The sequence below is a fragment of the Schistocerca americana genome, chromosome 5 (genome assembly GCF_021461395.2).
Source record: "Schistocerca americana isolate TAMUIC-IGC-003095 chromosome 5, iqSchAmer2.1, whole genome shotgun sequence".
Lineage (NCBI taxonomy): Eukaryota > Metazoa > Arthropoda > Insecta > Orthoptera > Acrididae > Schistocerca > Schistocerca americana.
Window position 1 is genome coordinate 591,071,020 of NC_060123.1, and position 72,089 is coordinate 591,143,108.

Here is a 72,089-nt window from a genome sequence, read left to right on the forward strand (position 1 = left end):
GAGCATGAGTGTAGTTTGGAGGGGTCGTACTTCTTAAGCACTTTCGGTGTCTGAGGTAGGAAATGGGAGAAGCGACATCGGTAGACGAAGACGCCTCCTTCACAGACTGTAAGGTGGCTTTCGAAGTATAACACACAAGTAATTATTTTTATGCGCTGAGCGCTTCACCACGTGGCGCCATAAAAGCTCTGACCATGACAAATTCTGATAGTACTAGTCCTTCCCTTTGTATTCGCAGTTTAATCCTGTGGTGTCGTCCGCCACAGACACGACACCTATTCAGAGGGTGGCAGTAGACGGTGCGAGCACTGCCGCCAGAGGCAGCCGCACACCAACCACCCCCGCCCGTCAACCAACGGCCACGCCGTGGCCACGGCCTCCTTGGCTGGCGCAGGCAGCACCGCTGTCCACGTGTATATGATTTTGTAGAAATAACGAGTACAAACAACTGTACTTTTTACGAAATATATTAACTACATGAGCAGTTTCGACGCTGCATTATTGTGATCTTCAGGCCCCAGTATGTCAGAAATCATACAGCAAATGCACAAAGATTGGTAATATTGTAATAATAAAACGGGGTACCTTACAACGGTTGTTTGAAACCATTAAAGCACATGTATAAACAGATATCTGTACTTATGTAAACACTACCTGTATGTATAAAAGCTGTTGCTTCGATAATGTTAGGTATTGTTGGAACAAAAGAGATGTAATACACCGAAAAAACGAGAGAGGTGAATACCACATCAGACAAATGAACAGATGAACGGAGAAGTGCGGCAACACTACGTGGCATGGACTAGTCCAATGCCAGAAGCAGTGCTAGAGGTAACTGACACCATGAATCTTGCAGTGCAGTACATAAATTTGTAAAAGTACGAGGGGGTAGAGATCTCTTCTGAACAGCACGTTGCAAGGCATCCCAGATATTCTCAATAATGTTCATGTCTGGGGAGTTTGGTGGCCGGCGGAAGTGTTTAAAGGTGTTTCTGGAGCCACTCTGTAGCAACTATGGACGTGTGGGGTCTCGCATTGTCCTGCTACTATCGGCCAAGTCCGTCTGAATGCACAATGGACATGAATGGATGCAGGTGATCAGACAGGATACCTACGTACGTGTCACCTGTCAGAGGCTTATCTAGACATATCAGGGGTCCCTTGTCACTCCAACTGCAGACGCCCAACACCATTACAGAGCCTTCATCAGCTCTAACAGCCCCCCGCTGACATGCAGGGTCCATGGGTTCATGAAGTTGTCTCCATACCCGTACACGTCCATCTGCTCGATACCATTTGAAACGAGACTCGCCCGACCAGGCAACATGTTTTCAGTCATCAACAGTCCAATGTTGGTGTCGAAGGGCCCAGGCGAGGCGTAAAGCTTTGTGTCGTGCAGTCATCAAGGATACACGAGTGGGCCTTGGGCACCAAAAGTCCATATCGATGATGTTTCGATGAATGGTTCGCACGCTGATACTTGTTGACGGCCCAGAAATTAGTGAAAGGGTTGCACTCCTGTCACGTTGAACGATTCTCTTCAATCATCGTTGGTGCCGCTCTTGCAGGATCTTTTTCTGGCCGCAGCGATGTCGGATATTTCATATTTTAGCGGATTCTTGATATTCACGGCACCAAACAAAAAAAAAAAAAAGTTTCAAATGGCTCTGAGCACTATGGGACTTAACTTCTGAGGTCATTAGTCCCCTAGAACTTAGAACTACTTAAACCTAACTAACCTAAGGTCATCACACACATCCATGCCCGAGGCGGGATTCGAACCTGCGACCGTAGCGGTCGCACGGCTCCAGACTGTAGGGCCTAGAACCGCTCGGTCACCCCGGCCGGTTTCAGGGTACACTCGTGAAATGGTCGTTAAGGAAAATACCCACTTCATCGATGCCTCGGACATGCTGTGTCCCATCGCTTGTGCGCCGACTACAACACCACGTTGAAACTAACTTAAATCTTGATAACTTCCCATTGTAGCAGCTGCAACCGATCTAACATCTGCGCCAGACACTTGTTGCCTTATACAGGCGTTGCCGACCGCAACGCCGTATTCTGTTGTTTACATAGCATATATTTGAATACGCATGACTACACCAGTTTCTTTGGCGCTGCAGTGAATATAAGTGCAAATTAAAATATTTTTTTAATAATATACGGGCCTGAAAGTGGAATACTACTACTACAGTATCCAGGCAAATAACAGGCCATAAGAGTATTATTTATTATTGTTAAGGTAAATTGTATGATAAAAGATCATGTCTTTACGTGTCGCGTTGTATGTTTAAAAGTTTGGAGTCTAGTCATTGATTGGGAAGACAGTGTCGAAAAAGAAAAATATAAACCCTGGCGCTCTCCTCTAGCCTTTGTATCGACTGAACAGTTAACGTGTCCCTTTTCGCGTTTTATCTAGAAATACAGACGTAGATTAATGACGTACAGCAATGTTTTTCGTTACTTGCGTTTCAGAGATTTATTTTGGGCTTGATAGATTTCCATTTTGATAGGAATAGTTTCGAATGAGTTATAGGTAGCTGAACTTGTTTCATACCTATTTCTTCTGTTATTATGCCCACTATGGCGTTATACCGTATTTTTGATTTTGATCGTTATCTCGTTCTATACAATTCTTCAACAAACCGGCGTTGGTTTGCTTCATTGTAGTAATGTTATTCCTGTCGTTATTTCGTTCTATACAATTCTTCAACAACAAACCGCCGTATGGTATACTGTCATTGTCGTAAAGTTATTCCTGTCGTATCCCCTACTGTGAACCATGCAGGACTTCAGTCATGTTCGTACTCCATGATTCTGTCATTTGCATTTTTCTTTGTCCGACACTTTCTCGCCGTTCAGTAACTAGGCTCAGACTTCTACAGGTACAACGCCACATGTATGGACGTGGTCTCCCACCATGTTGTTGTTGTTGTTGTTGTTGTGGTCTTCAGTCCAGAGACTGGTTTGATGCAGCTCTCCATGCTACTCTATCCTGTGCAAGCTTCTTCATCTCCCAGTACCTACTGCAACCTACATCCTTCTGAATCTGTTTAGTGTTTTCATCCTTTGGTCTCCCACCACGATTTTTACCCTCCACGCTGCCCTCAAATACTAAATTGGTGATCCCTTGAAGCCTCAGAATATGTCTTAGCAACCGATCACTTCTTCTAGTCGAGTTGTGTCACAAATTTCTCTTCTCTCCAATTCTATTCAATATCTCCTCATTAGTTATGTGATCTACCCATGTAATCTTCAGCATTCTTCTGTAACACCACATTTCGAAAGCTTCTGTTTTCTTGTCTTAACTATTTATCGTCCACGTTTCACTTCCATACAAGACTACACTCCATGCAAATACTTTTAGAAACGACTACTTGACATTAAATCTGTACTCGATGTTAACAAATTTCTCTTCTTCAGAAACTTTTTCCTTGCCATTGCCAGTCTACATTTTATATCCTCTCTACTTCGACCATCATCAGTTATTTTGCTCCCCAAATAGCAAAACTCCTTTACTACTTTAAGTGTCTCATTTCCTAATCTAAATCCCGTATCACCCGATTTAATTCGACTACATTCCATTATCCTCGTTTTGCTTTTGTTGATGTTCATCTTATATCCTCCTTTCAAGACACTGTCCATTCCGTTCAGCTGCTGTTCCAAGTCCTTTGCTGTCTCTGACAGAATTACAATGTCATCAGCAAACCTCAAAGTTTTTATTTACTCTCCCTAGATTTTAATTCATACATCAAATTTTCTTTTTCTTTCCTTCACTGTTTGCTCAATACACAGATTGAATAACATTGGGGATAGGCTACAACCCTGTCTCACTCCCTTCCCAACCACTGCTTCCCTTTCATGCCCCTCGACTCTTATAACTGCCATCTGGTTTCTGTACAAATTCTAAATAGCCTTTCGCTCCCTGTATTTTACGCCTGCCACCTTCAGAATTTGAAAGAGAGTATTCCAGTCAACGTTGTCAAAAGCTTTGTCTAAGTCTACAAATGCTAGAAACGTAGGTTTGCCTTTCCTTAATCTACTTTCTAAGATAAGTCGTATGGTCAGTATTGCCTCACGTGTTCCAGTATTTCTACGGAATCGTAGATGATCTTCCCCGAGGTCGGCGTCTACCAGTTTTTCCATTCGTCTGTAAAGAATTCGTGTTAGTATTTTGCAGCCGTGGCTCATAAAACTGATAGTCTTTCAGAATACGTTACCTTCACAAATGAACGTCATGAATAGTGACAGCACGCGAGATACCACACAGATGCCTCACAGAAATGAAAATAATAAATAAATAGGTGTGAAAGATGTTACAACACTGTAATTCAAGAGTCAAGACTTCCAAAACGGAATGCAACTTCAAAAATGTTAAAAACATATGTTTTCAAAGAGCACAGGGAAGCTGTGTGATTGAGAAACTGTTGTGTTAATTTGTTGCAGCTTATGTAATAAACTATCACGTGTTCACCATTTCCTTGGGAGTGATCACATTCACATTCATAGGAATGCCTGTATTGGACAAGGAGGCATGTCTCACTCACTTACCAGCCAGACAAATTAGGTGCGACGATAAAAGATTCCTGTCATACGACACACGTACTGTAACTAATGCCGTGTGAGGCGCATCAGACGTGTTTTCCGGTGGGGAATCGGTTGATGTGTAGCCTTGTCACCAAACTTTTGCGGTTCCCTTTCGAAAGCCACTTCCTTTCGTATGCTAATAGAATTATCATGCAGAATCATCTGTCATACACTATGTGATAGTGTGACCTGGCTGAAAATGACTTACAAGTTCGTGGCGTCCTCCATCGGCAATGCCTTCAATATGGTGTTGGCCAGCCCTTAACCATGATCATAGCTTCCTCTCACGCAGGCATACGTTCAGTCAGGTGTTGGAAGGTTTCTTGGGGAATGACAGCCAATTCTTCACCGAGTTCTGCACTGAGAAGAGGTATCGATGTCGGTCGGTGAGGCCTGGCACGAAGTCGGCGTTCCAAAACGCTCCAAAGGTGTTCTATAGGATTCAGGTCAGGACTCTGTGGAGGCCAGTCCATTACAGGGATGTTATTGTCGTCTAACCATCCGCCATAGGCCGTGCGTTATGAACAGGTGCGCCGGCCGAAATGGCCGCGCGGTTCTGGCGCTGCAGTCTGGAACCGCGAGACCGCTACGGTCGCAGGTTCGAATCCTGCCTCGGGCATGGATGTGTGTGATGTCCTTAGGTTAGTTATGTTTAACTAGTTCTAAGTTCTAGGGGACTAATGACCTCAGCAGTTGAGTCCCATAGTGCTCAGAGCCATTTGAACCATTTGAACAGGTGCTCGATCGTGTTGAAAGATGCAATCGCCATACCCGAATTGCTCTTCTACAGTGGAAAGCAAGAAGGTGCTTAAAACATCAATGTAGGCCTGTGCTGTGATAGTGCCACGCAAAACAAGAAGGGGTCCATGGAAAACACGACCACGCCATGACACCACCGCCTCCTAATTTTACTGTTAACACTACGCACGCTGGCAGATGACGTTCAACGGACATTCGCCATACACTTTCTTCCTGCTTTCATCTTGATCTGTGTTCAGTTTTTGAGGGCTGTCCACTGCGGTCTCTTACCACTAAATCTGATGGGGGACGCGATGGGGAGTTTCCCTTCTGAGAGAGAGGCTAGCTAATCGTACGCTCTTACACACTTTTAGATGATCCATCTTTGAAGTGAGACTGTGGCTGATCAAAAACTTGTAAAATAAAGGACCACCAATAGCCGTAAGTTTTAGAAGATACACTCCTGGAAATTGAAATAAGAACACCGTGAATTCATTGTTCCAGGAAGGGGAAACTTTATTGACACATTCCTGGGGTCAGATACATCACATGATCACACTGACAGAACCACAGGCACATAGACACAGGCAACAGAGCATGCACAATTTCGGCACTAGTACAGTGTATATCCACCTTTCGCAGCAATGCAGGCTGCTATTCTCCCATGGAGACGATCGTAGAGATGCTGGATGTAGTCCTGTGGAACGGCTTGCCATGCCATTTCCACCTGGCGCCTCAGTTGGACCAGCGTTCGTGCTGGACGTGCAGACCGCGTGAGACGACGCTTCATCCAGTCCCAAACATGCTCAATGGGGGACAGATCCGGAGATCTTGCTGGCCAGGGTAGTTGACTTACACCTTCTAGAGCACGTTGGGTGGCACGGGATACATGCGGACGTGCATTGTCCTGTTGGAACAGCAAGTTCCCTTGCCGGTCTAGGAATGGTAGAACGATGGGTTCGATGACGGTTTGGATGTACTGTGCACTATTCAGTGTCCCCTCGACGATCACCAGTGGTGTACGGCCAGTGTAGGAGATCGCTCCCCACACCATGATGCCGGGTGTTGGCCCTGTGTGCCTCGGTCGTATGCAGTCGTGATTGTGGCGCTCACCTGCACGGCGCCAAACACGCATACGACCATCATTGGCACCAAGGCAGAAGCGACTTTCATCGCTGAAGACGACACGTCTCCATGCGTCCCTCCATTCACGCCTGTCGCGACACCACTGGAGGCGGGCTGCACGATGTTGGGGCGTGAGCGGAAGACGGCCTAACGGTGTGCGGGACCGTAGCCCAGCTTCATGGAGACGGTTGCGAATGGTCCTCGCCGATACCCCAGGAGCAACAGTGTCCCTAATTTGCTGGGAAGTGGCGGTGCGGTCCCCTACGGCACTGCGTAGGATCCTACGGTCTTGGCGTGCATCCGTGCGTCGCTGCGGTCCGGTCCCAGGTCGACGGGCACGTGCACCTTCCGCCGACCACTGGCGCCAACATCGATGTACTGTGGAGACCTCACGCCCCACGTGTTGAGCAATTCGCCGGTACGTCCACCCGGCCTCCCGCATGCCCACTATACGCCCTCGCTCAAAGTCCGTCAACTGCACATACGGTTCACGTCCACGCTGTCGCGGCATGCTACCAGTGTTAAAGACTGCGATGGAGCTCCGTATGCCACGGCAAACTGGCTGACACTGACGGCGGCGGTGCACAAATGCTGCGCAGCTAGCGCCATTCGACGGCCAACACCGCGGTTCCTGGTGTGTCCGCTGTGCCGTGCGTGTGATCATTGCTTGTACAGCCCTCTCGCAGTGTCCGGAGCAAGTATGGTGGGTCTGACACACCGGTGTCAATGTGTTCTTCTTTCCATTTCCAGGAGTGTACATTAATTGCATGACTCGTTTCGACACTACATTATTGTCATCTTCAGGTCCCTGTACATCAGAAATTACAAAGCATATAATGTGTCACAAACAACGACAAATTTTCTCATTTTCAGAGTATTGAAGGGTGATTTGTCTTAACTGTTAAAAACCATTCAAAATGCAAGATCGCATAAAAAAGATTCAGCTGTCATTGCTGTCATATTCACGTCTGTAAGACAGTGCATTTACGTGGAATATGTCTCATAAGTTAAGATGTGACATTTGATACAAAAGTTATAGCTTCGTATTATAAAAACCGGAAGTGGACCTGTACATTTACGTACATTTAACATCTTTTTGTTGTAAAACATGTTCATTTCTGTAGAAGTTGCTTATCAGTTCAAACTCTGTCCTCTGAAGGGACTATTTTATACTTCTCTTAGCCGCGCGGGGTAGCCACGCGGTCTAGGGCGCCTTGTTACCGTCCGTGCGACTCCCCCCGTCGGAGGTTCGAATCGTCCCTTGGGCATGGGTGTGTGTGTGTTGTCCATAGAGTAACTCCGTTTAAGTTAGATTAAGTAATGTGTAGGCTTAGGGACCCATGACCTCAGCAGTTTGGTTCCATAAGACCTTACCACAAATTTCCAATACTTCTCTTAAGTTCTCATAAATACCTCCACATGTGGGCTATGGTTTTAAGTGGATTGGTGTATGTTAATTTACTACGCTATTTTATGTACGCAAAAATGAGTCAGCATAATACCGGGTGATTAAAAAAGTAAAAATTTGGAAACTTAATAAACCACGGAATAATGTAGATAGAGAGGTAAAAATTGATACACATGCTTGGAATGACGTGGGGTTTTATTAGAGCCAAAAAAAACCATATTGCTAGACGCGTGAAAGATCTCTTGCGCGCATCGTTTGGTGGTGCTCGTGTGCTCAGCCGCCACTTTCGTCAGGCTTGGCCTTCCAGGTCCCCAGACCTCAGTCCGTGCGATTATTGGCTTTGGGGTTACCTGAAGTCGCAAGTGTATCGTGATCGACCGACATCTCTAGGGATGCTGAAAGACAACATACGACGCCAATTCAAATAGAACCCCATGTCATTCCAAGCATGTGTGCCAATTTGTACCTCTCTATCTACATTATTCCGCGATTTATTCAGTTTTCAAATTTATACTGACTTTTTGATCACCCTGTACATCGATTGTACTCTGTCTGGTATTCGTTAAGTAAAAGGATGTGATTGACTGTTGCCAAAGTTGAACCAAGAGCGATGGCTGGACTTCAGTTGTGATTCTAAATGGATGACGCGATCTAACTGCGATTAATACGAATTACAGTGATTGTGAAATCAACCTGGAAGCGAACTACTACTGTACGTTTGAACTGGACAAGATCCGCTGCTGTGGGCGCGCTAGGGATAAGATTCCTAGTGCAGATACTCCAAAATGCTTACAGTACAAATGTAGAAAATTCGAGATGCAGTGCCCATTGTGTCTTGGCGTCGTGTCGGACAGTCGACCTCCATTATCCCCTCTCATTAGGATTAGCCTTCACACCAAGACTCAAAGTAAAAAAAAAAAAAAAAAAACCTGCCCTGGAGGCGCTTCAGTCCGGAACCACTCGGTCGCAGGTTTGAATCCTGCCTCGGCCACGGATGTGTGTGATGTCCTTAGGTTAGTTAGGTTTAAGTAGTTCTAAGTCTAGGGCACCGATGACCTCAGATGTGCTTAGAGCCATTTGAACCATTTTCTCCCCTGGAGGACGCAACCAAATCTCGTCCGCACTGCCCCGCGCGAATCTCCTGCTCCTCATACTATATGCCAGGCTGTGAAAAACTCTACATGGAGTTTTCACCAAGAAAACTAAAACCGCCAACTAAAATCTCGTGCGACAACTGCGCATCACTTCGCACACTTTACAGCCTCCCTCCCTGTATGAGAAGTGAAAAAAACTGTTCCTCTGATCGCAGTCCATCGACAGGCATCCTCAGTGACGGTCTGACATCACGGATCACGTCCCAATCAACACACTGTTATTTTGCGCACGTGGGAAACCGTGCAGTCCGGTGTGTCTACATGAGGTGGAAATAAGCGGGGCCACTTACCAACCACGCCGTGGCTCTGCGACTTCACCACCCGGGGTCCGGCGAGGGCAGGCTGATGCCGATGTTAGCGGAAGCAGGATACAGTATGAGGCCCGTTGCCGAAACGGTGGACTGCGCTTCTTCTTGTCCGGGAACAAGTGCGGCTTTCACATTCCTACGCATCCCTGCGATGGAAGATGCATGCTCTGTGTGTTTTCCCCTGGCCATTGAGCCGGTGGGTTTCTGGCACCAGGCGATATCGATTCCTACTTCCATCTTTGATCGTTGTCCCTGTGCCTTGTTCTCTTTGCGTCTTTGAGGCAGGCTATTTATGGTGGCGCGCGTGCGTAAGTCGAGGAGGGTGGGTCCGCGCACGAGCCGAGTCAGTCTGTGACGTGACGTGCTTTCGATGTTGTCGTTGTGGGGAGTTGGCGACACCATGTCACGTGGCACGGCCGTATGCCGTAGGTGGGTTGAGTTGCAGCAACGAAAAAGCATGGGCCGCTGCCGGAAAGTATTAAAGCTGTATTGACACGGCTGGCCAGTGGCGACCAGGATTTGCTAATACCTCGAGAGCTATGTGGATGGATGGCGTGTGAATTTCACATGAAGAAGAAAACATTACTCGGCAAGCTTTCGTGGTGGGTTCCTCCTTCTATATGTAGTGAATATTATTGTGTACTTAAGGACTGTTGACTGTTGCAATTGCTCGTACTAGTGGCCAGAAAAACATTCACTGCAGCGGTGGCGAGGCGAGTTATGATCTGGAACGGCCATGAAATTATGTTACTAAAGTGGCTAGAAATAGCTCCTCGGATTTGTAAGTTTCGATTTGGTACTTAGTAGCACGCTGAAGGTAGCTGGTTCACTAGAAAGTTATAGATTTAGAATTTTTTGGTTTTATGAATGGTAGTTGTTGTTTCTTAATAATTTCTTGTGTGTATGGAAGGCAAGTGGCCATGAGAAATACAGTTCACATTGCGTTTTATGGTCTGTTAGAGGCCGGGTGTATTTTGGTCTGAGGCCATAGGGGCCGTGCTTATTGCATTAGCGACCTATTGAAGTGACATTAGTTTTCTATTGCAATTTCAAATACCTATCTAAAGGTTGATTGTCACGTTACGTACTGCACTTTTGATTTATGTGGTGTCAGCCATTTAGCAAAGACAGATTATCTTGTAAGGTGGACCTTAAGTCATTGGGTGTGGACTGACACATCTTTTCACGTAGTATCTAGATATTTTTTATTTGGATCAAAGGAAACTAAGCTCCTTAATTCTGTTCACTGGTTACCTTGTAATGTGTTCATATTAAGGTATTGCTTTTCTATATATATATATATTTGTGTAACTTGTATATACTACATTGTGTTTGCCGCTCATGTTCTCCTGTTTTCAGAAACCTGTATAGTGGTCGACGCGAGCAAACCCAACCCGCGAGCTTGTAGTGTGACGGAAATCTCAGGATTTGAACTCAGGGCCGTCCGCACCCCGTTAACGCACGATTTCTCTATTCCATTCAACGAGAGGCTTGTTTTAGGCAGAAGATTTCCTACTGCCCAAAGTTGAATATAAGTTCACCTTTTGGATCGTGTGTTTGTGAAATCGTAGTAGATTAACGTTCGTTCGCGTCCATCACATGACGTTTTTCCTTAAGCTTTCATAAAGTGTAGAATCTTCCGGACGTTGAGTGTAGCAGAATGCTAAGAGTAAACAGAGCACTTGATAGTACCCTTCAGGTCAGATAGCATCATATTAATTTTACCTTTTCAGTAAGTGTGCAACTGAGCACCCGCTAGGATAGCCGAGAGCGCTGTTTCCTGGACTCGGGTAGGCCCGCCGGCCCCGGATCGAATCCGCCCGGCGGATTAACGACGCGCAGCCTGGATGTGGTTTTTAGGCGGTTTTCCACATCCTTCTAGGTGAATACCGGGCTGGTCCCCACGTCCCGCCTCAGTTACACGACTCGCAAACATTTGCAACACATTCAGACTATTTCACGATTTATTATAGACGCAGACAGCTGGGGTACACTAATTCCGTCCCGGGGGGTATGGGGTGGCGGCAGGAAGGGCATCCGGCCACCCCTTACAATTAACCTTGGCCGGCCGCTGGTGGCCGAGCGGTTGTGGCGCTACAGTCTGGAACCGCGCGACCGCTACGGTCGCAGGTTCGAATCCTGCATCGGGCATGGATGTGTGTGTTGTCCTTAGGTTAGTTAGGTTTAAGTAGTTCTAAGTTCTAGGGGACTTATGACCTCAGCAGTTGAGTCCCATAGTGCTCAGAGCCATTTGAACCATTTGAATTAACCTTGCCACATCCGTACTTAACCCTGCCGACCCCGCGCACAATGCGGGTTGAAGGCAGTAGCAAAAGAAAGAAAGAAAGAAAAGTGTTGTGGATTGGCAGGAGCCAACCCACGGAGTTTGGAGGAAGCCAAAAGGCACGCGTTTAAGCTCACGCAGGCTGGCGTGAGGTCTGGAACAGGACAAGGAAATGAGAACTTAGAAAAACGGATGGAGCTTCTGGAATACTTAACTTTAATCAATTAATGTTGAACGTAGCTCTTGTCTGTACATTCTTTACAATATCAATAGCAACTGATAATGACGCCTTGCTAGGTCGTAGCAATTGACGTAGCTGAAGGCTATGCTAACTATCGTCTCGGCAAATGAGAACGTATTTTGTCAGTGAACCATCGCTAGCAAAGTCGGTTGTACAACTGGGGCGTGTGCTAGGAAGTCTCTCTAGACCTGCCGTGTGGCGGCGCTCGGTCTGCAATCACTGACAGTGGCGACACGCGGGTCCGACGTACACTAACGGACCGCGGCCGATTTAAAGGCTACCACCTAACAAGTGTGGTGTCTGGCGGTGACACCACAAAAAGTAAGTCTAAAACTGAGTGAGAAAGGATATAGCCGACATTTTAAACATTTGGTTATCCATTTCATGTTGGTTGTTGTTACGGGTACGTGAAGGGGCTGATGTCACAAATGTGACGGTTAATATTGTAAATACTAATTGTGGATAGGGCTTTGATATGCAAACGTTGTTAATTGATTATTACTGCTGATGAATTCATGTGTATGTGTAATCAGTAAAGAAGTGTTGTAACTACAAACTGGTTGTGTTACTGGTAAACAAGGTTAGAGTGTGCAAGCGCCACACCAGCTATAGGAGCAACGCGCCGAGGCCCCTGCTCCTGGCTCTTCACTTCCTGTAGCCAGTGACTTCCGCTTCCACAGCGGTGGCTTCTGCCGTGCAAAAGCGCCTGCCCAGCTGCCCTTCTCAGAACTGGCAACATTAAGCCCCACCTGCCGCAACCCGCTCTTCTCCTACAACTGAAGTAACTGCGTGGCTGCGATTCAATACAGCATTACGACCACTGTCAATCCCCTCTAGTATTCTCACCGACTATAGAACATGTGTGAGCTGTGCGCGGCTCCTCTTCAGGCCGTTTCTTGCTTGTCATCTTGTCTTTACGGTACTGTCACCTCCTTCTTTATTCGATTTGATGGCGTCACTAAGTTGCTGGTTTGCTTGCCCGTTGTAAGAGGTCCATGATTAAGGAATTTGTTCAAAAATGGTTCAAATGGCTCTGAGCACTATGGGACTTAACATTTATGGTCATCAGTCCCCTAGAACTTAGAACTACTTAAACTTAACTAACCCAAGGACATCACACAACACCCAGCCATCTCGAGGCAGAGAAAATCCCTGACCCCGCCGGGAATCGAATCCGGGAACCCGGGCGTGGGAAGCAAGAACGCTACCGCACGACCACGAGCTGCGGGCAAGGAATTTGTTGCTAGCGCACTCGAGCAGATGTAATTTCGATGGATTGCTCACGCGCTGCCTGCGATATGTAAGCTATAAGAGAATCTCAGACCAGAGAGCAGTGTTGTATGAAGCGAGCAGTCCCGTGTGTCGAGTTGGCTGGGACGGTCGTGGGGAGCGATGGCGGTGCCTGAGCTATGTAGTATAAGGTAAAAGCAGCCTCGCGCATATGTACTATTGTTATATCAAGTCCCGTGTAAATTTAAAAAAAAATCTCTTAATAATAATCTTTCTTATAAAAATTAACCTTTGGCAATCATTCATCTCAATTTAAAGAATTTAATAATTTCTCCAATCCATGGTCATCCCGATTATTGTAAAGAAAAATCAGTTGTTTCTTTTTATACATGACAAATCTATCGGCCAGCATTGCACTGGGCTGTGCCAGGAACATTTCATACAGGAGCAGATACATACGCGTTATCCGGCGACATCATTGAGGTAAGAATTCTCAATTTATTCAGTGTGGTCTTTCAGGGCCATGACGCAGCACTGCTGACGTACACATTCACCAGTTTAGATTCACAGTCAATTATTGAAAGGTTATAAGTGAGCCACAATTTTACTGAGAGATTAGTCACACATTGTATTATTGGTAGCTTACGGAATTTTTTTTTTTTTCTTTTTTTTTTGGGGGGGGGGGAGGTTACGCTGAATGATATAAATAATTATATTTTTACTGTTGGGAGGTTTCGGAACTTTTCTGTTGGGAGGTTACACCGTGAGTGGCAGCAGCAGCGCTCATCTGTAAGTGCACTGTCATACTGCCTCTGGAGCGACCGCTAGTTTTTCTGGGTCGTCGTCTGTCGGGAGTTCAGTCGGAGACGGTCCGCCAGTGAGGCGCGGACAGCCAGTACTTGCCATCGCTGGCCACACACATGAACTGTCCGATGGAAGAAGACTGCAGCGGGAATGACCTGTTGTTAGTCGTTCGGTCGGTCGTTTCATCGGGCGACGTGTATTTGGTCTCCGACGGCTTCTGGGCCCCTTCCATTGGTCATCTTGTGGGACGTGGTTCGGTTCCTTCCTTGTGCAGAGATGTCGGATGGCCAATGGGCAAGTGTTCCCTCTGCATGGTTGGGTCCGAGCCAGTGTGCCCGGGTCGCCATATCTCAGAGTTCCGAACGGACACCGAGTTGAGTCGGGTTGGAGCTGCAGTGAGCTCCGGACAGCAAAGACTCGCCCGACCGTTGCCGACACACACAACTTGAGTGGGGACGACCTTGGTTGGTCGTTCGGTCGTTCGTCTCATCCAACGACGTGTATTTGGCCGCCGATCACTTACGGAAACTCTGTGTGTGTCAACTTGCCATTTCTCCCTGCTGTTCCACCGTGATTGGTTTTAGGACTGTCGGGCTTCTTGGTGCAAGTGTTTACGTGTAATTGTGTGTAGCTTCTGTGATTTTCACTGAGCAGATGAACGTTGTCTGCGTACTGGAGTAGCCAGTCGGTCGCGACAGAGCAGCTGATATTTTCGGTTGTCGTGCCGTTGGTCGGGTGGAAGAGAATTGATTGGGTTGTTGGTTGGTTCTTCAGCCGTCCCTAGGTCGTGCTGTCACCTGATTATTTGGTGTTACGCTTGGCCGCCTATCTCACCTAAACTGTTGCCGGCCGGAGTGGCCGATCGGTTTTAGGCGCTACAGTCTGGCACCGCGCGACCGCTACGGTCGCAGGTTCGAATCCTGTCTCGGGCATAGATGTGTGTGATGTCCTTAGTTTAGTTAGGTTTAAGTAGTTCTAAGTTCTAGGGGACTGATTACCTCAGAAGTTGTCCCATACTGCTCAGTCATTTGAACCTAAACTGTTGTTAGAGTTTCCTCCCCAGGTCTATCCTTGGAACACTTTCGAGCACCACTGTTCTGTTGTTAGTGATTGTGATTTTCTTTTGTCGCAAGTACTGTGCCAGGCTTTCAGCCGTGTATTAATTTTGTTTGTTCTATGTTCAGTATATGGCCTTCAGCCGAGCCTTATGTGAAGTATTTTAAGATTAGACCTTCAGTCGTGTTTTATTTAAAATTCTTGTTTGCTCTGTATTTAGGCCTTCAGCCGCGTCTGTTTTAAAATCTGTGGACTTCAGCCGAACCTTACGTGAAGTATTTTAAGACTAGGCCTTCAGCCGTGTTTTGTTTAAAATTCTTGTTTGCTCTGTATTTAGGCCTTCAGCCGCGTTTGTTTTAAAATCTCTGGCTTTCAGCCGTAGTGTGTAAATTCCTGTCTGTAAGGTTTCTCTTTAATTATCTTGAATTCTTAAAATGGCCTTCAGCCAAACTGTGTAAAGGTTTGTCTTTAATTATTTTGAATAATTGTTTGGGCCTTCAGCCGTCAAGATATTTCAAGTTTTTTAAAGATGGTTTTCTGTTGTACTGTGTAAATGCTTGTTCTTAAAGGTTGCCTTTTATTATGTTGAAAAAATTATTGGGCTTTCAGCCGAGGAATTAATTTAAGTTTTCCTTAATATGGCTTTTAGCCGAGTTTTGTAAATTCTTGCCTTTTAAAGAATTTCCTTTGCTGATCTGAAATATTTTTTGGGCCTTTAGCCGAAAGATATTTTAATTTTACTTAAGTAAGGCCTTCAGCCGTTTCTCTAAATCCTCGTGTTTTAAAAGGAATTATTTAAACTTTATTATTGAGAAGTTACTTGGGCCCTCAAAAAATGGTTCAAATGGCTGAGCACTATGGGATTTAACTTAGAACTACTTAAACCTACCAACCTAAGGACATGACACACATCCATGCCTGAGGCAGGATTCGAACCTGCGACCGTAGCGGTCGCGCGGTTCCAGACTGTAGCGCCGATACACCGGCCGGCTCTGAACTACTCCTCAGTGATACAGACAAGAGGGAGATGGAGTCAATAATTAAATCACTGAAGACTAAGGACTCTCATGGTTATGATGGACTGCCTAGCATAATATTAAAGTACTGTGCGCCGGAGCGGTTCTGGGTGCTACAGTCTGGAACCGCGCGACCGCTACGGTCGCAGGTTCGTATCCTGCCTCGGGCATGGATGTGTGTGATGTCCTTAGGTTAGTTAGGTTTAAGCAGTTCTATGTTGTAGGGGACTGATGACCTCAGATGTTAAGTCCCATAGTGCGGAGAGCCATTTGAACCATGACCTTGGAGATTTGCTCTTCAATTTGGTCCTGCGGAACTTGACGTGTAAATAAGTAAACAAATAAAATAGTGTTCGATCCAAGAACAAGAAGTGCAACAAAGAGCCGCCTGCAAAAGCAAAGGCGTCGTGTGTAAGTGGTCATGCTGTTGCACTACTATGCGAGCGAGCCGAGTTGGAAACCTACTTCTGACTTTTTTTTTTGCCCACAACATTACGAACTGTCCGTCCGGTCATTGAAATGGTTACTCTCTTTCTGCAGTGTTGGCAGTTGTCATACTATTCACTAGTTATAGAATATGAGTCTCTTGGTAAGAACAGGTTACCGTCGCAAGTAAATGTTATAAATAGTGAGAGGAGCCTCGATACCACACACACGTCTCACAGAAATGAAAACAACAAATAAACGGGTGTGAACTTATAAAGGCACATTTGCATGCCGTGCGTGAGTTTCCTCGGAAACGCGAAATGTTAATTAAATAATTAATCTCTGACAAATAAATAAAGCCTATGGCACAGAACTGCAGCGCTATGCCGCTGATAAAACAAAATACAATTATGACACTCTTACGTTTCATTAAGAAGAAGTAGGTCTTGTAGAATAACTGGTGCGGAAGCACGCATATTTTATTAACTGGCACACCGTCATATTTGATGTTATATAAGAACACTGCGAGTTGCAATCTTACTAGGCACTCGATTCTGTAAAGAATTTATATTTATGAAAGTAAGTAGAATTATTTAACTGTAGGCTAATTCGTTGAATATATCTGATTTAACTAACTGTGTAAACTTTTTTATGTTTAGTAGACAGTCACCTCTGTACGACGTATTGACATGGCTGGCAAATTATTCTAATATTGAGATTTAGATTTTGAGTCCGCACCTACCGCAGCAGTCTTTGGAAACGATTTAAATACGAAGTCCGATTATTTGAGTCTTATTTCACGGTCAACTACGAATAACATTCCATTTACGAAAACGCCATTGTCAAGCGTCTGATACCAAATAATTAAACGTCCACGTTCCAGGTAAGCAAATATTAATTACAACCAATCACTATCATACATATACAATAACCAATATTTGTATTTTATTTATTTATTTTATAAACTGTCACAAGGGAATTTAATAATCAAAACTTCCAAAACGGAACGCAAATTCAAAATCGTTAAAAACATATGTTGTGACAAGAGCACAGAGAAACTGAGTGACTGTGTAACTGTTGCGTTCATTTGTTGCAGCTAATGTGATAAACTATCACGTGTTCATCATTTCCTTGGGAGTGATCACATTTACATTCATACGAACACCTAAATCGGGCCAGGAGGCATATCTCACTCACTTGTCAGGCAAACAAGTTAGGTGCGTCAATAAGAGATTCCTATCATATGACACACGTACTGTGACTAAAGCCGTGTATGGCATACCAGACGTGTTTCCAAGTGGGAGATTCGGTTGACTTGTCGCCTTCTCATCAAACTTTTGCAGTTCATCTTTGAAAGCCACTTCCTGTCGGCTGCTAAAACAGTAGTTGTGTACGATCAACTCCTCATTATAGGGCCCTTTCTTACACCTCATGTTGCGAACGGACGGCTCACAGCGAACAGACACGTCAATGACCGGGCGGACAGTTCACAATTTTGTGGGAAAAAGGGGGCACAAGGGAGATTTGAAGACGGCTTGCCTGTCTTGCAGTCCAACACCGCGACCACCTAACAACGACGCCATGGCTCTACGACTTCGTTCGATTTGTTCTTCTTGAGCTAAGAGCGTATACTGTTCCTATCTTTCTGTTTTCACGCTTGACCTGCTTTCAATTTTTGACGAGTTGTCCACCATTAAATCTGATGGGTGTGCGAGGGGGACTTACCCTTGTATGCATAGCGTCACGATTGCAAAAAATGGTTAAAATGGCTGTAAGCACTATCGGACTTAACATTTGAGGTCATCAGTCCCCTAGACTTGGAACTACACTCCTGGAAATTGAAATAAGAACACCGTGAATTCATTGTCCCAGGAAGGGGAAACTTTATTGACACATTCCTGGGGTCAGATACATCACATGATCACACTGACAGAACCACAGGCACTTAGACACAGGCAACAGAGCATGCACAATGTCGGCACTAGTACAGTGTATATCCACCTTTCGCAGCAATGCAGGCTGCTATTCTCCCATGGAGACGATCGTAGAGATGCTGGATGTAGTCCTGTGGAACGGCTTGCCATGCCATTTCCACCTGGCGCCTCAGTTGGACCAGCGTTCGTGCTGGACGTGCAGACCGTGTGAGACGACGCTTCATCCAGTCCCAAACATGCTCAATGGGGACAGATCCGGAGATCTTGCTGGCCAGGGTAGTTGACTTACACCTTGTAGAGCACGTTGGGTGGCACGGGATAATGCGGACGTGCATTGTCCTGTTGGAACAGCAAGTTCCCTTGCCGGTCTAGGAATGGTAGAACGATGGGTTCGATGACGGTTTGGATGTACCGTGCACTATTCAGTGTCCCCTCGACGATCACCAGTGGTGTACGGCCAGTGTAGGAGATCGCTCCCCACGCCATGATGCCGGGTGTTGGCCCTGTGTGCCTCGGTCGTATGCAGTCCTGATTGTGGCGCTCACCTGCACGGCGCCAAACACGCATACGACCATCATTGGCACCAAGGCAGAAGCGACTCTCATCGCTGAAGACGACACGTCTCCATTCGTCCCTCCATTCACGCCTGTCGCGACACCACTGGAGGCGGGCTGCACGATGTTGGGGCGTGAGCGGAAGACGGCCTAACGGTGTGCGGGACCGTAGCCCAGCTTCATGGAGACGGTTGCGAATGGTCCTCGCCGATACCCCAGGTGCAACAGTGTCCCTAATTTGCTGGGAAGTGGCGGTGCGGTCCCCTACGGCACTGCGTAGGATCCTACGGTCTTGGCGTGCATCCGTGCGTCGCTGCGGTCCGGTGCCAGGTCGACGGGCACGTGCACCTTCCGCCGACCACTGGCGACAACATCGATGTACTGTGGAGACCTCACGCCCCACGTGTTGAGCAATTCGGCGGTACGTCCACTCGGACTCCCGCATGCCCACTATACGCCCTCGCTCAAAGTCCGTCAACTGCACATACGGTTCACGTCCACGCTGTCGCGGCATGCTACCAGTGTTAAAGACTGCGATGGAGCTCCGTATGCCACGGCAAACTGGCTGACACTGACGGCGGCGGTGCACAAACGCTGCGCAGCTAGCGCCATTCGACGGCCAACACCGCGGTTGCTGGTGTGTCCGCTGTGCCATGCGTGTGATCATTGCTTGTACAGCCCTCTCGCAGTGTCCGGAGCAAGTATGGTGGGTCTGACACACCGGTGTCAATGTGTTCTTTTTTCCATTTCCAGGAGTGTACTTAAACCTAACCAACCCAAGGACATCACACACATCCATGCCCGAGGCAGGATTAGAACCTGCGACCATAGCAGCCGCGTGGTTCCGGTCTGAAGGGCCTAGAACCGCTCGACCACAGCGGCCGGCGTCACGATTGCTTCCATGGTAACTTTCTCATTCCTGCTGAGTTCGCCACTTTATGCAAGGCAGATACTGCATTACGTCTGCAGTTGCCGAGCCATTTTAGCCGCACACTGTGATGCACCTGTTATCCGTATCGCAGCAGAACTGTACCTGCAGCAAACGCGGAACGTGCACACTCTTCGAACACGCTCGTTACAAAATGGTCATAGCTTGAGACGAAATGCGTAACGTGCTTTGCGAAGTTCCTACATGTATTGGCTGCTCACCGGATAGGAAGTTCACGTTTTGACACAACGGCGCAGTAGTAGTTCGGGAGGAGGATAAGGACTTAGCACTGCTTAAAGTCCCAGGCCCATTAATTCCCATAGATGTTTGTTAGGTAATAATGTCGATGGTTTCCAATGGAAGCCACACTACAACAGTTGCCATTCAAATGGCGTTGTACTGAAAGATTCAAACACAGATATTTTAGGTATGTGTAATCAGAGCCGTTCGTACGCTGAATCGCAAGCACGAAGTATTTTGTTGTTCGTCGGGACAACGGAGACGTGTTGCAGAGGGCACAATTCGCGCCAAAGTCATAAGTGAAAAACGATTGTCTGAACGCCTCAGTACGAGCTCTAATTTCCCTTATCTTTGGATGGTGATCATTGCGCGATTTGAAAGTTGGTGGTAATAATATATGCTCTACATCATTGGCGAAGATCGGTTTTCGGAATTTAGCGAGGAAGTCCCTGCGTTTAGCGCGCCGTCTATCTGCAAGTGTGTCCCACTTCAAACTTTCAATGAGATTTGCAACGCTCTCGCGATGGCTAAATTTACCAGTCGCGAATCTTGCCGCTCTTCTTTGGATCTTCTCAATGTCTTGTCAGACCCAACTGGTAAGGGTCCCAGACAGACGTACAATACTCCAAGACTGGACGAAGTAACGTATTGTAAGCTATTTCCTTTGTTGAAGGACTGCATCGCTTCAGGATTCTACCAATAAACCGCCATCTAGAGTTCGCCTTACCCGTTACTTGTGTAATCTGATCATTCCATTTGAGATCATTTCGAATAGTCACATCCACATACTTGACGGACGTTACCGCTTCCAAAGACTGGGCATTTATTTTGTACTCGTACATTAATGGGGATTTTCGCCTTGTTATACGCAGTATGTTACACTTATATTGAGAGATAACTGCCAGTCATTACACCACGCATTTATTTTCTGCAAACCCTCATTGATTTGTTCACAACTTTCGTGTGATACTACTTTTCTGTAGGCTACAGCATCATCGGCAAACAGTCTAAGGCCGCTGTCAATATCACCAACGCCAGCCGGTGTGGCCGACCGGTTATAGGCGCTTCAGTCTGGAACGCTCGACCGCTTCGGTTGCAGGTTCGAATCCTGCCTCGGGTATGGATGTGTGTGATGTCCTTAGGTTAGTTAGGTTTAAGTAGTTCGAAGTTCTAGGGGACTGATGACGTCAGATGATAAGTCCCATAGTGGGGTTGGGGGTTGGGTTGTTTGGGGAAGGAGACCAGACAGCGAGGTCATCGGTCTCAACGGATTAGGGAAGGATGGGGAAGGAAGTCGGCCGTGCCCTTTCAAAGGAAATCACGGAAAACCTAAATCAGGTTGGCCGGACGCGAGATTGAACCGTCGTACTCCCGAATACGAGTCCAGTGTCTAACCACTGCGCCACCTCGCTCGGTAGAGTCCCATGGTGCTCAGAGCCATTTTGAATACCACCAACCAGATAGTTTGTGTAAATTGTAAAAAGCAGAGGGCCTATTACGCTGCTCCTTGTCTGTTAGAAACTTTATATCCAACCGCATATGTCATCGGATACACCGTAAGCGAGCACTTTTTGTAGCAAGCTAGAGCGCGGAACTGAGTCGAACGCCTTTCGAAGGTCGAGAAATATGGCATCAACCTGGGAGCCGGTATCTAGAGCCTGTTGTATATCATGCACAAAGAGGGCCAGCTGTGTCTCGCATGACCGCTGTTTCCTAAAACATTGCTGGTTTCTGCAGATGAGCTTCTCAGAGTCTAGAAAGGTCATTATGTCTGAACACAAAATATGTTCCATGATTCTAAAACAAATCGATGTCAGTGAAATTGGCCGCTAATTATGTGCACCCGATTTTCTACCCTTTTTATAGACTGCTATGACCTGGGCCTTCTTCCAGTCTCGTGGAATGATCTCTGATAGATCATGCATAGTAATGGTACTATGCAATCAGCTAAAAAGAAACACGAGAGACTATTTTATTCGAAGTGACAAAAGCGTATGGCTGCCCCTCGTACAACAGGCTGAAGTTCTGAAACGGTAGCGGTAACTGCACGCAGCAACGGGTCGATATTCACCTGTGAGTTGGTGTAGGGGCGAGCAGAAAGGGGAGCTGTGCCTAATTGGATGCGGAGCGGAAACCACGCGCGCATGTGTGTGTGTGTGTGTGTGTGTTGCGTGTGTGTGAGAGAGAGAGAGCTGTGTGTGCCGTGGGCGGCGAGAGTGGGACCGAGTCAATGCGCGAGGGTGGAAAGGGGACGGACGGATCGATGAGAAGTGTATGAGGGATGATGGTGAGGGGAGGAGGAGGTGATGAGGGGTGTGGGAGAGAGGGTTGGGGGAGAGAGAGGGGCGCGTTGGCGGCCGGAATGTGGGGAGGGTCGGAGCGCGGTAGCGTGTCGTGATGTGGCGGGAACGAGGGTGGTGAGGGGGGGGGGTAAGGATTAGAGAGAGGGGGGGGGGAGAAGGAGAGAAAGAGATAAACGGGAGACACAAACCACTGAATCCCAACCGGCAGTAAGGCTGCTCTGTCCGAGTAGCGGCACTGTTTAATCTGCAGCCCACGCGCCCTCTTGTCAGTGTGAATACAAACGCTGAGTCACTTAGCAGCGACATGAGACGACGAAGCGGGGAGTAGACAGAGGCACTGACACACAATTCCCTTCACTTCTCCACTTTCTTCGTAAATCACAGCACGAGTGCGAGCACTCGGTTCTTTCTGTTCATCATTATAACCTGAAATTTCGCGAGATAAAAATTCGTTCCGGTGAAACGTAACAGACGCTTTCGGCTCCTCTATAAAATTATTTGAAATTATCCTATTATTTCAACATCGACCGTTTTTTTTCTCAGCTTTTTCCGAGTGCTCCAAGTTTTCCTATTTGGTTTTACATATAATAATTACCCCAGGATTACTCACGTTCGCTGGAGTTCCGGACCACCTCTTACGTGCAGTGACATGACAGGTTTCGTGGATTATACTTTCCATGTACTTATCCTTAATAGCATCACAGGAGAACACTGCTCAACCTACTTCTCGAAATCTTGTTTGAAAGTCTGTGAAGTAACTAAAGTGTTAAAATCAGTGTACAGGGTTCATGTACGTCGCTACAGGTAAGTTATTACACTCAAAAGACAATGTTCCAACTAATATCAACTAATTAAGACGATGATACAAATGCATCGATAACTTACGAGATACGTTACCTTGGAATCCAAGCCCCACACAAGCAAGAATCTCCACAATTCTTGTAAAATCTGGAACGAACGCGTACATACTGATGGCTGCACACGCTCCCACAAAGGACTACACTAGAAGATATCGGCGGCTAATAGACGACGCCTGAAAACCAATAATACAGACCCTAAACATTACGTGAAGCTTCTGTTAGGAGATTTCAACGGTCAGCTCGGCAAAGGAAAACGATAGTTCACACGGCACGCAAGGGGACGAATAAAAAAGGCGAGAGACTAACAAAATTCTGCAAATAATCTGGTCTTCAATTCATCTCCATGCAGTTGCTTAAACCGCAAACAAATTTAGAACATAAAACTTCCTAACTCCTTTGTAGACGAGTTTCAGGTAGAACACTTTGCTATTTCGAATAGGAATACCGACGAAATACTCAAGAAGAAGGGATCACCATTTTCTGAAAATAAAAGTTAGACTTCAACCTGACAGAAAAAACCACAAATGAACGAAACGCTCGAAACTGATAAATAATACCTGAAATTCAACAGGAACAAAATTGTTCCGGAAGTTAGACAGTCAAATACCACATATGGGAAGAAACTTGCAGACGTACTGAAAAACACTTTGAGATTAGGCAAACACCCAAGAAAGAGAAAACACGAGTTATAGAACGTCGAATGGAAATCAGAGACAACATTGACGAAAGAGAGAATACAACAAGAATGGAAAAATTTCAGCAGCAACAAAGGCCCGGAAAAAAGGGAAGGATGCAAAGATGATCGTTCAAGGCAATACGAATAGAAAAGCAAAGATATGATATACACTGATGACGCAAAGCGTTATGACTACTGCCAACCGCAACGGTGATGCCGCCGGTGGCGTTCCGAGCACGTGACGCGGTAACAAAAGTACGTAAACAGAGCAGACACATACGGGGATCACCTCAACGAATATACGGGCTGCGAATGGCGAAATCGATTGAGACAGGCGATTTTGACAAAGAGTAGATTATTATCACGCAGAGCCTGTGAACGAGTACCTCTAAAACGGCGAATTTGGTCGAATGTTCAAGCTCTACTGTCGTGAGCATCTATGGAAACAGATAGAACGACAGTGAAACTACCACTAGGCGCTAAATGGTTGGACGACCACCAGTCTTCACAGAAGGTGGAGTTCGAAGGTTTGTCTGCTCTGTGAAGTACGAGGGTCCCTGCAAAAGAAATGCACACTATTTTTTTTAATCCATCTTTTATTCTACATGTTTGAAAGTCTTACAGTGTGTAGATACATCCTTTAGGAACAATATTTTCATTTCTCTACATAATTTCCGTCCCTCTCAACTGCCTTTCGCCATCTTGTATACCCCCACGGTAAAATTCTGCACCAACCTGTTGGAGCCACTGTTTGGCAGCGAGCACAAGGGAGTCATCATCTCCAAACCTCGTTCCACGAAGAGAGTCTTTCAGTTTCCCAAAGAGATGACAGTCACATGGAGCCAGGTCAGGACTGTAAGGCGGGGGTTTCAGTGTTGTCCATCCGAGTTATGTGATCGCTTCCATGGTTTTTTGACTGACACGTGGCCGTACATTGTCGTGGAACAGGAAAACATCCTGCTTTTGTGAACACGACTCAGTCGAGCTTGAAGTTTCTTCAGTGTCGTCACATATGTATCAGAATTTATGGTGGTTATGGTGGTTCCACTTGGCATGATGTCCACAAGCAAGAGTCCTTCGGAATCGAAAAACACCGTAGCCATAACTTTTCCAGCAGAAGGTGTGGTTTTGAATTTTTTTTCTTGGGTGAATTTGCATGATGCCACTCCATTGATTGCCTCTTCGTCTCTGGTGAAAAATGATGGAGCTATGTTTCATCACCTGTCACAATTCTTCCAAGAAATTCATCTCCACCATTCTCGTACTGTTCCAAAAATTCGCTGCATACCGTTTTTCTTGTTTCTTTGTGAGCCACTATCAACATCCTGGGAACCCAACTGGCACAAACCTTTTTTAACGCCAACACTTTCAATATTCTGCAAACACTTCCTTCCCCTATCCCAACGTAGCGTGACAATTCGTTCACTGTGCTGCGTCTGTCAGCAGTCACCAATTCGTTAACTCTCTGCACATTGTCTGGAGTGTGTGCAGTACGAGGCCTGCCGCTGCGAGGACAATCCTCAATATAGCCGTGCCCGCTTTCGTCACGTAACCTGCTTGCCCACCGACTAACTGTACTGCGATCGACAGCAGCATCCCCATACACCTTTTTAAACCCCTTGTGGATGTTTCCCACTGTCTCGTTTCCACAGCACAGGAATTCTATGACAGCACGTTGCTTCTGACCAACGTCAAGTGTAGCAGCCATCTTGAAGACATACTGTGACGGCGCCACTCACGGGAACAGGTTGAACTAAGTTTGAAAACAAACGGGAAGGATGTATCTACACACTGTAAAACTTCCACATATGCACAATGAAAGCTGCATATTTACAAAAATAGTGTGCGTTTCTTTTGGAGTGACCCTCGTAGGATAGATGGTGAACTGTGGCATTTCTGCCGAAAGAGCACAATGCTGGTACACGCGTGTTTCGGAGTACACCGTTCATCGTACACTGTTGAACATGGAGCTCCGCAGCAGACCACCCCGCCGTGTTCACATGCTGACCGAACGACATCGTGAGGTACGAATGTAGTGGGCACCGCACAATCGGGATTCGAACGACAATCAATGGAAACGTGTCGGCTCTTCGGGTGAATCACATTTCGCTGCACTAGGACAATGGTCGTCTCCACAAACGCCTCATCGAGGTGAACGACGGCTCGAAACGTGACGCAGACTGGTGGGAGCAGTATTATGCTATGGGAGACATTCTCCTGCGCTTGCGTGGGAGCTGTGGTAGTAATCGAAGACACACTGACAGCTGCGAACCATCTGCATTCCTTCACTCTTGATGTCTTCCGCTACGGCGATGTAATTTTTCAGTAGTATAATTGCCCGTGTCTCGGAGCCAGAACCGTGCTACAGTGGTAATGAACTCTCGTCGATTTCTCGGCCACAAAACTTGTCTAATGTATTAAACGCGCAAACAAAGTTGACACTCGGCGCGCTGGCTGATGGGAGCAGCCGTAAATGGCGAATGCCTTTACGGTCGCTCCCATCAGCCACCGCGTCTAGTGTCAACTTTGTTTGCGCGTTTAATAAATCCCATGGAACCTATCGGGCGCCATCACCGCGTACGGAAATCAGCGACCCGTTATTTACGCGAACTGCAGGACCTGTGCGTAGACTTTTAATGTCACATACCCCCACAAACCTACCAACAAGCTGTCGGATCCCTGATACGCAGGTTCGAATCCTGCCTCGGGCATGGATGTGTGTGATGTCCTTAGGTTAGTTAGGTTTAACTAGTTCTAAGTTATAGGGGACTGATGACCTCAGATGTTAAGTCCCATAGTGCTCAGAGCCATTTGAACCTGATACGCAGAATCTGTGATGCATTTCGTTGCAAAGACTGACAAACAAACTGTTAAGCAGGTGGTCATAATGTTTTGACTCATCAGCATATACCGGCTTAAAGAAATTAAACAAGGCTTTGTCGATAATAACACGAGAAACTTATACCAAATTTTAAGAAAAAACTTAGAAGGGTATCAGCCACCTAACCTGTGCTTTCCCAGGCCAACGGATCACTAGAAACCAACAAAAAAAAAATAACTTTCAAATTTTAGCCAACTACATTCATTCACTTCTCAGCTGTGAACCCCCGATAGAAAACCTTCATTTTTTTAAAAACTTCCGTCCAAAACATAATTCAGAACCAAAAGCTCTTGAGGAAATAATGGAAACAATCTTCCGAGGGATACCGAATCGTAACGGAAACATGGAAATTAAATGACAGTAATCACACATAAGCAAATCACAGAACTGTAACGACACTGGAAACTGGGAAAATACCTGCAGAGTGGAAATAAAACCTACCTGTGTAAGAGGCGAGTTTCACTGCTCACTACTATGCACCAAATTCTTTCAAAAGCTCTGTTAAGTCGATTGGAATAACAGGCAGACTTAATAATAGGAGAGTATCAGGCAGGATTTCGCAAAAAGGGTGATGAGAGATAATATGGAACCAAAAGACAGTTTTGCAAATTAGAAGACGTGGAAATACTGTGGTAGCTTTTGTCGACTTCAAAAAGGATTATGAGTAGATAGATAGACAAACATTATTTCGTACTTTAGAAGAATTCAGAACCGAAAGGAAAACAAGGGAAATTATCCAAGAGATATTAATGAGTAAAACCTCCAAAGTTAAATTCATGGCTGTAACTTCATAAGCATTTCAAATTCACACCGGTGTTCGTGAAGAAGACACACTATTCCGCCCCCCCCCCCTTACACAATTCTGCAAAAAATTGTGAATAAATAGGAAAAGGAATTAAGGGGAATCCAACTCGGCATTAAATACAAGCAGAGAATCAACGTGAAGTGTGTGGCTTTCGCAAACAATCTTGCTATTCTTAGATACAGTAGAGGAGAAGAGGAGAAGTCAGACTTGTCTAGGAGAAGGTTAATGGAACCTCGCAGCTACTAGATTATAAATCCGCTACGAGAAAGCTCAGGAAAGGAAGGGTGCAGATAATCTCTCCATAATCGGGTACAGGGAAATGTCTCAAGTTCGTACTGTAAATATTTGGAAAAGATAACCAAAACATTAGGATTGAACACGACAGCCACTCAAGAAAGGATCTCAAAGTTACAAAAAGCATATAAGCTCACAAAGAGCCACTGAAATGAAAAATCTTTCTCTTTCAAAGCAAAACTAAGGCGTTGCAACACGGGAGTCATACTGGAAGCACTCCACCCTGCAGAAAGTATGGTGTTTCATGGCCAAACGGAAACAAGAGAGTGAAAATCAGGATGGAAAATTCTCAGGAATATATTCGGACCAGTTTTTCGTTAAGGTGATGATCATGATGAAGTCCCATACTCCTTGACAGAACGTAGGGCACGATGCGGGAGACCCGCACCGCTGTTCTAGGCAAGGTCCTAGCGGAGGTGGTTTGCCATTACGAGGTGCATTCAAGTTCTAAGGCCTCCGATTTTTTTTCTCCGGACTGGAAAGAGATAGAAACGTGTGCATTGTTTTAAAATGAGGGCGCGTTCATTGTCAATACGTCCCAGAGATGGCAGCACCGTACGGCAGATGGTATTTTACCGCCAGCGGCGAGAATGAGAACTGTTTTAAATACTTAAAATGGCGACGTTTTCCTTACTTGAACAGCGTGTAATCATTCGTTTTCTCAATTTGCGTGGTGTGAAACCAATTGAAATTCATCGACAGTTGAAGGAGACATATGGTGATGGAGTTATGGATGTGTCGAAAGTGCGCTCGTGGGTGCGACAGTTTAATGAAGGCAGAACATCGTGTGACAACAAACCGAAACAACCTCGGGCTCGCACAAGCCAGTCTGACGACATGATCGAGAGAGAGAATTCTTTTGGGGGTTCGCCGAATGACTGTTGAACAAATCGCCTCCAGAGTTGGTATTTCTGTGGATTCTGTGCACACAATCCTGCATGACGATCTGAAAATGCGAAAAGTGTCATCTCGTGGGTGCCACGATTGCTGATGGATGACCACATGGCTGCCTGTGTGGCATGTTGCCAAGCAATGTTGACGCACAACGACAGCATGAATGGGACTTTCTTTTCGTCGGTTGTGACAATGGATGAGACGTGGATGCCATTTTTCAATCCAGAAACAAAGCGCCAGTCAGCTCAATGGAAGCACACAGATTCACCGCCACCAAAAAAATTTCAGGTAACTGTCAATGCTGAAAAAATGATGGTGTCCATGTTCTGGGACAGCGAGGGCGTAATCCTTACCCATTGCGTTCCAAAGGGCACTACGGTAACAGGTGCATCCTACGAAAATGTTTTGAAGAACAAATTCCTGCACTGCAACAAAAACGTCCGGGAGGGGCTGCGCGTGTGCTGTTTCACCAAGACAACGCACCCGCACATCGAGCTAACGTTACGCAACAGTTTCTTCGTGATAACAACTTTGAAGTGATTCCTCATGCTCCCTACTCACCTGACCTGGCTCCTAGTGACTTTTGGCTTTTTCCAACAATGAAAGACACAATCCGTGGCCGCACATTCACCAGCCATGCTGCTATTGCCTCAGCAATTTTCCAGTGGTCAAAACAGACTCCTAAAAAAGCCTTCGCCGCTGCCATGGAATCATGGCGTCAGCGTTGTGAAAAATGTGTACGTCTGCAGGCCGATTACGTCGAGAAGTAACGCCAGTTTCATCGATTTCGGGTGAGTAGTTAATTAGAACTTGAATGCACCTCGTACATTCCTCCGACCGTAATGGGGATGAATGATGATGATGAAGACGACACAACAAAACCCAGTCATCTCGAGGCAGGTGAAAATCCCCGACCCCGCCGGGAATCAAACCCGGGACACAGTGTTCGAGTAGCGAGAACGCTACCGCGAGACCACGATCTGGTGGACTTCTGTTGAGGAGAGATCTGCAAACAGAAAAAATAACGGACGCATTTAGAAAATGAAGGATGAAATTTTAGGGACGTATCCACTGAGTTAACAAGAAAGGACTGTCAAGGTAAACCTTCTAGATAGCAAAAATTAGCGGGAATGGATCAGTGAAAGATAAGAAGATATTAAAGAAGAGAAAATCACACAAGATAGCATAAATAATCGAGAACAGTTCAGAAACACGCACTTAAGCAACGGGAAAGAGAACAGGAAATAAACAGTCAGAAGAACGCAAGAGAAAACCCACCTAGCGTATGAAGAGAATTTGGGAGGAACAAGGAACAAGGGAAAATCATGACTACTCAAGTTCGACTATCTATTAAAAGGGAACCTCAGACTTATTTTCCTGTTCTAAACATTATACCTTCTGAAGTGCATAGATTATAAAGCACGGCAACGGCTCCACAGTTTCTACCGTAAATATGCAGAGCAAGGGTTGCCTACAGGAGGCCTGTGCAGGCAACCCGCATTACGGCAATACAACACTACTTTGGCACCTAATATTTTGAAAAATCCGCCTCAGTTGCGAAAATTTTCTGGCCTTTATCCAGGTTTCGGCTTTCTTCAGAAGCATAAAATTACTACAACATGCCAGAGTAAGGCATAGTCAACATTAAACATTAAAATCTATAGTACCGTGGTACTATGTCGAATTAAAACTACTTAACTGAAGTCCAGCCCCGGCATCACTTCACCACGCGGTCGGTTGGCAGCGGCAACTACGTTTTATGCTTCTGAAGAAGGCTAGATTAGTCTAACCGAAACCTGGGTAAAGACCAGAAAATTTTCGCAACTGAGGCGGATTTTTCAATGTATTAGTCTATCACAGTTGCTGACGGGGCTACAATATGCTAAAATTTCTTATTATGGCACCGTTTCCATTTTTTTACTGTCTAAGTATTTCAGAAGACATAAGGTTATAGGACTGAAACCAAGTTTGATATCACTACATATACCTCTTGTTTTCACTTGGGTAGCAAAAACACACATGTGACATTTAGAAGAAGTTAACTTTTCGTTGAAAGTGATGTTCCTTTATATTTATGGGCTGTGCATTCCTGCGCATTGTGTGCGCTTCTTTCATAGGTGCATCCCTGGAAAACCGTATTTTTCATATTTTGTCTCAGTTCAGTAATATATCAGGTAATGCAACGTACATTGAAGTGTGTCCCAAGCAGAGAGCTGTCACTGAGTTTCTTTTGGCGCAAAACCAGAGCACAGCAGACGTTCACAGGCGCTTGCAGAATGTCTATCCGGACCTAGCGATGAACAAAAGCACGGTGAATCGTTGGCCGAGGCGCTCGTCACCATCGAAACAAACCTGTCTGACCCGCCGCGTGCTGACCAGCTGCACACAGCCGTGACTCCTCCGATGTACGAACGTGTGGACACTCTCATTCCAGATGGTCGACGGATCATAATCAAACGCCTCGCTGCACAACTGGATGTCTCTGGTGGTGATGGTGCTGACACAGTCGTCCACCAACTGGGATACGCAGAGATGTGAGCCCGCTGGGTTCCCCGCCGAACAGGAGGCCATAAGGAGCAACGAAGGATCATCGGTGCGGAGTAGCTTGCGTGTTAGGAGGCTGCCAATTTTTTGTCAAAAATCATCAAAGGCGATAAAAAATGGGTTCATCTCTTCGAACGGCACTCCAACGAGCGGGGCCAGACCACCGCTCCCACGGAGAAAAAGTTCAACGCCGCACACTCAGCCGCTGCTTCTGGGACTCTGAAGGGGTTATCCTGTCTGATGTCCTGCGTCAAGGTCCAACGATCAACTGTGTTGTGCTGCCCTCGGGAAATAATAAAAAAAAAAAAATCTTCAGCGTGCTCGTCGCCACAAAAACGCAAACGAGCTTCTCCGTTTCCTTGACAACACGAGGCCTGGCGCAAGTGTGCGCTCCCGAAAGGAACTCGCAAAACTTCATTGGACTGTTCTTCCTCATCAACATTACAGCCCAGATCTAGCAGCACCTTCCAACGTTCATTTGTTTGGTCCAATGGAGGGAAGCAATACGTGGATGATTGCCGGCATAAAGGTCCTCCCAGTAAGATGGCGTAAGGCAGTCGCATTAAACGGATATTATGCTGGAAACTGGGGTGTCGTAGCCAAAATTCTACGGAGTAATATGGTGTATTGAAATCCGGAATAACCCCAACCTCTTTTCGGAAAAAAATAGTGTTGCATTACTTACTGAACACCCCTTGTGTATTTATGTATAGTATGTTTGCTTTTAACTTGAGACTACTAAAAATCTCGAAAACGACGCATAGTCCAAAAAACGTTCTAGGTGGAAGGTTAATGTTAGTAAAGGAGACATCTGCCTGTGCTACAACTGGCCACCTCCTAAACAACTCTCCTGCGTAGGTGGAACCACCCATTTTTATTGCATGTCTGACTTTACGCCAAGAAGTATATACGGATTACTTAAACTATTACTTCCATTCGTGGTAGATGATGCTGTAACCGACAAATATACACTACCGGCCGTTAAAAGTGCTACACCAAGAGGAAATGCAGATGATAACCCGGAATTCATTGGACAGATATATTATACTAGAACTGACATGTGATTACATTTTCACGCAATCTGCGTGCACAGATTCTGAGAAATCAGTACCCAGAACAGCAACCTCTAGCCGTAATAACGGCCTTGATACGCCTGGGAATTGAGTCAAACAGAGCTTGGATGGCGTGTACAGGTACAGTTGCCCATGCAGCTTCAACACGATACCACAGATCATCAAGAGTAGTGACTGGCGTATTGTAACGAGCCAGTTGCTCGGCCACCATTGACCAGACGTCTTCATTTGGTGAGAGATCTGGAGAATGTGCTGACCAGGGCAGCAGTCGAACATTTTCTGTATCGAGAAAGGCCCGTACGGGACCTGCAACATGCGGTCGTGCATTATCCTGCTGAAATGTACGGTTTCGCAGGGATCGAATGAAGGGTAGAGCCGCGGGTCGTAACACATCTGAAATGTAACGTCCACTGTTGAAAGTGCCGTCAGTGCGAACAAGAGGTGACCGAGACGTGTAACCAATGGCACCCCATACCATCACGCCGGGTGACACGCCAGTATGGCGATGACGAATACACGCTTCCAATGTGCGTTCACCGCGATGTCGCCAAACACGCATGCGACCATCATGATGCTGTAAACAGAACCTGGATTCATCCGAAAAAATGACGTTTTGCCATTCGTGCACCCAGGTTCGTCGTTGAGTACACCATCGCAGGCGCTCCTCTCTGTGATGCAGCGTCAAGGGTAACCGCAGCCATGGTCTCCGAGCTGGTAGTCCATGCTGCTGCAAACGTCGTCGAACTGTTCGCGCAGATGGTTGTTGTCTTGCAAACGTCCCCATCTGCTGACTCAGGAATGGAGACTTGGCTACACAATCCGTTACAGCCGTGCGGATAAGATGCCTGTCATCTCGACTGCTAGTGATACGTGGCCGTTGGGAGCCAACACGGCGTTCCGTATTACGCTCCTGAACCCACCGATTCTATATTCTGCTAACAGTCATTGGATCTCGACCAACGCGAGCAGCAATGTCGCGATACGATAAACCGCAATCGCGGTAGGCTACAATCCGACCTTTATCAAAGTCGGAAACGAGATGGTACGCATTTCTCCTCCTTACACGAGGCATCACAACAACATTTCACCAGGCAACGCTGGTCAACTGTTGTTTGTGTATGAGAAATCGGTTGGAGACTTTCCTTATGTCAGCACGTTGTAGGTGTCGCCACCGGCGCGAACCTTGTGTGAATGCTCTGAGAAGGTAATCATTTGCATATCACAGCATCTTCTTCCTGTGGGTTAAATTTCGCGTCTGTAGCACGTCATCTTCATGGTGTAGCAATTTTAATGGCCATTAGCTACGGGAGTTTGGTATTTGAGAATCGAATGTAGACTCTATTTTTATGACCAAAATAACTGTATAGATAGGTCTCAGCATCGCTCGATATGGGAAAATGGCGGAATTGGAGAAAGGCTGGGTTCGTGATATTTAACACATTATTCGTCAACGTGAGCCGTAAACCCGGCTTGGTGACGAGGTACGGTCAAGACGCAGTTCAAGGCGGTGTACGTTATTGCCACACAGTGCCGCATGGAAATCGATCGCGGAAAACGATTTCGCCGGCAGCCGAGTTGGATCGCAGTTAAGGATATTAAATTTATCGTCGAGCCGAAGGACAAGAGCGGGGAAAGCGCTGAGGTGAAGGTGAGGGAACGGACAAGCAAAACGTTAAAGCTGCGTCAGTCGATGGCGCGCAGGTTACGGAATAAGGCACACGATTCTGAGCCTTGTGGTATTCAAGTATCTGCCCCAAACACAAAGAAAAGTACACAGTCAGTAGCGCACTGACGACACGGACAAACGTGTTATTTCGCTGCAATCTCTGGTGTATTGTGAGCAATACGAAGGAACAACAACTTTAGCAAACCTTCACAGCTTTTCTTGCGCAGAACTGGGCGTAAAGACTACAAGACGCTACTCCAGGTGGGTGTAAAATGAATATGCGCAACGGAAAATATTAAACGTTAAAATGAAGATTTGGCCCTGTCTGACTACACCCTGAAGCAGATCTTAGGATCTCTTAATGGACTTTAGCATATAAATTACAATCTATAAATGAATGATGAAGGCAACTAATCCTACTAAGTTATAAACGTTGTTCCTGCTTATATATTTATTATAGATTAAAAAAAACTTTTATATTACAAAGTTTACATTTCATGAGTAAAATTACTGATCTGTTGCCCAACTCTGCCCCTTATTATGACTGCGCGGTCTAATATCAATAACGGGGAATGACTGACATCATCTACGTACCAAACACTACAAGACACTACTTTCAAAGATGATCTATGGTGGTGTGGAACCTCAGTGGAAATAAACTAACGTGATCACAGCTGTTCAGCTTTTACAGCCCTAATAAGCCAAAGCAATTTGCGATATCACCGTATGTACTGCGGCCGGTGCGTCGAAGTGATGGTTCTCGTACTTGTTTGCGACTATGGAAGAACTCCAGCCACAAATAAAGTCTTTGAAACACTAGGACAGCAGAAGGCGGTGCTCTGACTAATATACTCTAATATTGTCTTCTCCTCTCTGAATTCTACCTCACGAGAAAAGCGAACTCCCAACCACAAGGACGGAGTTCAGATAACGTCCCAACGTTAAGTATAGGTAGAGGAAGTGCTCTCAGTTACTGAACGCTGCGTACTCAACGACGACTTCCAACCCGGAGGTGAAGTCCAGAATCGTGTAGGTTAGCAACAGTACAGTGCCCAACTGCATGGTTCAAATGGCTCTGAGCACTATGGGACTTAACATCTGTGGTCATCAGTCCCCTAGAACCTAGAACTACTTAAACCTAACTAACCTAAGAACATCACACACATCCATGCCCGAGGCAGGATTCGAACGTGCGACCGTAGCGGTTACGCCGTTCCAGACTGAAGCACCTAGAACCGCACGGCCACACCGGCCGGCGTGCCCAACTGATCTAACTATAAACTCTCCTGAGAGCAGAGACAGCAAGTCCGTGTGTACTAATAGAGATAATACCGGGCGACCGTCACACACGGGCGCTCACAACGGAAGACCTCGTCTCTCCACTGCTGTCTTCCCAGCAAGGCTCGGCTCCCCACCATCGTAATTCCGAAATCGAATCGTATTCGCGAAACCATGGAATATTCTCCCTCTCTACAGATTCTTCCGAACGCCGACCAACCATATTTTAGTCTTTGTCGTCCAGCGCGGATAGTTTGCGAGTAAAAACCTATACTCGTACAATGGTACGCTTCCGACTAAAAATCCTTGGAAACAACCCAGCCTGCGTGGTTTCCGCGATGCCGCTTCTTTGTTCCTCTCACCGGAGTCCAAGAGTTTCGTAGTTTCCGAAGTATAATCCTTCCGGTTCGTCTACAAATACGGCGGGTCGCGACTCTATTGTGCTCCAGCGCTTAGGTGCTACGACGTCCATCTCCTGCTTCCTGTGTTTAAGCAGAACCAACACACCTGTGTGGGCCTTCCACCCAAACCGTCTGCCGTTTCATTTCCACTGTCGTTGCAACCTCTACTAGTATGTTAATAAAGTTACTCCGTCACCTTTCATGCAATAAGCGTTAATAATTATTTACAAGGCGTACGTAACAATGTAAGTCTCCTTTAAATATTCATATACACGATGTACTGCCTATCAAATAATACCTAATGTGGTTGTAGATCGCGGCCAAGTATGTGGATGAGTGCTCGTAAGTTGCGAAATTATAGCCACCTTACAAGACTAGCAAGGACGCTCTCAGAAAAAGTTACCCTGTCTACAGCATTTGGTTTACAAGGTATCACGACAAATAACAATGAGATCTGGATAATGTTCCGAAGTGGTGCAAATACTGCTAACTTACTTGGAATGTTCAGATGCGTTTGATTTTATGAGACGTAAAAACGCAGTATCCTGTGATGACAACTGGTGCCGCAACTCATATAAACACCTGGATCTTACTGTTGTATGAATATGAAGTGGAACGATGACACGCGCTCATTTGTAGGTAAAGCAGCACTGGTAAAAAATATGCCAAGTGTAGAATGGTGATTGCTTATAAAACACTCATACTGCTCATCCTAGAATACTGATCCAATATTGGGACTCATAGGAAATAGGGCTAACAAGGGATACTCACCGTATACACTGAACGGCATTACGAATGGTTACATGTTTGTAGAGCGTCAAGGACTTGCTATACAAACTGAACTGACAGACGTTTCAACATGGACGCCAAACTATCGTTCGAAACCTTATAACCATTGTTAAGTGAAGAGTGTAAAAGCGTACTACAAGCCCTTATGAATACCTGTCGTAGGGACCACGGATCACCGCTCACAATTTATTTATCCCTCGCCCCACACGCGGATTGGGCTGGATGGAACCATACGATGTAAAATAGGAAGCAGACTCTGTCTTGTACTTCACAGTGCTTCTTAGAGTATACATGTACATGTAGAATAAACAAGTCGTCATCTAACAGCGAGGTGACACGGATTGAAAGATGCTATAGTAAAGTAGCTTTCTGCGAAAAAACGAAGCAATGTCTTGCTCCACAGTTTCTTTCAGGGGACTGAACTGGAGCGTGTCTCGTATTGTATTCATGCAAAGCAAGCACTCCGTCTTCAGGCCACAAGTGGCCCATGGGGACCATCCAACCGCCGTGTCATCCTCGGCTGAGGATGCGGATAGGAGGGGCGTGTGGTCAGCACACCGCTCTCCCGGTCGTTATGATGGTTTTCTTTGTCCGGAGCCGCTACTGTTCGGTCGAGTAGCTCCTCAATTGGCATCACGAGGCTGAGTGCACCCCGAAAATTGGCAACAGCAGCGCATGGCCGCACCGACGGTCACCCATCCAAGTGCTGGCCACGCCCAACAGCGCTTACCTTCGGTGATCTGACGGGAACCGGTGTATTCACTGCGGTACGGCCGTTGCCTCTAATTGTGTTCAGACCTACGAAAATTAGATTAGTAAACATGAGACAACCTGGAGATTAAGAAAGCAGTAGTAGATATTGTCGGGAGTTTTACGAGACTTTTTGGGGATGACGGTGTTGTATACAGAGAAGACGCTAATCTAAAAAATTGTAACGAAATGTTGGAGGACCTGCAGAACACTGAGGCTTGGTGCAGGGAAAGGCAATTGATGTGTAACATAATCTAATGTAGCGTACTGGGAATACATAAAGAGAAAGGCCTTTCAATGTGTGAGTACACAACTGCAGACCAGTCACTGGAAGTGTTGTGTTCGACTTGTACACAACGGTAAGCAGAGGTGGGCTACAGAGGCGTGCGCCAGCTGTTGTCGTAGGAAAGCTGGACAGGATCTGAAATGATTAGTGAACAAGATCACACAACAAACAGAAGATTAACTCAACCTGCATTTCTGCAAGCGTTCGAGTACTTATTACAAGTAATATAGCAAGAAGTAGACTCCAGCTTATACAGTAGTGACCACGATGAGACTCACTGTACCCATGTTGCAGGGAATAGAGAAGGTAGGAAAAAAGAGCAGCACGCTTCGTTACCGGTGCATCATTTAACAAGCAAGAAAGCTTCACAGAGACAATCAAAAAGCTCCAGTAATAGACGCCGCAAGAGAGGCATTCTGCAACATGGTATGTTCTACTGTTAAAATTCACGAGAGCATATGATCCTAGAAGAGTCAACCAATATATTGCTTCACGTTGAAAGGTATCTTTACAATTAAGGAGTGTCTTTACAATTAATCGGAATATGGAGAGTAAAGTATGGCGTCAATACAACTGCCGCGCAAATGGAATATTGTAGAATGTGCCGTACATCAGAGCTGGATAAAGCATGGAATCGAATTTTAGCAGAGACAGCATACACAAAAATTCTGGCAAAAGAACATTTGTTAGATCCGTAAACTGAACTGCACACATGAACGCGTATAGTGAGTAATAAGATGGTTGCTGTTGGCTGCAAACTATTAGGTCGCGTATTAATTAACCCTAGGCAACGGCCTTGCCGCAGTGGATACACGGGTTCCCGTGAGATCACCGAAGTTAAGCGCTGTCGGGCGTGGTCGGCACTTGGATGGGTGACCATCCAGGCCGCCATGCGCTGTTGCCATTTTTCGGGGTACACTCAGCCTCGTGATGCCAATTGAGGAGCTACTCGACCGAATAGTAGCGGCTTCGGTCAAGAACACCGTCATAACGACCAGGGTAGCGGTGTGCTGACCCCACGACCCTCCTATCCGCATCCTCCACTGAGGATGACACGGCGGTCGGATGGTCCCGGTGGGTCACTCGTGGCCTAAAGACGAAGTGCTATTAATTAACCTTAGAACTTTACTTCGAAGTCACCTGCAAGCTCTATGATATGTAGAAGAGGAATGGTCAAAAGATGGCTTAATCAAGAACACTTACATTCACACACACCTGAGAGACTAACAGGAAGGGAATGAACTAAAAATGTTCACCACATCACACGTAGGTAGCAAGAGGAACTATTCCCTTTATTTTAACATGTGGGATAAATGAATAAAATTTCTATTTGAAGTGAATTGCTATACAAATGAAGCATAATTAAGAATCATGATTAATTCAGATATTCGACAGCGGAAGATCACTATGGCCTTGGCACCGTAAGCTTTCTCATTAGATCACGACCACATGGTCCTCACAAACAAAAGTGTGCACAAAGAAAGTTACCAAGTGAGACGAACTGCAAAAACTTCAGTCATAGAATCACGAAAATCAAACGTAATATACATGCTCTCGCGAAAGGGATACCAAACAAAATGAACTGGATCACGATAAACTCAACACGGCTCCACGTGTTTGATTAACAGTTCAACTGAACAATAGCCTACACCGTCCTTGGAATTTAACGATTTAACACGCGCGAATAAGCACTTTCTATCCCTTTGATGTCTCTGACAGAATTAGAATCTCATCAGCAAAACCTCAAGGTTTTTGTCTCATCTCCCTGAACTTTAATTCCAAATTTTTCTGTGGCTTTCTTTACTGCCTGCTCAATGTACTGACTGAATGACATCGGGGGTAGGCTACATTTCCTTCTCAGCCACTGCTTCCCTTCCACGCCCCTCGACTGCCGTCTGGTTTCTGTACATGTTGCTAATAGCCTTTTGTCCCTGTATGTAACCCTTACTACTTTCAGAACATCAAACTGAGTATTCTAGTCAACACTGTCAAGAGCTTTGTCTAAGTTAAAAAAATGCTATAAACGAAGGTTTCCCTTTCCTTAACCTATCTTAGAAGTCGAAGGATAAGTATTGCCTTGCGTGTTCCTACATTCTTCCGGAATCCAAACTGATCTTCCTCGAGGTCAGCTTCTACCACCTTTTACACTGTTCTTCTGTAAAGATTTTCTGTTAGTGTTTTGCAATCATAACTTATGAATACCGTAAGATTCACGACTGTCAGGATCTGCTTCCTATGGGTCTGGAATTATAACATCCCCTGCATAACACAAGTAATATTCAGTTTAACTGATAAAAGGAGACAACATACAAGCGCAGCAAATGAAGCAGACAAAAGGGAATACAAACATCTGAAAAAGAGGTTGATAGGAACTGCAAAATGGCTAAGCAGGAATGGCTAAATTACAAATGTATTGGAAGCATACATCACTAGGGGAGAAATAGATTCCGCCTGCGGGAGTATTAAATAGACAGTTGGAGAAAAGAGAAGCAGCTGTATAAACATAAAGAGCTCAGATGGAAAATCAGTCCTAAGCAAAGAAGGGAAAGCTGAAAAGTGGAAGGAGCACAGTCTATAGAGGGGCTAGGCTAGGGAGATCAACTTGAAGGTAGTGTTATGAAACTGGGAGAGAAGTAGACGAAGATGAGACAGGAGATATGATACAACGAGAGGAATTCTATAGAGCACGGAAAGACCTAAGTGGAAACAAGGTGCTGGGTTCAAATAGTTCAACTGTCTCTAAGCACTATGGGGCTTAACATTTGAGGTTATCAGTCGCCTAGACATAAATCTACTTAAACCTAACTAAGGACACCACATACATCCCGAGGTAGCATTCGAATCTGCGACCGTAGCAGCAGCGCGGTTGCGGACTGAAGCTCCTAGAACCGCTCGGTCACAGCGGCCGGCTAAGGCGCTGGGAGTAGACGGCGTTCTATTGGAACTACTGATAGCCTTGGGAGGGCCAGTCATAACAAAACTCTTCCGTTTGGTGAGCAAGATGTATAAGACAGGCGAAATAGGTCCAGACTTCAAGAATATAATAATTACTGTTCCAAAGAAAATTGGTGCTGATAGGTGCAAATATTACAGAATAATCAGTTTAATAAGTCACGGCTACAAAATACTAACACAATTTCTTTACAGACGAATGGAAAATCTGTTAGAAGCCAACCTAGGGGAAGATCAATTTGGATTCCGTAGAAATGTTGGAACACGCGAGGGAATATTGACCCTACGACTTATCTTAGAAGATAGGTTAAGCAAAGGGAAACCTACGGTTCTAGCCGTTTTAGACTTAGAAAAAGCTTTTGACAATGTTGAATGGAATACTCTCTTCTGAAGGTGGCAGGGGTAAAATAGAACTTGAGAAGGGAGTGAGACAAGGTTGTAGCCGGCTATTCAATCTGTATATTCAGCAAGCAGTAAATCAAACAAAAGAAAAATTTGGAGTAGGAATTAAAATCCATGGAGAAGAAATAAGAACTTTGAGGTTTGCCAATGACGTTGTAATTCTGTCAGAGACAGCAAAGGACCTGGAAGAGCAGTTGAACGGAATGGACAGTGTCTGGAAAGGAGGATATAAGACGAACATCAACAAAAGCAAAACGAGGATAATAGAAGGTGATCGTATTAAATCAGGTGGTTCTGAGGGAATTAGGTTAGGAAATGGGACACTTTAAGTAGTAAATGAGTTTCGCTATTTGGGAAGCAAAATAACTTATGACTGTGGAAGTAGAGAGTATGTAGACTGGCTATGGCAAGGAAAGCGTTCCTGAGGAAGAGAAATTTGGTAACATCGAGTATAGATTTATGTGTCAGGAAGTCGTTTCTGAAAGTATTTGTATGGAGAGTAGCCATGTATGGAAGTGAAACACGGACGATAAACAGTGTAGGCAAGAAGAGAATAGATGCTTTCGAAATGTGGTGCTACAGAAGGATGCTGAAGAATTGGTGGATAGATGACGTAACTAATGAGGAGGTACTGAATAGATTTGGGGAGAAGAGGAATTTGTGGCACAACTTGACTAGAAGAAGGGATCAGTTGGCAGGACAAGTTTTGAGGCATCAAGGGATCACCAATTTGGTATTGGAGGGAAGCCTGGAGGGTAAAAATCGTAGAGGGGAACCGAGGGGTGAATACATGCAGCAAATGCAGAAGGATGTAGGTTGCAGTAGTTACTCGGAGATGAAGAAGCTTGCACAGGATAGAGTAGCATGCAGAGGTGCATCGAACCAGTCTCTGGACTGAAGACCACAACACCAAACAGTGTTCGCTTCTAAGAGTTCACTAAATGACGTTCCTTGTCTAAGCCCTGAACGACGATCTATAACCAAGTGGGCGAGAGCTGCTTTTCTATCTTCCGAGTAGGCTCTTGTCCGTTGTTATGCGGTCAATGGCGGATTGCACTCGGCCGGCAATTGGCCGAGGCGAAGTCGATATCTTCATACCTTCATCATCGTGGCTCTGGTGGAACTCGCGCAAGTGGAGAGTCTCTATCTCACTGGCAACAGCTCGCGCCTTGCTCCTGTGGTGCTTTTGCCCTGGCTGTGTCTTGTTCGGTCGACACAGCATTCCCTTTTTTGCATTTTTATATTTTCTCCTTTCATCAATTGAATTCCTCCCTCTGAAACTCTCAACAAATTTTCGTTCTTTCAAATTGTTCTGGTCCCATCTTCTTCATTTCCTACCTTTTCCAAATATTTTCTGTTTTAATCTGCCCCTGTAATGCCTTACAGTTTAAAATATGGTTCCTAAATCTCTGTCTTTCCATTATACAATCAAATTGAAACCTTTCGGTGGCTGAAGTAGAGAGGCCAATAATCTACAAAACACACGTTTGAGTAGTCAAAGTGGCTGCTCATCCCATTTTAAAAGCACCTCCAAGTCGAGGTGCCTTTTGGAGTCAGTACTTTTCTTGGACAGCTAGTGCACAAATTTCTCCAATCAAGGTATTCACCGAGTCATTATTGTTGGGAAAAATATGTACCAATGGAGGGAGAATGTTTAGAGACGGACTCACACAATGACTAGGTGTTAGGATCATAGTTTCAGTTTTTCGAGGTGATAATTAAAACCCTATGACTGCTCCAAGAATAACAGCTACCTGTAAGGACGTTTTTAGACGACATAATCCTTCTGGTCGGAGGTAAGTATAAAGGAATAGACAGTTTACTTAGTACAGAACATGGCTTAAGGATGAACAAAACAAAGACCAAGGTGATGGAGTACAGTCCAAATGAGAATAAGGACTCGCTTAACATCACAAGGGACACATGGCGGAATTCTCCTATTTGGGAAGCAAGATTACATAGAATGACCGAAGTAAAGGGCATGTCAAAGGTAGATAGCAATAAGCGAAATAAGCTTCCAGAGCTCGCGTAATAACAGATATTGACACGAGAGCGACCAAGTCGTTCCTGAAAACGTACGGCAAGAGCACAGATTTGTGTGTCAGTCATACGAGGACTATCGTGTATCAGGTCAAGAGAAAGCTAGAAGCATTTAACATTTGGTGCTATCGAAGAGTGCTAAAAATTAATTGGATAGATGAAATACGAAACGAAGAAACACAACAGGAAAGGAGAGAAGTCCTTCGAAGAATAGGAGGACAGTCAACGACTATGTGAAACTTTTGAGGGTGCTGAGTGCAGTAATCGCATAGAGTGCAAAGCTACTAATATCATTGTTATTATTACTGAAGCGTAACAATGATTGTGTTGAAATATTCGTTTTAGGTAGTACTGTAGACCCCTTTCATACTATACTGAAGCGCCAAAGAAACTGGTACAGGCAGGCGTATTCAAATATAGAGATATATAAACAGGCAGAATATGGCGCTGTGGTCGGCAGCGCCTATACAAGACAACAAGTGTCTGGCGCAGTTGTTAGATCGGTTACTGCTGCTACAATGGCAGGTTATCAAGATTTAAGTGGTTTTGGACGTGGAATTATAATCGGCGCACGAGCGATGGGACACAGCATCTCCGAGGTAGCGATGAAGTGGGGATTTTCCCGTACGACCATCTCACTTGTGTACCGTGAACATCATGAATGCCGTAAAATGTCAGCTCTCCGACATCACTGAGGCCGGAAAAAGATCCTGCTAGAACGGGACCAAAGACGACTGTAGAGAATCGTTAATCTGACAGAAGTGAAACCCTTCCGCAAATTGCTGCAAATTTCAGTCCTGGGCCATCAATGTCAGCGTGCGAACCATTTAACGAAACATCACTGATATGGGCTTTCGGAGCCGAAGGCCCACTCGTGTAGCCTTGCTGACTGCACGACACAAAACTTTACGCCTCACCTGGGTCTCTCATCACCCACAACAGAGATCACTGGAAACATGTAGCCTGGTCGGACGAGTCTCGTTTGAAATTGTATCAAGAGGATGTACGTGTACGGGTGTGGAGACAATCTCATGAGCCCCTGGACGCTGGAAGTCAGCAGGGGACTGTTGAAACTGGTGGAGGCTCTCTAATGTTGTGGGGCGATTTGAGACCCCTAATACGTCTAGATACGACTCTGACAAGTGAAAAGTGCGTAAGCATCCTGTCTGATTGCCTGCATCCAATCATGTCCATTGTGCATTCCGACGAACTTTGGAAATTCCAGCAGGACAATGCGACCTCCCACACATGCAGAATTGCTACAGAGTGGCTACAGGAACACTGAGTTTAAACATTTCCGCTGGCCATCAAACTCCCCAGACATAAACATTATTGGTACATCTGGGACTGTTCAAATTATTCAAATGGCTCTGAGCACTATGGGACTTAACATCTATGGTCATCAGTCCCCTAGAACTTAGAACTACTTAAACCTAACTAACCCAAGGACATCACACTACACCCAGTCATCACGAGGCAGAGAAAATCCCTGACCCCGCCGGGAATCGAACCCGGGAACCCGGGCGCGGGAAGCGAGAACACTACCGCACGACCACGAGCTGCGAACTATATCTGGGATGCCTTGCAATGTGCTGTTCAGATGAGATCTCCACCCCCTCGTATTCTTACGGATTTGTTGGCACCTACACAACCCGAACTACATGTAATAAATGTGTAACGTGCATTTAGCTGCGTGTTCTTCATCTTTTACCCTCATCACAGTGCTCAAATCTATTATGTCCTCGTTGTTGGGGCTCTGGATTGCTTTTCTGTATGAAGGCAATCGGATTTCGGTGGAAAATAATGAAAACTTCACCTCTTCTCTCGTTGTCGTCGCTTTTTTCCTGATGGGAACCAATCGGTCAGTCTGTGCTCTTTTTTGGGGCTAAAACTATACGACTACAGAATTTCATGTAAGACGTGATCCATCGTATTTGTGATTTATAAATAAAGCTTTTATATAATATCTTGTTCATTTGAAGGACGAAAATGTTATCCTCACAATGATAATGTGTCGCCTAGCGCTAGAAAGCACGGATGTATCAGTCTATTTATTACCACAACCATGACGCCAGAAAGCGATGTATTTGACCATAAGAATCATCATTTGTTCGAAAAAAACTAGGTGAGAAATTTTTAAACATCACTGAAAATTATTAACGTCGCAGCAGGAAGCTTCTCTACTTCTGTCTTTGCTTTATTTTGACTGTATAATTGAAAGGTTCGCTGCCTGGGTACGATACACATCTATTCATAACACGCGATTCCTTTTATCTTTCGGCGTCATTTTGGTCACGAACGGCAGATTGTAATACCGTGTATCCAGTTAGTAAGTAGTCCGTATCAGTATAAACAGTGCAGGGGTTGTACCAATAACATGGACATCACAGAAAAGTGAGGTAATCGTGATATGCACGTTGTTGACTTCCCTGATGGATTACAGTTGTGTGCCACATGTGCGACAGGAGACGAACAAACACAGGTCAGTCAGAGGGATAGGTATCCATTTGCAAGCTTGCTACTCTCTTTTAGAACCTGGACTTTAATAAAAATGGCACGGTAATGTTACTCAGAACACAGGAGAAGTTGTGATCTAAATGGAAAATAGATTTATTCAATCCTAACATAACAAGACAACAAAAATGACTAAAGAAAAGTCACACAAACATTTTTATTTGACACACGCTTTCACTAACGTGGGGCCTATGGTGGACAAAGTGATCAACTAGGGATCGACACACGACACTGACCAGAACACTATTCGCTCTATCTGACTTCATACACGTGAATCCGGGGTATAGCACAACAACTACCCCACAATCAAGCATCTGTACCGTGCCATTCCAAAAAGAAAAATATGGTTCGAAAGAACAGGGTGCTGAGAAACATATATTGGAGCCCTACGCCATAGCAGCGAATACTTTACCCTCCTGCTGGTCAGGGTGGCACACCACGATGTGTTCGGCGACTCACGTCATGGACGGCCGCAATCTGTTATTAATGGCGCACGCCCGAAAAATGTAAGTACACGGTTCGCGTCCGGTTAATTCGAAACGCAGGTACTTTCCTATGAGCCTCTGAAACCCCAGTGGATTCCAGTGTACAGATGGATCCGTTTGCTGGTCTGCCAAACCAATTTGACTCCGTGCCACGACTATGCGTGACGGAATATGTCAAATGTTTAGACGGCCAACTCAAGACAAATAAGTACACCCACGCATCACTCATTCTGTGCGTGATGCTAGAAGCAGTACCTCTGACGGTTCAGAAGGTGACTGGCACAGGCCAGTACACTAGCAAAGGACACAAGTCTTATCGTTAAGGTAAAGACCTGCAGTTCTTTACTAGTACAAGAGTGATCTTCTCTCTCTGTCCGCTTTCCTCCTCAGCTCGGTAGCAAAAGCCTTTTTACATCTTAGACTTCCCCCACTTAGCACAAGCCAATCACGAGCTGGAGCGCGGCATTCGAAGCACGGAGAGCGTCGCTTGCTCTGCATACACCTATCTGACCAGTCAGAGACTTTAAAGTTAATTGGGAGAAAAGGAAAAAGGATTCTGCTTCGCGGCCTCTTTCCTATGCCGTGTCTTTTCCTAACACATGACCAGGATGGAACCACACCCCTCCATAAAAAGCTTGTTATCTCCCCTGTTGCGTCCATTTCGAAGCTTCCAAAGAACGGCCATAAACTCTATAAAGGCCTCATGCTTTCACAAATATGTTTTGTAACTGAGTCTGGACGTCTTGGCCGTGTCCCACGGAAATTCGTATAACACTCACAGTTGTCTAGTCGGCTTCATGCCTAACAAGGGCCGATCCTCTGCTTTATTGCCGGTCTACAATGCGCTGGCCATTGCAGCGGCGACTTCTCCACACTAGTCAGTCTACCTGGGCGTGGTTGCCTCCCGACCGGCACCAACCAACCTGTCAGCACAATGAGACCCCAGAACTCGGTCGTCCGGAAATGTTGCCACCCAGGTTCTGCAGAAAAAAACGAGCTTCCCTCTGCCCACCGTCGCCCTGCTTTTACTGCAGTCGTTTAAATCGGCACCCTATTCCTTAGAATGCAGGTAAAGCTTACCGTTATTCCTTCCCTAGAGTATGCAAGCAATAGCATTAACTACTGCCCACCATTTCATCATGACGTATGAAGTCAAATCGTAATGAATATCATCTTCCCTAAGAACATCAAGCGGCATAACTCCGAATTAGAAGTGAGAGTGCCCTGCAGGAAAGTTAAGAACTCATGTACTATCCAGTAGATGTCTCTACAGACGGTAGTTATTTGGAAGACAAAACAGATTCAGATGGAGTACAACTGACTTTCAGTTAAAATACGGATTGAAACTGAGTACACAATCAAGCAGTGCAGCCAGTCACTTTGCCGGCCCTAGAGAAACTAGGTGAATTTCGAAAAATAAGTTCACAAAGAACCTATAATGCCCACAGACAGTCCAGTTATGATGGACTCCTTAAAATGTAAAGAAATAAGAACTGGAATGGCTCAATGGCGGAGGTTGGGAAATGCTTCAGATGAAAAGGTGCCTTGGCTTCGAACTGATGAAAGTGTATGCAGGAACTCCTGTGGATGAGTTTGCAGACAAGATCGTCAAACAAGTAGCTCGAGAAAACGCCAACATAGAGGTAGAAGAGAATTTCTGCATCAGCGACCAAAAGAAAATCAAGGTGCACTGCGAAAGAAAGTCGGGAAAGAGAATGGACTGAAACTACAACAAAGGAGATCACAAAAGAACTTTTCCCGACTGGTTGGCTTCTTCTTTCTATAAATTTGCCACTATCATCTAATCTTACACATGCCCAGAGAGAGGGCCTAAACTGCTCGTATCAATCATTCGGGTCAAGGACTGATGCTCCTCAATGCTTATCACATCATAACTCCTGAACAATGAGCCACAGAATTACATTGTTTCGCAGGTACATTCATCAGTGTATGTGGATACTGGTTGCAGAACGTGTCGTGAATGCAGTTAGTAGTGAAGAAGCAATAAATTAAAACGCCGTGCCTTATGCGGCAGTTTTACTGCAGAAACAGAGAAAATATATATAGTAAGCAATAAATTTTCTTCCTTCAATTACTTTCCGGGGGTGCCAACGAGAAAACATTTGGAAATGCTTTTAAATGACGTCTGAAGCTTGTTGCAAGTCGCAAGTCGATACCTGCTCTCATTGTCAAATACTGGAAGAATATTGTGTACAGTGGGTTATGATGACTTCAGACATTCACACCGTTTCCAACCGTAATACTTGCCTTACCGTATTGAACCTTTAACATAGGTTGTATCCTCTAACGAGTAGACCATGTCAGCATTTTAATTTCTTTTTTTAAATTCGGCCAATAATTACGTGAAATACTGAAAATCACTCATGTCAGCATAATAGTGAAAATGATATTATTGTTGCCCCTGTGAAAGGGTACAGTACCGCCTGACATTGAAAATAGGTACAACATACTTCATTATTCTTGTCAGAACAACACATTTTTTGTAAAAATAACTCAATTTCAATTAATACAGCGAAGCTGGATACCAGTGTGGGAAAGAATGACAATTTATTTATTTAATTGATCACATGTGCACTCCCACAAAATAAATCCCTACATCCATTTTTGTGAGATTTGTGAAATGAATGAATGTATGGTCGTCTGCTAACCGCAGATAGTGAATGTGAATATATGATCATCTTTGAAACGATCCTTTGGCCACCTTTGGTGGGACCAAAGAGATGAAATTTACCTGAGCTTTCAGCGCCTGAAATGTGGCTGACCAATACGGTAGCAAGGTGCTCCCCCTCTTCGGCAGAGGTGCGAGAGGACCTGAAGAACGGCCATGTTTCAGCACTCTGCCGTTGGATCTAGTGTTGGTAAGACCTGTCTTAGGCGTGCTCCGTAAGGACAAAAGAGTGGAGACATGGTATGCATGTGAAATACTTAAGAGTAGTTTAGAATAATAATTTCTCTGTTTCAGGAACTTTTCTGGGGAGAATTAAATGTCAGGCAGGTAATATTAATGGGATCATAGTAATCTTCGGAAGTGACCAACGGTCACAATGAAACCACGTGTAGCAATAAGTTGAAATACTTCCGAGTGCTTAAGTTAAGCTGAATTACTAGCGTGTGTACTATAAGTTGGAAATATTTAAGAAATGGCGTGTGCAGGACTTGAAATTAGAGACGAGTACTTCCACGTGGTGAGTACTGTGTGAGTCTCAATCTGTGTATGAGACAAAGGATAAAGAGAAGTACTCGTCCATGGTATCAGATGAGGACTCGCGTGTGTGACGAATATGTTCTTAATATTACTTTGCGTGTCATGTTTCTGTGTGACGCTTGATTCAAACTATAATACTCTGAGAGAGAAGCAAGGTGAGTCAGCCGTCTATCCAGCAACGCTACTTGGCTTTCATTGCACAGGAAGACGTGCATATATCGTCCAGAGTTCGTAGTAGTAAAGAAAAGTTACGAGGTGGGGCAGTGTCGTGTGGAACTGGGATGAATACTAATTTAAGTGGGAAAGCTGAAAGTGATGGGATTATAATGTTGTGACTATTCCTATGTTGTATTCCATGTTGCAGTGTGGTGTATGTCATGTAATTTAAGTATGTGTGGTTCGCATGGGAGAGTAGCAAGGTAGTTTCAGAGGTAGTGGATTATGCATGTTCCTTTTGTACCGCTCGGTCTGGGGGAAAGTTTCGTGATGATGGTTGTGAGAGTCGAAGTGTGAGATACAGCAAAAGATCCACCATCCTATCCAGAATGTGCACTGTAACATTAAATAATTACGAAACCATAACGTAGAGAATCACCAATGTACAGCCATGCCCACTGGGCGGAATTTCTAATGTGTTATTGTTGTAGGTTATGGAGTTTGTGTGTTTAGGTTATAGAATTTATCGGAATAAATAAGATAGTGAAAAGAAAAAGACTGGTGGCCTTTTCCTTCGAATTGTATGTTGGCATGATATCCAGAATTTATAATGTGTGCGCCATTCATATTCAGTGCGATGGCCACGTGTTGATCAAAGCCGTTAAATAAGAAAGAAAATGTGGTATTGCCAGTGCGTAGTGAACAGTCAGAGTTCTGTAAATTAGTGATAGTCAGATGTGCGTTTCCGTTGTGTAATATTCATACAGGAGGATAATTTGTAACTTAATTGTGAGTACGAGAGTTCACGTTACTCGATAAATAAGAATGAATCCATTCGCTTGGCAGACCACTCATCTTGCAGGCCTGACTGCTTGATGCCACAGTATGAGCAAGGCATGTGGGTGCCTCTCACCTGAAAGTGGGCAATCTACAGCTGGGGTTATGAACCGTGAACCTGAACCCAGATAAACCTTTGTTTAGTAATATAGACAAGTTACAAGCTATAAAAACGAGATTATTTGCTGCACAATTCTTTGAAATTCAGAAAAGAAATGGAGAAAAAAGATGAAGCGGAGCGGGACCATGTCAGCAAGTAGCAAAGTAAAATAATGTGACCAAAGAGAGCCTGCTACTTTAGTCTGAGCAAAATTACTTTAGGACTTTCCGCCAGTACCAAGCTATCTGCAGCAGCAGCTGCCAAGCCTTCGCCTCACACCACAACACTTCCTGCTCGCAGAGAGCTTCAGTGTCAGTCAGATTACTGCTGTCCCGTACAATCGTTGCGGCCTTTGACTTTGTGTGTGTTCGTTGTTACGGTTGCAGAAGACACTCTTCTATTTGTTGTTACTGCTATTCATCGTTACATTTACTCGCTGTCACTGTTATTAGTTGTCTCTGTTATTCGTTGGGTGGTACACAACGATGCCAGCGGGAAATTCGCTGAAAGTTATAAGTGGAAGCCCGCCCGGTTAGCCGAGCGGTCTAACGCACGGCTTTCCGTAGTGGGAAGGAGCGCCTGGTCCCCGCCACGATTCCGCCCGACGAACTTGTGTCGAGGTCCGGTGAGCCGGCCAGTCTGTGGATGGTTTTTAGGCGGTTTTCCATCTGCCTCGGCGAATGCGGGCTGGTTCCCCTTATTCCGCCTCAGTTACACTATGTCGGCGATTGCTGCGCAAACAAGTTCTCCACGTACGCGTATACCACCATTACTCTACCACGCAAACATAGGGGTTACACTCGCCTGGTGTGAGACGTTCCCAGGGAGGGTCCATCGGGGGCCGAACCGCACAATAACCCTGGGTTCGGTGTGGGGCGGCGGAGGGGTGAAGTGGACTGCGGTAGTCGTCGTGGAGTTGTGGACCACTGCGGCTGTGGCGGGGGCGGAGCCTCTCCGGCGTTTCTAGGTCCCCGGTTAACATACATACATACATAAATATAAGTGGAGAATTTCGACCTCGTTCTCTTCGCCAGGGGATTGCCGTACGATGGTAGCGAAGCAGTATGGTTTTGCTTGCGTTACGTGCCTATTTAGAAAATGAAAATGGTGGCACGCTGCTCTCTCTCAACAAAGTAATAGAGCTGCTGCAACTTTGATGTAAACAAAAAGGCTGTTGTGAAGATTTGGATGGAAACGTTCGACAAAGAAAATGAAGAACCATCGAAACCTAACACCCCTTGGAAAAACTTCGTATAGATAAGCGAGTTACCAATATCGTTTGCAGAGGAAGCGATTCGCCGTAGTGTTTATGATTATTGTCACAGGAAGGAACATCCGACACTGAGGAAGTTACTGGATACATTTAAAGAATCAGGACATTTTCACGGCAATCGCACATCCTTTTCCACGCTTTCACGCGACCTAGGCTTTCACAACGGACATTTCTGTGACCATAAGCTGTTGACGAAGAGGGAGGATACAGTTGCATGGCGATGCTGATTTTTCAGGGAAGTCCGGAGCGTAAACATCGACGAAGTGATGTGGCTCGACGAAAAGTGGGTCAGTTCTGGTCACGTTGTCAGACAGGGCTGGACAGACGACACAGCTAAACGAACAATGGCAATGACTTCTGGCAAGGGTTGTTCATGAAGGTAGCTCGCAAGATTTTCTTCCAAACAGTCTCCTGCTTTTTAAATCTTAGAAAACAGGAGATTGTCACGAAGAAATTAACCACGTTACATATACAAACTTATTTCAAGACTCGCTAATAGCAAATCTTAAAAAACTGTCAAGAATAATTCTAGATACAGCTCTTTGCCATTCAGTAGTTGTTAGCAAGACTCCTAGCTTAGCAAGCCGAAAGGAGGAAATGGTTGGTTGGCTTCAGCGTCTTAACGTCGATGTTAACGTTGACCTTAAAACGGTGGAGCTTATGGAAAAAAAATTCTCTCCAGAAGCCACAGTTCCGCCTATTCGAAGTCGACGAACTCGCGAAACAACATGCTCATAGCGACAAGAATGATATCAGTGGAGTTTTTCCATTATCTGCGCAAAAATGGAGCTCAAGACGATTCAGCTACATGTTCGGCGTACGCAGTTCACATCCATTAAGTAACTACATAGTGAAATTATATCGTTGTAGGTATCGACCTTTTAATAAGAAGACCTTATTAGCAACTAATCCCAAAGGATGTTCATCTCAGGAATTCAGTCTCTGTCACAGAAAACAAATATTACTGTATACGATATAACTGCCGTAATACGGAGGCCCCGTTATTTGTATCGCTTTTGTTCTTTCTAAACAACAGCGGGTGCCCTATTTAAAACACATTTTCTCACCGTGATAAATGCGCTTAATCTTCTTTTTTGTTTTGTTGGAATTAAGTAGGCGAAGAAGAAAAAATAATAACAGTTTCATTACAAAACTATAGCGATCGTTTCTCCTATCGAAACCGTACGGGCACCCGAATAGCAGTTAAGGGGAGGTTTACTATCTTTTGGTTCAAAAAATCGATTTTTTAAAATTGCCTTTTTGGATCCATAAAAGTGTTTAGAATCCACCACTGAAACGGTTTTTCCGAATACGGAACGGAAATGTTTGTTATTCGCGGTTGAACAAAAAAAGCACCTGCCTGAAATCGGTCTTTTTCACGCACCAGTTTTTTTCGGGAGTTTCAACTTTGTAGCCGCGAAAAATTATTGTATGTGCTTACCCATGACTAAAACTGATAAAGTGAGCAAGGAGCTTACGACGTACTACGACTTGGTAATCCGACGGCATTTCAATTCGGTGGAACAGATTAAGCAGACAATTTGTGCAACGTATTTCCCCAAGTGTTCGACGGATGACCACCCACAACACCAAAATTGTCCGGCTGGGGAAACTAGTTGGTGCAAGTGGCGCATTGCAGAGGCTACCAGACGTCTGGACGAATATCAACACGACCAGCCACTCTCGAAAGAAGTTCAAAAAGTGATTCATCCGATCTACGAAGCCCTTTCGGAAGGATGAGTTATTGTACCGGCGCTTGGGAGGAAACACACAAAATTTAAATGGAAGTTTGAACGCGTGTGTTTAGAAGTTAGCTCCCAAGCATTTGCATTCTGGTGCGAAGACAGTGGAGATTGTGACTTTCCTGGCAGTGAGAAGCTTCGACGAAGGGTATTCGGCACTTCTGAAGACCATGACAACGATGGACGTCACCCTGGGACTCTATTCGACGCAGTTCGCCAAGCATTCTGACGACCACCGGATTCAAGCGGCCGAAAACCGCTTGTCACCGGCTGTACGAGCGGCTCTGGAGAAGCGTAGGATGGCCCAGATCGAGCAGAATGCCCTCTATGTGGAAGAGGAAGGACTAGTTTATGGACCCGGAATAGCAGATTGAGCGTAAGCTGCATAATATTGCATTTACATTTAGTCAAATCTTCAAACGCGTTTTTCTCGAAATGACTTTTTTTATCGCGCAGTACGGTAAGTTCAAATCTACTGAACCGACTGACATGATTCTTTGTTTCCGACGAAGCTAACTAAATTGTCTAGGAGTTCCTAGAATGAAATTTTCACTCTACGGTGGAGTGTGCGCTTATATGAAACTTACTGGCAGATTAAAACTGTGTGCCGGACCGAGACTCGAAATCGCGAACTTTTTTGACTTTCGCGGGCAAGTGCTCTACCAACTGAGCTACCCAAGCACGACTCACGCCCCGTCCCCACAGCTTTAATTCCGCCAGTACCTCGTCGTCTACCTTCCAAACTTCACAGAAGCTTGAAACGTCCCCTTAGAAAAATTATTGAATTACTGTGCTGATAAACCTATTACATTATTTGCTTTTCAGACAGCTGAGCAAAACTGAACGTACTCAGACATTTCGCTCTTTACCTATTCTGGTCAACACTAAACTGACACACATTATTTTTTTAGCGCAACGCAATCTGACTTTCAATAATCCCTACAAGAGAATGGCCCTGACTAAATTAACCTATACGTTTCACAAATCACTTACCACTGCAATACAGCGAGCGCCAATACTGCTAGCTAAATAAAAGATTCAAACTACTGAAGGCACTAACTACTGATAGGCATAGTTAGCAAATGAAAGATTTTGATAGAGAACAAGCAATGTATTTACCTTAAAAGTGTTCAAAAGTCATAATATATATAGCAGTTCATGACATCCAGTCTTACAAATTTACTGTCTCTGTCCAGATCATCCGCTCTCAAAACTCCGCCATCTCACTCCCCACATCCACCACTGCTGGCGGCTCACATCCAGCTGCCCAACACTACAATGGCAGACAACAATGCAAACTAGCCACAGACTGCACACAGCACAGCCAGTGATTTTCATACAGAGCGCTACGTGGCGTTACCAATAAGAAAACCTAAATAGCCTACTTACAAGCTCTCCTGCGGACCTTGGAGAAATAGGAGTTGTGCCACTTTTATTCCGATCCATCAATTATAAATATTTTTACTTGGCCGACGAAGTCGAAAAATCGATGAAAAAAACCGTTTTTTTTCAAATGGCCGACGTTTTGTTTCCTATGGTCCAAATAACTTAAACGAGGTACAACTCCTAAAGAATCTTACATATTTCGCTAACGTCAACTCAATTTTGATTTCAGACGAGTCGGCTGACCTGTGACATATCGCGCGTGGAGGTCTACATCGAAATTTTGTTTCGTTCCGACGGCACTTCCACCTTTGATCTTCGACGTTTCCGATCGAAAAAATTCCAGTTTGTATAGGAAATATCAAGAAACATTTTGACGTAATTTGACATTGATATCTATAATAGATCCAGAGAAATTTTTTTTCAAAGAACATGCTTTTTTCGGGCCTTAACGCGCGAGTGGACCATTGTGCGTCATTTTTAACTCAAATTATCTCACATTAGAGATTTCCGACAGAGTTCCCGTTTCGAACATACGAAAATGTGATGTCTCCTTAAGATTTCATTCGCATAATGTATTCACCTAACTTCATAAGGTCATGAGAAAATGCATTTTCGTAAACTGTCCGTATATCGTCTTCATAATTTGTTGCCGCAGACGAAACTAAAATCAAAACATAGAGTATGTCTTCCAGAACACATTGATGAAATTTCCACATTTATAAAGTGAGTAGTTTGCCTGTTTGAGCGAGTTGAATGAAATGGAACATTACACGTGTGTTACGTGCGGGGCGTGGCAGCTCCGTTCCGCGCCCACTGAAGAAGCGTCACTCCTGAAGTAATTTAGGCCAGAGTGCAGCATAAATATCCGTCAGCAACTACTAACGAGTGGTTATGGTATGTGCTCCGACACTTGCGAACCCGGAGTCGCCCAGTGGGGACAGCGCCATTACAGCGGTATGAGGGAACGGAGGCCTTACAGTGCGAGGTTTGCAGGCATGCGGCAGCGTGTGTTTGGAGAGTGGAGAGTCCTCCAGAGTGTGTGTGGCCGGGGCCCGGCCGCGCGGCCATTTTGGTCTGGCGCGCCAGGCTGTGGCGAGGCGGCAGGTGTGAGCGGCAAACCAGTCCCAGCGACGGCGGCCGATTGGCTGCCCCGGGCACAAAGAAGCGGCGAGCCGGCCGTCGCGGCGGCCACGGGGAACGCTCCAGAACTCCGGGCAGCTGCCTGCCTCCATCATATGTTTTGTCTTTTCTATTAAACATTAAACAACTTGCTTCCCTGTATGTAGTGTTTGGTGTCTTCGACCACTGTACAGGTTGATTGGCGACTCCACGGAGTGCTGTGTGCACAACGACCATATATGTTAAATTAAAAGGAAGGTCAGCGTTGGCCGTAATATTGATGTTTTATTGATAGCAGAATCTATTGTCAATCGCATAGTGATCATCTTCAGTGCTGTTGTGTACAAATTAAACTCAGACACTGGTATCAAGTCACCAGTAACCAAAACTGAGAAGCAATCAAAATTATTGTGATCGCTTCTCAGTTTTGGTTATTAGTGACTTGATACCAGTGTCTGAGTTTAATTTGTACACAACAGCACTGAAGATGATCACTACGTGATTGAAAATCGATTTTGCTGTCATTAAAACATCAATATTACGGCCAACGCTGACCTTCCTATTAATTTTTAATTCACTGTACAGGTGTCGCAGGAGGAATGGAGAATATTCAAAGATATAACGGGTATGCTTATTTGAAGTAAAAAAAAAAAAACTTCATATGGACAAAAAATTCCAGGACTTCGTCCACAAAATTTTCCTACGCTCACATTTTACTTATTGTGCAAGGTCTCCTTCGAAATACGATCCTCCACAATTGATACACCGCTCCCAACGTCGTTTCCACTATCGGAAGTAGTCTTGGTACGCCCCTTGCTGGATCTTGCGAAGCGCCGTCTGCGGATTTTCATTAATCTCGCCTATCATTGCAAATCTTCGTCCTTCCAACGGGGTTTTCAACTCTGGAAATAAACTTAAGTAATAGAACCCAGTACGTTGTCCTCGATGGTGAGTGTTCATCGGCATTTGCAGTGCCCCAGGGACGTATGGTAGGTCCGCTGTTGTTTTCTATCTACATAGAAGATCTTTTGAATAGGATGGATAGCAATGTGCGGCTGTTTGCTGATGATGCTGTGGTGTACGGGAAGGTGTCGTTGAGTGACTGCAGGAGGATACAAGATGACTTGGACAGGATTTGTGATTGGTGTAAAGAATGGCAGCTCACTCTAAATATAGATAAATGTAAATTAATGCAGATGAATAGGAAAAAGAATCCCGTAATGTTTGAATACTCCATTAGTAGTGTTGCGCTTGACACAGTCACGTCGATTAAATATTTGGGCGTAACATTGCAGAGCGATATGAAGTGGGACAAGCATGTAATGGCAGTTGTGAGGAAGGCGGATAGTCGTCTTCGGTTCGTTGGTAGAGTTTTGGGAAGATGTGGTTCATCTGTAAAGGAGACCGCTTATAAAACACTAATACGACCTATTCTTGAGTACTGCTCGAGCGTTTGGGATCCCTATCAGGTCGGATTGAGGGAGCAATTCAGAAGCGGGCTACTAGATTTGTTACTGGTAGGTTTGATCATCACGCGAGTGTTACGGAAATGCTTCAGGATGTCGGGTGGGAGTCTCTGGAGGAAAGGAGGCGTTCTTTTCGTGAATCGCTACTGAGGAAATTTAGAGAACCAGCATTTGAGGCTGACTGCAGTAAAATTTTATTGCCGCCAACTTATATTTCGCGGAAAGACCACAAAGATAAGAGAGATTAGAGCTCGTAAAGAGGCATATAGGCAATCATTTTTCCCTCGTTCTGTTTGGGAGTGGAACAGGGAAAGAAAATGCTAGTTGTGGTACGAGGTACCCTCCGCCACGCACCGTATGGTGGATTGCGGAGTATGTATGTAGATGTAGATGTAGGGTTCCACAGGGGCCAGATCTGGAGCGCACGGAGGATGAGATAGCACAGTAATTTCGTTTCTTTGTGAAATAGTCACGCACCAACAGGGATGAATGCGCGAGTGCGTTTTCGTGATGCAAGAGCTATTAAATCTCTCGCCACATTTCAGGCTGTTTCCTTCTCACATTTTGTAGCAGGCGTCGAATCACGTCCCGACGGTACTATCGATTAACAGTATGTCCCTGTGGCACGAGCTCATGATGAACTAATCCTTTGAAGTCTAAGAAAACTATCAGCATGGCATCGACATTTGACTTAACGAGCTTTTTTTGATCTCGGAGAACCATTCCCGAGCCGGCCGCAGTGACCGAGCGGTTTTGGCGCTTCAGTCCGGAACAGCGTTGCTGCTAGTCACAGGTTCGAATCCTGCCTCGGGCATGGATGTGTGTGATGTCCTTAGGTTCGTTAGGTTTAAGTAGTTCTAAGTTCTAGGGGACTGATGGCCTCCGCAGTTAAGTCCCATAGTGCTCAGAGCCGTTTGAACCTATCTCTCTCGACCCATTGTCAAGGCTGAACCTTGGTCCCAACAACATAACCGTAGACTCATGTCTTAAGGGGGGTAGGAAGTCAAACGGGCCGACGTGGAGCAGGAGACGCACCATAGGACATTTTAATTTCCACTGTCTACACTTGGACAAACAAAGTCATAAACCTTTATCGGTATGTCCAGGATAGATTCAGGATTCACTCTCATAGCAGTGGAAGTTCAAAAACATAGCAAAATTTTTTTTTACATGTGTAATTTCATCGTTTTTTCACTTACTTTTGACTGTATTTGTTGCTATAGGTACAATTTTCTTCATAAGTAAGAGAGATTCTTGGATGAATTTTGCGCAGCATACAGTCCAAACTTACAGGTGTATGAAACTTTAGAATTTATTTAATTTATGAAAAAATGAATGAGATGTTACATTTTAAATTTCATGTTCAGAAAAAACTCAAATTTTATAGTTAATTAATATCAGTTTTTACCATAGTTTTTAATAGGTTTGGAAAATTCTAGAGTTTCACACACCTGTAAGTATGATTTGTATGCTGAGCAAAATTCATGGAAGAATCTCTCTTACTTATGAAGAAAAGTGTACCTCTGGCAAAAAATGCAGCCAATAGTAACTGAAAAATGATGAAATTTCACATATAAAAAAAAATTTTTTGTTATGCTTCTGAACTTCAATCTCGCATTAGAGAAGGTAATGTGAGAGATGTCATCTAATGAACTCACAGGAGTCCAGGCCGAGGATGTGAACATCAAGTACCTCGGATATGCCGATGACATAGTGCTAGTATCTGGGTCGCAAGAAGAATTAGGGGAAATGGCTGACATTCTGGAAACAACAGCGAGAAAAATTGGACTTCAAATCAATCGTGACACGACGGAATACATGGTTCTACACCGTAAACATAATGAAACTCAAGAACCACTTCCACCCTTACAGACAACTGAAGATTCTTATCGTCAAATGAGGGAGTTCAAATATCTGGGCGCAGTATTCAGAGACGAACCGTCCAGTAAAATGGAAATACAGGCAAGACTACAGGCAGGTAATCGCTGTTACCACGGCCTTAATCCTCTCCTCAAAACCAGAAGTTTGTCAAGACATTTCAAAATAAACATCTACAAAAACTGCTACAGCCAGTAGTACTATACAGGGTGAAAAGTATTTAAGCCGACAAACTCTGGGAGGTTGTAGGGTACATCAAAACAAATATTTTTACCTAATGTCATTTTTTCCTATGAGGATTATTTAAAACAGTGGAGGCCATATTACGCTCTTCAGTTTTTAGAGGCCGTATTACGATCTACAGTTGCTAGAGGGCGTATTACCCTCTTCAGTTGTAGGCAACTGGTGTCCACAAGTGTAATAGTGCATTGTCTCCGTTTACTAATGGATCGATACACCTGGAGTGAGTACACTGAGGCCCGCATCTCGTGGTCGTACGGTGGCGTTCTCGCTTCCCACGCCCGGGTTCCCGGGTTCGATTCCCGGCGGCGTCAGGGATTTTCTCTGCCTCGTGATGGCTGGGTGTTGTGTGCTGTCCTTAGGTTAGTTAGGTTTAAGTAGTTCTAAGTTCTAGGGGACTGATGACCACAGATGTTAAGTCCCATAGTGCTCAGAGCCATTTTTTTTAGTACACTGATATGGTTGGTGCGTACTACGTAGCGCACCAAAAAATGGTTCAAATGGCTCTGAGCACTATGGGACTTAACTTCTAAAGTCATCAGTACCCTAGAACTTAGGACTACTTAAACCTAACTAACCTAAGGACATCACACACATCCATGCCCGAGGCAGGATTCGAACCTGCGACCGTAGCGGTCGCGCGGTTCCAGACTGTAGCGCCCTTAACCGCTTGGCCACCCCGGCCGGCGTAGCGCACCACAACGGACGACCTGTACACCGGGTTTATCAACAACAATATCCTAATCGCCGTATCCCGCACCATACGACCTTTGCTGCTGTGTACCAACGTCTGCGTGACACCGGGTCATTTAGCAGATTACCTGAACAGGGACGCCGTCGCACGGTAAGAACGCTGCAATTTGAGGAAGCTGCCTTGCAGCATGTGGAGCGGGACCCTTCAATAAGCACTTGTGCAATTGCACGTAACATGGGGACGAATGAGAAGAATGTAAGAACAGTCCTTCGAGAGCAATTGTTACGTCCATTTCACTTACCGCGTGTCCACAATCTGGAACCAGTTGATTATCCACCCAGAGCACAGATTTCGCAGTGTTACATGGAACAGTGTGAAATGCGTCCTACATTTGCATCCTGTGTGTTGTTCACCGATGAAGCAACGTTTGGGCGTGATGGAGTCTTCAACATGCGGAATTCGCTTGTTTGGAGCGAGGATAACCCACATGCCACAGTTACTAGCGCTCATCAAGTGCGGTTCTTCGTTAATGTGTGGGTCGGTGTTGTTGGGTACTGTTTAATTGGGCCGTATCTGCTACCTAGGCCATTAAATGGCAGGCACTATTACAATTTTCTCACCAGAGCATTGCCAGAATTTGCTGGAAGACGTCCCGCTCCCTACAAGACATGTGGTTCCAACATGAAGGGGCGCCGGCACCTTTCGGTCGTCGTGTGCGTCGATTCCTGGACCGACGGTTCCCAGAAACGTGGATGGGCTGAGGTGGTCTTTTACCATGGCCTGCTCGATCCCCAGATATGCCCCCTCTGGACTTTTTTGTGTGGGGAGAGATGCGCAACCTTGTTTACGCAACTCCTGTTGCATCAGAAGAGGATCTGGTTGCCCGGATAGTAGCAGCTGCAGGAACAATTCAGGATACCCCTGGGGTTTTTCCCGTGTCAGACAGAACATGATGCGACGGTGTAACCTTTGTTTACGTGTCAATGGATGCATTTTTGCAAATCTATTGTAATTGAAACTGGGTTGTGTTAATATATTATCTCTTGCTCACAAAAAATGGAAAAGTGTTTGTTGGTTTAATTAATTTGCCGCCAGATAAATCTTCCTCTACCGATTTAAATCTCCTCACAGGAAAAAACGACATTAGGGAAAAATACTTGTTTTGATGTCCGCTACAACCTTCCACAGTTTGTCGGTTTAAATACTTTTCACCCTGTATGGATGTGCTACCTGGAGTACAACCGCCGGCCGGAGTGGCCGAGCGGTTCTAGGCGCTACAGTCCGGAACCGCGCGACTGCTACTGTCGCAGGTTCGAATCCTGCCTCGGGCATGTATGTGTGTGATGTTCTTAGGTTAGTTAGGTTTAAGTAGTTCTAAGTTCCAGGGGACTGATGACCTCAGAAGTTAAGTCCTACGGTGCTCAGAGCCATTTTTGGAGTACAACCAAGCAAGGTCTGAACAGAGTGATGATATTTGAAAGGAAAGTCCTTCGGACGATTTTTGGAGCAGTTTACGATAGCGAGAGTGAAAAGTGAAGGATTCGTCACAATACAGAGTTGTGGGATATTTACAAAGAGCCGAACATAGTGCTACAATGAAGACAAAACGACTCCAGTGGGCTGGGCATGTCGCTCGAATGCAGGACAACCGATGGCCGAAAACTGTACTCAACACCAAGTCAATCGGCAGAAGGCCTGTAGGAAGACCTAGAACTCGTTAGAGTGACTTCGTATCCAGAGAGCTTCAGAGAGTAGGAGTTCTGGAAGGATGGTAGGAAGGAGCCGAAGACAGGCGGAAGTGGAGGCAATCTCTCAATGCAGCGCGCGGTCCACTGGACCCGATCGCGTAAATTTAGTAAGCATGTTTCTGAACTTCCACTGCTATGAGTGTGAGTCCTGAATCTTTCCTGGTCATGCTGACAAAGTTTTATGAATTTATTTGTAAAAGTATAGACAGTGGAAATTAAAATGCCCTGTGCTGCCTTCCCTGCTCCAAGTCGGCCCGTTTGACGTCCTACCCCCCTATTAAGGAACATCTCATTCACGCGATCCAAAAGCTCTTCACAGATTGCGAAGCGAAGGTCTTTCCGGTCTTGACTCGTGAGCCGTGGGACGAACTTGATAGCAACACGATGCATTCCAAGATGCTGTGTCAGGATTTCAAGGCGTGATCCAACTGAAATGTTACATTCTTCTGCAACATCTCGGACACTCAGTGTTCGGTTGGCAGGCACAATTGCGTTGACATTCCAGACATGACTGCCATCGTTAGACGCCGAAGGGCGGCCTGAACGAGGGACATCTTTAACTTCCTGCATAATTATGTGTGTTTCTAAAGGTTTTCTCGACTTTCACGCAAAATTTAATGTAGACGCGTTGCTGCTCTAACTCTGCCGTTTAGAAATTCGCAAACTGTGCGACACAACACTCTATTGAATACAGCACTGAACTACAACCACACTAGTGGCCATCAAAATTGCTGTACCACGAAGATGACGTGCTACAGACGTGAAATTTAACCGACAGGAAGAAGATGCTGTGATATGCAAATGATTAGCTTTTCAGAGCAGTCACACAAGGTTGGCGCCGGTGGCGACACCTACAACGTGCTGACATGAGGAAATTTTCCAACCGATTTCTCATACACAAACAGCAGTCGACCGGCGTTGCCTGGTCAAACGTTGTTGTGGTGCCTCGTGTAAGGAGGAGAAATGCGTGCCATCACGTTTCCGACTTTGATAAAGGTCGGATTGTAGCCTACCGCGATCGCAGTTATCGTATCGCGACATTGCTGCTCGCGTTGGTCGAGATCCAATGACTGTTAGCAGAATATGGAATCGGTGGAATCAGGAGGGTAATACGGAACGCCGTGCTGGATCCCAACGGCCACCTATCACTAGCAGTCGAGATGACAGGCACCTTATCCGCATGGCTGTAACGGATCGTGCAGCCACGTCTCGATCCGTGAGTCAACAGATGGGGACGTTTGCAAGACAACAACCATCTGCACGAACAGTTCGACGACGTTTGCAGCAGCATGGGCTATCAGCTCGGAGACCGTGGCTGCGGTTACCCTTGACGCTGCATCACAGACAGGAGCGCCTGTGGTGGTGTACTCAACGACGAACCTGGGTGCACGAATGACAAAACGTCATTATTTCGGATGAATCCACGTTCTGTTTACAGCATCCGTGTTTGGCGACATCGCGGTGAACGCACATTGGAAGCGTGTATTCGTCATCGCCATACTGGCGTATCTCCCGGCGTGATGGTATTCGGTGCCATTAGTTAACCGTCTGGGTCAACTCTTGTTCGCATTGACAGGACTTTGAACAGTGGACGTTACATTTCAGATGTGTTACGACACGTGACTCTACCCTTCATTCGATCCCTGCGAAACCCTACATTTCAGCAGGATAATCCACGAACGCATGTTGCAGGTCCTGCACGGGCCTTTCTGGATACAGAAAATGTTCGACTGCTGGCTCCTCACAACACACCAGTCTCTACTCTTGATGAACTGTGGTATTGTGTTGAAGCTGCATGGGCAGCTGTACCTGTGCACTCCATCCATGCCCTGTTTGACTCAATGCGCAGGCGTATCAAGGCCGTTATTACGGCCAGAGGTGGTTGTTCTGGGAACTGATTTCTCAGGATCTATGCACCGAAATTGCGTGAAAATGTAATCACATGTCAGTTCTAGTATAATATGTTTGTGCAATGAATACCCGTTTATCATCTGCTTTTCTTCTTGGTGTAGCAATTTTAATGGCCGATAGTGTAATAGACATACAACAACGAAACTTCCGGCAGTTAGACATTAAATACAGGCTTGTGGGGGAATGCCAACCGCATTTCGCTCCGACACACAATTGCCGCGAAATTCCGAATCTTCCAAAATTTTTTGAACAGACTCGTATGGTTTATCTCGAATGGTTTCCGTGATAGAATACACTTAACGCACGTTCGTTTTCGGGCTACTGGCGCGCATGTATGTGTCTTACCTACCCAGTCTCTTTGAAACTTGATTCTAGGCCAGCCTGCATCGGTGCTTTCAGCCCCTTTGCTCGGGACGTCTTTCTGGAATTAAACCAACCCTTTGAACGTGCCGTTGCCCATTCTATGTTGTGATTGAAGTTGTGTGAAGTACGGAGACCTGCAGCAAGGTTAATTCCCCCCTCAGGAGCCTGAAGTAAACTCACCCCCTCATTATCAGAGAACAGTCTCGTCTCGCCCCGAGAATAATTTTCTCTGCGGCAGCGTGATGAAGTCATCTGTACATTACCTGAGGCCAATCCGGCACATCAGGTAAAACATAACTCTACACCGAGAGTAGTTTAATGTTTATCCTGCACACTTGCCGAGTAAGTGATGCTCGCCAATTGTAGCCACCAGCAAGGTATTAACAGTGCTTGGGTTAACTGCGCACACGCGCTGCTATAAATGCCACACATCTACAGTGATGTATGTTTATGACTTCCGCTACGGTAGTGCTCCTACCGCTGTCGGAGAATACCGTTGAATTCGTGACCGTAGAGTTCAGCAGAGTATGCAGCACATTGCGTGAAACAGGTATTCGACACATTGCGTGAGTCAGGTATTCTTCCAGGTTTTCGTTTTCCGTCCGTATGCCGGAACAGCAACACATTGTTCAAATGCTGCAGCGCAGTCCTGCTACCAGGACACGGCGATTTTCTGCAGATATCAGTGTCGCATGAACACATGTATGGCGAACGTTACATGCGGAGAACTTATGCCCATTTCACATACAGCATGTTCGCAATGTTCACATTTGCCTCAATGCCCACGAGCTGAATTTTTTCACCGGTTAAATGACATCGTCATTCCGTCCCATTAATACTATCCACTGATGAAGATACATTTACAAGGAATGGAATAACCAATACAATTAATAATCAGTGATGGTCGCAGGAAAATGCACGTGCCAGAGTGGAAACCAATCTCGCAGCTCGCTTTTCCGTCACTGTTCTGTGCGTCAATGTCGCTAATATGTTCATAGGTCCAGCAGTCATTTTAGAAGAATTATTTGCATTTCATTTGTTGAACATCTTGAGAACGTTTCTTTGGTCATGCAGAGTGCAATGTACTTCCGGCATGACGGAGCCCCCCTCCCCACCCCCCTCCCACATTTTACCAGACGTGTGAGGGAACATTTCAACCGCAGTTACCATTATCGCTGAACTGCTCGTGATAACATAGCTGACTGGCCACCGATATTACCAGATCTTACGCCATTACATTTTTGTTTGTGGCGTAGGATGAAATCTGAAGTGCACTAACGACAGCTGAATACGCATCATGGACGCTGCTGCCTCATTAGGGAACGTGCAGAGACACTCAGATGAGCAATACGACGCTCTCCCAAGAGTGCACATATGCATTGCAGTTGAGGATGGGATGTTCGAACATTTATTGTGAACTGTACAACAGCTGTATTGTTGCGTGTACGATAATTCTCAGAGTTTTTGCATGTCCGTCCGTGTGACCGATGGTCTGCGGCACTCCGGCTGCTCACTTACGTAATGAAATGAAACATCTGCGGCCGTCGTTTTGATGTTACTTTACTATATTGCGACCGGTTTCAGTGGCTCAATACACCGTCTTCAGGCCTTAACTGACTCTGAGGGTGTGAACTCAGTCAAGTCGTAGTTGATGATTGCAGACACAACATCGCTTTTATTGTATTTTAAGGAAGTCGGTACATAAATTTAGCCACTGATGGGATCGTGTGCCGGCCGAAGTGGCCGTGCGGTTAAAGGCGCTGCAGTCTGGAACCGCAAGACCGCTACGGTCGCAGGTTCGAATCCTGCCTCGGGCATGGATGTTTGTGATGTCCTTAGGTTAGTTAGGTTTAACTAGTTCTAAGTCCTAGGGGACTAATGACCTCAGCAGTTGAGTCCCATAGTGCTCAGAACCATTTGAACCATTTTTCTGGGATCGTGTATACGTTCGGAATTCTTCCCCTCAGCCTTAGTTAAGGCCTGAAGATGGTGTATTGAGTCACCGAAACTGGTTTTTCATGTTATTATGCAATAAAGAAAAGCCTTAGAGGCCACAGAAAAGTATCTATCATCGAATAAAGTAAAATAAATGAGTTTCTGGAACTAACCCTATAACAAAGTTATTTCGAATTTGAGAGCAAAATTTACAAACACTTAGATGGAATCACACATGCATAGAAAACACCTTATTACTTGTAAATGGTAGCGAAAATGACATACAAGTGATCCTTCAAAAAATGAACAGCTTACACCCTAAAATAAAATTCACAATAGACACTGAACAAAACAAGTCAATCAACCTTCTGGAACTAACAGTTATCTGTACATGAGCCTCTTCGTGATTTTGCTTCACATGTAACTTAATGCCCACCTCTGGCACCTCAGTTTGTGCAGACTGTCAACAACATAAAAAAAAGACTGAGCAGCTGAGTGTGTCTGTAACGGCTGCAACCAATATAATCTTTATTTCACTTCACATTTTACTGAGATATTTGGTAATTATCGAAGACGCAGATGCATATTCAACACATTTATGTGCAATATGCCAGTATATACCAGGTGCAGAAGTATGAGACCGGAATTTGGTTGTAATAATAACACGTCTGTTGTTTGAAACTGGTAAAAAGTATTTTATTGAAAATAATCTCCATTGCTGTTTATACATTTCTCCCATCTCTCGGGCAGGCTATGAATGCCACGCCAAAAAAACAGATCTTCTTTTGAAGCGAACCAATCAGTGAGCAATTTTCATACATTTTCATACGAATTGAAGCGTTGTTCAGCGAGAGCGTGTCCCAGTGATGCAAATAGATGATAATCAGACGGAGCCAAGTCTGGAGAATAAGCCGCATGCCCTAGTATTTACAAAGTGAACGCCTCCATCGTTTCCCTGACCCTATTTGCTGTGTGTGATGGTGCGTTATCATGGAGCAATATGACTTTGTGTTCCCTTTTTCCATATTCCCGTCGTTTTTCACGCATATTACGGTCGTTTTTCACGTAATGCTCGATTTAAATCGATCACTTGCTGTTGGTAACGGTTAGTGTTAACAGTTTCAACAGATTTTAGCAGCTCATAATAGATGACAACCTTCTGATCCCACGAAACACAGAGCACTGTCTTTTTTCAAAAACGATTTGGTTTTGCAGTGGATGTCAATGGTTTGCCTGGATTCACCTATGACTTGCGAGGCTTACTATTCATTTTTCAACACCTGTCACTATTCGGTGGAGAAACGACTTCCTTTTGTATCTGGCGAGCAGCATTTCACAAGTGGTCTTTCAAGTTGCTTGCCGTCTTTCATTCAGATCATGTGAAACCAATTTTCCCACTTTCTGCACCTTTCCCATAGCTTTCAACCGAAGAGAAACGGCTTTCTGCGTCACATTAAATTGTTCCGCTAGTTCCTGTTTGAGTATCATCTTCATCCAATAAGGCCTGCACTTCGTTGTCTTCGAACTTTTTCGGTGGCTTCCCGCCCTCATCGTTTCTCAAGTCAAAATCACCACTTCTGAATTTTTTAGACCACTCGAAACTCTCTTTTCCCAAGAGTATGTTCGCCGAAAGTTTCGCCAATCATTCGATGCGCTTAAGCAGCAGTGTTCTTCAAATGATGTCCGCAAATAGTAGTTCGAAGGCACAAAACTCGACATGTTTACGGGTTTGAAACAGATACCAATGTATGGAACTTCGGTTACTGTGTGTTGACATTTGGCATCACCCGTTAAAGGAAGCAGATGGCGCTGCAGACGCGGTCTCAGGGCCCTACGCTGATGCGTAGCACCATCTATAGAGAAATTCCGGTTTCATACTTCTACGCCTGGTACATCCTTTCCTCCTCTCACCTGATGAATGAAAAGCATGAATGAGAGCGTACAAGATAAATTTTAGTATCTACATCTGCGGGAGTAAAAGTAGTCTGTTACTGTGGCAGAATAGCCAACACCATAAAGGACGTACCAGGTAGCAAAGAGGTTTCTGTTCGCCTTGGACGAAGCTCTTGTATAGGTTGGCACCACACAATAGCGAGATCTCTGGAAACTTCCCAAGGAACGGTACGCTTGGGTTCCAAAAGAATTCGCTTGCCAGTGTTTCGGGAGATGCGAGACGGGCGACACCGACTACGTGTGAGTATGCCAATTCATAGTTCATTCATTATTTTTGTACATTTCAGCTCCAGTCAAAATTAACGTTTTGCTCTCATCGCTCATTGCGCGTTCAGCGGGATACGGAATTTTTCTGATTAATTTCGGAACATTATAACCAGCTGCACTTCGCCTCCCATGCAAACCACTTGTAATGTCCCCACAGAAAATATCCTCTACCACGCACCAATTAATCATTGTCAATCAAACCATCCACATTCATTCACTTTGGAAAAGTATCTGATCTGATTATCTCGTAACATATGCGGCGACAGCTCGACGACGCCAAAGTATTTTCTAGTGCGTTTATTCTTTGAAATAACATAAATGCATATATGCATTCTCCATGGTTGTTAGAGTAGTAACTAGGACAGCTTCTGGAGTATTTGTTGAGGGATTGACGTGTTTCTGAGAGATACATATTCTGCTTTTCTTCTCGCTAAAGCGAGCCAATTAACATTTGTGCCGCTAGCGGTTTGTTTGAAGAGAAAGAGACTGTAAACGGAAAATAATTAAGACGTGGAATCACCGGAGATCTGGATATGTAATGGAGATGGATTTAATACACAATTTCCTTCATAAATAAGGTTTGTGACTTTTTTGTTCTGGAGTGAATGAACGAATGAGTTTTTTCTGAATCATTTGATGATCACGTTGGCCTTGTAATTAGTGGGGAAGTTTCAGCTGCGTCGAAGAGAGCCTGCAATCACTGGGTCTGTGTTAAATCGTCCAAAAGGGCTTCGTACACATCTGGAATTCGCAGTCTTTCGTAAAAGGAACAAATTGTCCACACGATTGATTCTCCCGATTGAATGCAGTGTTTAACAGTAATAATAAATGTAAAGATCTGTTACAGCAAGCAAGCCGCTGATTACCAAGACGAAGGACTCCACCAAAGATTCTATTTGGCTGATTTCACGTAATGAAATATTATATTAAAACCTGTACATAGATAAAGGAGAGAAAGAGAGAGAGAGCGAATGAAAATAGAGATAATACTAATAATCCTCCATTAGTCTAACTTTTCGCCTGTCTTATCACGGATCAGCCAAGAAATGGGAGGCCCTTACGTAACTGTATAGATTTATGTGTGAAGGTGAAGGGATCTTAAAGGCAACAGATACACGTCTATACAGACAAGACATTACACAGAGTTAGTGGCTAGCTGTATTCATCATCTATTCTTAGATGAAGAGACGGCAACTTATTATCCCGAACAAATTAAGAAGAATGTTAAACACTGTTCTGCTCTACCTCTGTTCAGTATAACCGAGCAGATCTCTGTAACTTCGCTAATTTCGATTTCAGTTCGGAATGTAGTTTCCACATGTGTTTGTTGTCTCAGCATAAGTTAAGTACGAAACTGAGAGTCTTAGGTTCGCAAATAGTGTCTCACAGTAATGTATCCCGTAAAATTTGGTCAGCTATTCCGAATTTTACCACCTATTTTATGCAGAATTTTTGTTTGTGACGACAACGACGTGTTCGCGGATTGTGAGAATCGTTACATGTTACAGTCACAGATTCTCGGGATATGCCAATGGCCTTGCCGCTGTGGTGACCCCGGTTTCCGTAAGATAACTAAAGTTAAGCACTGTCGGGCTGGGATAGCACTTGGTTGGGTGACCATCTGGTCTGCCGAGCGCTGTTGGAAGGCGGGGAGCACTCAGCGCTTGTCAGGCAAACTGAGGGTAACTTCCGCAATGAACGGAATTCTTCGTAATCTTCTATAAACCACTGAAATCTTAAAAAATCTTATTTTCCACGATGTTGCTGTTCGGGGAACTCGTTCCTCCTCCCATACACTAAAAGTTCTAAGCTGTGTAAGTATTGGGGCTAGGCCAGTATGGCCCCAAAATACAAGATGGCGGCGATGACGTCAATCAAGATGGCGGATTTTGGCAGGAAGTTTGAATTTTGGCAGGAATGTGCCACTCCCCCTCGCCCATATAAAATGGCGCGAAGTTCAAATTCCATCATGATAATGCATCACACCCCCGTTATCTCTACTAAGCAAAGAAAAAAGGACTTGTCTTTATTATTTAACCAATTTCAAGCACATGTGTTCTCCACTGGGTCTGCACTCCAACTGGCTTAGTTCATATCAGTGACAGCAGATGACGCCACTGTGATGTCATATCATGATGCAAGTACCGTCATTCAAGATAGCTGCACCCGGTGTATCCCCCATGAGCTCCAGAGCCCAACTGGCTGCCACCAGAGGGCGCTTGTAAACTTATCAGTTCATCGCTGACATAGAAGACTGTAAACCTTCTTTCCTTCCCGTCTGGGCAGGCTGTGCAGTGACTAGAGTACACGTAACGCTTACTGGGACAGGGTAAATGCTAGCTACAATGAAGTCAATAATTCGATCGTAATATTAGCAATTTAATTTGATATTCCCCACAACTGACAAAATTCACAAAAAAATGTGAATCTCTTTGTCCATCCACACACTCCTGAGAATGGCACATTAACAATTTGCAATTACGCGCCCCTGTTACCGGCAGCTGCGTTGATAAATACTCGGCACCTCGCAAGGAAAACTTCTAGATCGCGAATATTAGGTGAGTTGTTGGAAGTGGTTAGGCGTTGGTGAAAATCTCGCTTCTGAGCACACAAAGAGCTGTAACCGCAGAACTCTGCACGGAACACGCGTTGGTGCAATGCTGCGATACAGACCGTATATCTCCCTTCGAAGAAGATTGTCAAGACGCCGTTTCCAAGTCCGTACCGCTCGATGGCTGAAGGCGAAGTCCTTCCACAATTCTCTCGCCTCCCACGCGTACGAAAACGCGGCGGAAGAATACTCAGTTTCGGCCAATGGCGAACGCTCTATCATCGCCGAAATCCCTCCACTGAGATCTACCCAATGATCGAGTAGGTCATAACGCCCCTAGGCAAACGAAATTCCCGTCTTCGCCACGTGTTGCCCAGCACAGGTGGCTCCGGATGCCGAGCTACCCCCAAAAGCGCCGTATTGTCCCGCGTTTCCGGTGACCGCTACCTGCCGCCCACGGAGGCCCGGCGAGCTACGGCCATCTGCAGACTTTACATCCCACAATTCTCAACTTCCGACACTTTTCACCAACGCTTTAAGTTAGTGGCTCAATCCTGGAGACATGCAGGGTGTACTGCTCGAGAGTGCCTCATATTTATCATAATTCAATAGAGTCATGATCTGATGCCCTTGCGAGTCCCTTTATTACTAATACTAATGTTGGTAGGCTAACGTGTAAGTGCCCATGTGCTGGCACCTTACACGCTCTCCTGATGCAGATCATGACGAAAGTAATGGTATTCAAGATGATGGCACCCACTGTGTTCACCGCGAGCTCCAGAGCCCAAATGACTTCGTTCATATCGTGGCCACCAGAGGGCGCTACCGTGAAGTCACATGATGGCGCAAGATCCTCTGCTCTCTCTCGGGACGTGCCACCAGCCCGCGGGCGTCCGACCGCTTACGTCACACACCCTCGGCCGTCACCTCCATACATGCACCGGACGTAGTCTTCTGTAAATATGCTAACTAAAGTAACACCCACATCACGCATCTAACCTATCAATTACCAAAGTACTTAATTCTATGTCAATTTTAATCATATTCAAAAAGTCAATTTACAAGTTTGATATTCAATGATCAAATGAGAAGTTCCACATTTTACCACTGTCAGCGCCACATTCATTCATGACCTAGCATCCCCCACCCCTAGAATGCTGCATTCCTATTGGCTACTGCATTAGTCACGTGATTCGACTTCATAGAGCATAGGACTTGGAATCAATTTTCACCAATACCACACCCACCTGGACGTGGAATGAAATAGTTAAATTCTCCACCACGATAACCCAGCACCATGCCCCCTTGCCGACCC

The 72,089-nt window shown here is 45.2% G+C and overlaps 2 pseudogenes; one reads left to right on the forward strand and one right to left on the reverse strand.

The window, feature by feature from the left end:
• Window positions 1-37,160: 37,160 nt before the first annotated feature.
• Window positions 37,161-37,281, reverse strand: LOC124616922 (annotated as a pseudogene).
• A 1,041-nt stretch (window positions 37,282-38,322) lies between these two features.
• On the forward strand, window positions 38,323-38,440 carry LOC124617140 (annotated as a pseudogene).
• Window positions 38,441-72,089: the final 33,649 nt, after the last annotated feature.